Raw genomic sequence first — 72089 nt, forward strand, 5'->3', positions numbered from 1 at the left:
ATGACCATTCATACTTAGCTCAAAAGAATGACTTTATCAATGGATCTGTCAAAATTTAATTTGTGTAAATTTTATGAATATTTTCATTTCCATATTAACTTTACTCTAAGTATAGTTAAATATCTTGGAGAATATGATTGGTGTTTTTTCGTGATATAGATTCTCTTAGCTTGATTAAGTATACTCTCAAAGTCACAAAGATTTTGTATGTGATCCTTGAACGGCAGAAATCAATATAGTTTTTCAATGATCCCTTTCATCCAATCATATTTGAATTCAAATTCTAAAGTAGTGTATTCTTATTTGTAGTAGATTGTGTCATTATGTTTTTCTTGGACCTCATTCCAACACAGCTTACCCTTCATTCCACATTGATATCAAAATCCAATTATAATTTATAATTATTTATATCTATTTAGAAATTAACATTTTGTGTAGCTCTTTCCATAAAGATCCTTTCTAAACATATTGTCTCATATACATTCTCTTAGTCCTTCTAAAGTACTCCTAGAATTCTCTCTTAGTCATCCATTGACTTAACCATGTATTCAATGACATGCTTACAACATGATCAAATACCATGTCTTATGCATAATATGGTGTAAATGATGAATTCATTTGCCAAGAAATAGAATATAAATCAATTCCTCTAGTTCAAGCTTATGAGCTATATACATTTGAGGCTAGCTCAAAATGGTTCCATTTGACAATTCCAAGAACTCTCCAAAAGAATCTTGTGTCTTGATCCCTTTCAAGTATTGGGTACAAAGTTATCCACGTATGAATTTGTTAATGGTTTGATTTTTGTGGACCCACTTGCATGTGGTAAAGTAGCCTTGTGACATGATATATATATATATATATATATATATATATATATATATATATATATATATATATATATATAAAGAGAGAGAGAAAGAGAGACATATAAACACCTCTATATATGGTGGGTTCATTCCACATGTAGAGGTGTACTTGAGAGATGTAAAATTGAGAATGTTAGTGTGTGTTAATTATGTAGATTTAGATCTAGATCCTTTTTTGTAACACCTTTCATAATCAAATGCATCTCTTAAACACGAAAATCACCGTGTTCTTTGTGTGTTCTTTAATTCTGCATGCCAAACCAATGTTCATAATTTGCTTTAATTGGTATCAGAGCGGGTCTTCGAAGATCAACATGATTTTTTGAAGAAACGATTCTCTGTTTGGCTACATTCATCACAATTGGAGAATTTATGGTGAGTCTCTCTATGATCTCTATAAATCTCGTTGATTTGTGTGTTATATTCTTGAATTTTTGATCATTTTTTTCATTGGATCGAATACGGTTCAAACCCCATTGATGATCCCATAAATTTTCTTTTAAAGATCAAGCCTAAACCCAAATCTCATTACTGTTCATTAATCCAAAATTCAAGCCCAAACTGATTTTCGGTTACTGTTCATTTATTCAAGCCTAGATAATCATATTGATTTGTTACTGTTCATGATGATCATTTTTAATCCCAATTTTTCATATTAGTGTTCATAATAATTGAACCCCATATATTGTTTTCATTTGATTATCTTTTGAACATCAATTTAGTTTCCATATTTCTTTGATGGTTAGACTTTCTTTATCTTTTATTTATTAGTTCATCAACATGAAATTCTCGATTTCATTGAATTTCTGATTCTTTCAATCTATCAAATTGTTATTCGATTTTTTATTGATGCTAAGTTTGACTGAAGATGATTTTGACTTGTGTGGGTTCAACTGATGTTGTTTGAAACTGACAATAAAAATTATTGTTGATGATTGGGTTTATGTTCGATATCATTTAGAACAAGGTGTTGAAGTCGAACAACTTTAGATTTTAAATTATTGAATTTGGATTAGTAATAACTATGGTTGCGTAGGGTCGAAATCAATTTCGACTTATATTCTTTATTGAAGCAGTCGTTCGAATCAATATTCAATTTGATTTGGTGTTGGAAATTGATTTCGTTGTGTTTAGAATAGAGTTAGATCGATTGATGTTGGGGTTCAGTGCACATTTGTGAATGAATTGAAGAAATTGATTTGGGAGTTGACTTTTTGAAGTCAAGCTTTGTTCAACTAATTTTGTATCTACAGGACGATCGAATTAGGTTTCGATGTGTATGAGTTTATTGATTTCGAAATCAAGTTTTGGATGTCGATATGTGATTGAAAATTTCGACATGTTATTTGGAATTGAACGGTATTGGAGATGAGCTTGTATTTCGATATGTATATCCTGGGTTGGAGTCGAATTAAATTCTTAGATGTTTTGGGTTTGACAGGGGTATTGATATGTAAAGCCATGGATATTGACTGGGATATTGATTTTATTGATCATATTTCAAAGATTTGGGCATCGATGTCCACTAACGAAGATTTTGATTACCCTCGACACTTGGCATTCAACGGGTTGAGTGGAGTCGAGCATTGAATATCAATGGACGAAGATTTTTGTATGATCGGGAATGTCGAAGGTTTTGTATTAACTGGAACTAACAAATTGGGGAAGAAAACATAAAAGTTTCGAAAGTGATCCTTTATGTTTCGAAGGTTTAACAGCTGATACCCACTTACAAAATGAGGATTAATATTCAATATTTTGGAGAAGATGGAATATTTTGAAATTGGTCTTTATACTTTTGAAGAATTGAAAGTTTACACCCACTTTCAAACTGATGACTAATTTTCGAAATTTTGAAGAATTGTGCAGTTGTTTCTAAGTTGTTCCTGAAGTTTTGAAAATTTGGCAGAATTCACCCAACTTCGATATTGGGCTGCAATTATTGAGAAATGGAATAATTATCGAATCAGTCCCCTGTAGTTAATGCGAATTGATGTTTTCTACCCAGTTTTGCAAATGGGGGAGAGTTTTGCATTTTTGGCTATTTTTATCGAACCGAGTCACTACAGAATTTTGAAATTGTCAATTTCTACCCAAATTTGTGAAATTTTGTCAATGGCGGTCCGTGAACGAAGTTATAAATTTGAAGATTTTTTAGATTTTACGGATTGAAGCAAAATGTTTATGCCATGTGTTAAGGGGAGTTTTGGATAGAAAATTTCCAAAATGAATCAATTGGAGATTCTGAAGTGGTTTCGGTTCATGAAGGGTTTGGACTTATTGAAGTTCGAAAGTTAAATTTTTCATATTATGCGGACTTAGATATGGAAATTCGATTATAAAAAGGGGAAGAGATTTAGATATGGAAATTCGAAAGTTGAATTTTTCATATTATGCGGACTTGAAGACCGAAGTGACCTTGAGTATTCAAAGTTTATAAAATGAATCAATTGGATATTCTGAAGTGGTTTCGGTACATGACGGGTTTGGACTTATTGAAGTTTTTTGGAGTGTGCTTTTATGCTCAAACTTGGGTAATTTTTTTGGAGATTGAGAAACTCCTAATTACCTTTTGATGCTCGGTTTTTATGGTCTCAAATTCTAGAACCCAAATTGAAGAATCATGAAAGAATTGAAGATTTGATGTTCATCTCTACATGTGTCATGTTTGAGGCTCGGTTTGTGAAGTTGCTCGAGTTTGGAAGATTTGAAGCAGGTCATCCATTCCTAACTTTAAGGGGGAGAATGTTGGGTGCAAAGTTATCCATATATGACTTAGTAAATGCTTTGACTTTTATAGACCCACTTGCATGTGGTAAAGTAGCCTTGTGACATGAGAGAGAGAGAGAGAGACATGTAAACACCTATATATAATGTGGGTCTATTACACATGTAGAGGTGTGCTTAAGAGATGTAAATTTTGTAGTGTTAGTGTGCGTTAATTATGTAGATTTAGATCTAGATCCTTTTTTGTAACACCTTTCATAATCGAATGCATCTCTTAAACACCGAAATCACTGTGTTCTTTGTGTGTTCTTTAATTTTGCATGCCAAACCAATGTTCATAATTCACATCATCAAGATATTACCAATATATGTATAAGGACATGAAACTTTTAACATTCATTTTATCTATCCCTTATAGATTTTACATTCCAAGAATGTATCTTCTGCTTCCTAAATCTTTCATTTTAGAAACACTTACCAAGTCAAGGTGAAAACGACCTTGCTTAGTTAGAATGTGACTTTAAATGAATAAGTATGTTTCACTCATTCAAGATTAGGAATTTCACTATGCTCCCAGTAGTTCTTAGTAAACTCACATGTTCTATTCATTTTGATATAAAAACATACCTTGTAGTTTTATACTAAAATGGTGATTGCAACATTGAGATGTTTGCTTTATATCCACAAGTAGATCTCAAGATTTAGACATTTTTTAGGATAACATGGATTAAGAAAACCTCCACACTAATCTATATAGATATCTTCTAGTAGATGTCTATTAGAAAAAGCGTTTTTTCTTGAAATCTATTTGCTATATCTCATATTAATAATATGAATTTATAGTAAATAATATCCTTGTTGATCTTATCATAGTTATTTGTGAAAAAGGTTTGATCACAGTCAATGGCATGAGTATGATGAGGACCATAGTCAATGACATGAGTATGAGAAAATCCTTTTACTACAAGTGTTGCTTTTAATGTATGGCTATCCATGTAATTTATTCTTTCTAAATGAATTATTTACTCCTTCTAGCCTTGCTATATGGATAACTTTTAATCAAGCCCATACTTGATTCTTATACATGGATTTCATCTCATGTTCATGACTCTAAGTCATTTATCAAATTCGAGATCTGACATATCATCTTGGTACTTGATGGATTTTCCAAAAATTATCAATAAGAGCTCATTAAAGAGATATTCCACATTTCTCAAGTCATCAATGATTTCTACCACTAATGAGAATAATATGTGTTTGTGAATAGTTATTAGTCAAGTTTAACAATCCTTGTTAAGACTAGTGCCAACTATTACTACATAAGGTTATGGTTCTTGAGCTGCTTCAAGATCCATGTACGTCCCACTTGCTTTGTCATTAGAAGTTTGTTTTCTACTAACTTAGCTTTCACAAGAATAAAAGAACTTATTTTTGGTGGGTTTGCATATGATTATCTAATCCATATTTACAGTATTACACATATATGTATTTAGTATATTTTGGGTTTAGAAGCTTTAGTCCAACATCGGCTTCAAATCCATAAAACATTAAGTAAGATGAGGATGGAGCCCTTCCATAATAAATCTTATAAAATGTTTAATGTTCTTATTAGTTGGTATTTTTATTCAAGATACAATTAATAGTGATTGGAGTATTATCCCAAAGAAATTAAAGGATGATATTTCTATCGATTAGAAAGTTAATCATACTAAGTTAGATTTAATTCATCATTTATTATCATTAAGTTCTTAAATGGTTCTTACCGGTTTGCATCTTAACTTTTGAAATCTTCAACAAAGATTTCACAAATATGCGTTACCACATAAAATATAACTAAAACTACTACAATTGTAAATAAAGTTGATTTGGTATCTTGTGCTTAATCTCAGATATTCATTAGAAAGGAAGTCATACACCAAAGTGTATAGTTCCTTAATTATTTTCTCTACACTTTAGTGAAAATATCATTAGAATTCCTTTAAATATAAATAAGGTTCACATATGTCAAATAAACTACATTATTTGCCTTCAAAGATCCCTTTCTTGAAGTTGTAATATGTGAATACCATTTATATAATAAAGATAACAATATCAAAGATTAGTTTGAATTAAAACAAGTTTAAGTCAAAAAGTGCTTGTATATAGAACTTAATTTTATTTATAAGAATGTTGATATTTACTTCACAATTCTATTAAGATATCTAGTCTCATAAATAGAAGTTAATCATTTTAGAATATGAATATTATCGTTATGAAAAAACGATTGAGTAAATTATGAATAAAATAACCGAGACATAAATTTAGATATGCTAAATGAAAACATACATTGTTCCAAAACAAATATAGGTTTACATTACAAGTAATTTATGTTCTAATAATAAATAATATACTAAACTCCGGTAGTGTAGTTGCAACTTGATTGTGCTCAGTTGGTACTCTTCAGTAAATATTTGCAAACCATTTACAGATATTCGATTAACATTTGAGTACCAAGTACCTAAGTGTTATATGAAAAGTATGAGTTCTATCTAGTAGATACAAGAAGTACTAGTCTCTTCCATAATTTCTTTCCAAATAAGAGGAGTAAATCCTCTTCCAATCTCTAGTTTCTTCACAAAATAAACAAGATCCATCTATTTGGGCTTTATTAGATTTCTTAGGCTTAAAGGTGTTCGGTTCATAAAACATTGGCTTCTTAGATCACACTAGGTGATTCTTTTAGCCTTGCATTACTCCAATGTTTAAACTAGCTTTAAATAAAATATCACTGTGTTTATCGGAATATTGTTTAACCTATTATATCATCAGATATATGGTTAAATTATCCAAGACTTCCTAGAAGTCGGGAATAACTATTCATAGCTTGATGTTAGAAGCATATTAAGCATAACAATGATACCTTTACTAGGTATCAAGTTCATGTTTAATTGCTCGAAGCAAATAGTTTAGGACTAGGATCTTTAAGTGTATGCAATTTCATATATCTCACGAGACTATCTCTTAAGACATGAACCCGTTCATTGAAGTTGTATCTATTGAATGTTATTGTTTCATTTAGTCATTAAAGAAAATGACATTTCATTATAATGAGAATGAATTATTTAACTACAAAATTTTAACAAAATTCATTTAGTATTTTCAATATTTAATCTTTAGTAATTAATACCCTTTTAGTTTCCAAAATCATCAATTATCAAAGTCTCGGAACTCTCTTGCTTAGGTATCCTTTATCAGAAAAGATATTAAATCAAATCATCCAATTTGAAAAACTTGTGTAATCGCCCTATAACTTGGTTATAGAAACTGCGAAGACACCCCAACCATCAAAAGATAACACTAAGGGGTTAGGTATCCTTTATCCCACTAGTGCATACAAGAGATGTGCAAGTGTTCTTCAAATGATTGTAGAGATTTGAGGTTTGTCAAGAAAGGGTCTTTATATGTTTTATAATTCTAGTTTAAAAACATATGATATCATGGTTATTACCTGCATATAATAAACTATGGTATCAATTTTCAAAAGAAAATTAGTTTTAAAGGTTCTATATAAAAAGTTAGTTTTAATATAATTTGATACAATTCAATTTTAATAACCAGTATTAATTTTGAGTGCATTTGAACCTTTTATATCTTTAATAAAACTTTACTTTATTACTTATATATACAGAGTTTGTATAAGTTACAAAAATGAGCATTTTAAACTTATAATGGAGTATTTCAAAATTTGTCGTTATTAACGATATTATAAAACTGGGTTTTATTTTAAAAAATAATAACTTGATACATCTTATGTCCAATTTTAAAAAACCAAACTCCATGTGATTTTTATTTTGTCCAAAATTTTTTAGCATGTGAAAAACTAATTTATCAATCACACATAATAATTGTATAAAATAAACAACACAAACATGCATAAAAAGATATGTGCATAAACATAGCCAACTAATGATATTTTTTTGTGAGCCAACACAAAAAATGACAAGTCCATTCCTAAAGGGACATTTAAGGGGACCAAAAAACTTCTTGTAATGTTGTTGAAGAAGTTCTCACTTGAGTAAACGTCCATTGCTTGCAAAAGATTGGAAAAGCTTCTTGAAGGCTAAAATTCAGCAACTGTCGCTAAAAGTCCAACAACCCTTTGTGAACAGAATTAGTGACACTTTCCTGAAAATGTTACTGAAAATTCTGCACACCTTTTAGACTTGAAAATTGCTCTTTTTGTCTTCGAAAAATGCTTTCAACTTCATTTCTTGTTACATTTTTGTACAAATAAATTATTTCTAAAAACTAATCTATTGCTTTAGAAAAATAAACAAGAAAACTAATCTATTTAATTTATTACATACAATATGAATGAATAAATTATTACAACCAATTTTATAAAACAGCCAACACAACAAACACAATGGTCCTTGGCAAGTTTATGCATATCATATACATCAACATACTCATAAAACAACCTTTGTTTTTTCTAAGACAACTTTAAATGACAAAAGATGCATGAAACTTTTGTCACATAATAAAAATAACAATTAAAAAGTTGTTATAGAAAATATGTATGATCTTATTTTTATAAAAAAAAAATAAGTTATTAATATTCTCCAAAAACTAAGATTTCCAAAAAATAAAAAATATAACCAAATTTGCAAGGTGGCTCTAATACCAACTGTTGGGTTTTAGTTCAAAAATAGTTTCATAAACTCGAAAAATATGGCAACGGAAGACTTAAAATTTTGAACATAACATAACATTTTATACCCACCAACGATCTCCTCTCACGTTATAGAAAGATTAAACACCAACCATAGAAAGGAGGAAGAAATAACAACCTTTGTTGTTCTTTGGGTCCTCTTGGGAGGCTTGGAAGTTGATGAAGAACGTGGAACCTTTAAGACACGAACAATGACTCAACTTGATGTATACGCTAGTCCATAAACTCTTAAACACTTAATCTTTGAGTTCATAACCAATATGAAGTTAAAGAGACATTAAAATGCAAGTAATCTTGAAGAAAACTAGAAGAAAAGGGAGAGAGTAACATGCTCTAAGCATTTTATGGTTTTAAGAGACTAGAATGGATCAACATTTCAAGAATGAAAGCCTCAAATATATAGTGTCTTAAAGTGAAGTCTTTAACCATTAGGTCCTTCTACTTTAGACAAACATGTCCCATGTCATAAGAGTGTCCATGCATGCAAGCTTGTCTCCCATGCTTGTTATTACTTTTGATTAAATAATTCAAAGCACCATTCCATGTCCCTTAAAGTATAATTTTCGAAATTTATATACAAAAAGAGAAGAAGATTGTATATTTTATAAAACCCAAGTTTATAAAATATTAACCATAACATTTAGGTTAAAGACAAAAAGCCTTATGGACCAAAATGTTGTACATGACTAATTAATTCATACCTTATGAAATAATATTTTGGAAAGCCAGTAAGGTCAAGTGTATTGATGTTACTTGCTAATGAAAACTATTATTTCCAACAAATAAATAATTTCCAATTAATTATAAGAGTTTATTAAATATTTATTAAAATCAATTTCCAATAAATAATCAATTATATCAAGTTGTTGTTAGTGTGACCCATTAGTATCATATGTTAATTAGCAATATCACTTTAATATGATTCTTGAGCATACTAGATCTTTCACCATGCATATGATAGGGCAAAAAAAATTTCTGAGTGATCTCAAACTCTCAGCAAATGATGGCTATGTGACGTATGGCAACAACTTCAACTCTCGGATCCGAGGTTATGGCATCCTCACCAATGGTACTTTATCTATCTCAAATGTGGCATATATACCTAACCTGAAGCACAATTTGATAAGTTTGGCTCAACTTACTGACTCCAACCAAAGAATTGAGTTCTGTAGAAATGATAGCTACATCTTGACAGAAGGTTGGAAAGAATGTCTCATCAAATTGAATCGCAACAAGAATATGTATCCTATAAACATCAACATGATCATTGGCAAACCTCAAATATGTTTACTCTCGAAGTTTGTTCGTGACGTCAGTTGGTTATGGCATCGGAGGCTTGCTCACTCAAAATTCCGATATATGAATGATCTTGTTTCTAGTGAAATGGTCAGAGGTCTGCCACTCCTCATGTTTGAAAATGATCATTTGTGTGTTGCGTGTGAATGTGGGAAACAATCCAAGAAAAGACATCCTTTTATTATTGAAAAAGCAATTTTGGAACCATTTCAACTCCTTCGTATTGATCTTTTGTGGACCTTCGACTGTAGAAAGTATGCATCACAAAAAGTACATTCTTGAAGTTGTAGATGATTTTACAAGGTTCAATTTGGTCTTCTTCCTCAGGCTAAAATATGAGACAGCCTCAGAACTAATCAACTTTATAAAAGGAATTGAAGTACTCATCAAACTACCTGTAAGATGGATCCGAAGTGATAATGGCTCGAAATTCACCAATGTCACCATAGAGAAATTCCTCTCCGACAAAGGTATTGACCACAATTTGTCAGCTCAGTATACTCCTCAACAAAATGGTGTGGTTGAAATAAGAAACAAAACTCTCGTTGAAGCTGCTCGATCAATGCTCAACTTTGCAAATCTTCCACTTTATCTTTGGGCTGAAGCCGTGTCCACTTCCTACTTCACTCAAAATTGAAGCATCACCAATCGACACCTCAACATGACACCTTATGAAGCCATGAATGGACGTAAGCTGAGTATCTCATTTCTACATGTCTTCGGCTACCGGTGCTTTATCAAAAACAACCATGATCAACTCACGAAATTTCAGCCTAAAGCCGATGAAGCAATCTTCCTCGGATACTCAGCAAACGTAAAAGCTTCTGAGTTCCGGATCATCAGACTCATGTTCTTGAAGAATGTTTTGATGTCACAATCGATGGCAACTATGTTCAGAATTCTGGCCCAACCCATGTCCCAACCCACATCATGGAGTCTGATGCTTCATCGCCAAGAAGTCCAAACCAAATAAAGTGTAGAATCTCATCAAGGAAGCATTATAACATGCTGACTGGATTACAACCATGCAAGAAGAGTTCACCAAATTCAACAGAAATAAAGTGTGGACTCTCGTCCCTCCTCCTCAAGATCACCATGTTGTTGGTACAAGATGGGTTTTTCGAAATAAGCTAGAAGACATTGGAGTAATATTTCGAAACAAAGAAATATTGGTGGTCAAAGGATTTACCCAGATTGAAGGACTTGACTATGACGAGAAATTGTCTCATGTTCCTCACCTTGAAGCCATCATAATTTTTCTTGCTTATGTAGCTTTAAAGGCTTCAAAGTTTACCAAATGGACATTAAAAGTGCTTTTATTAATGGTGAACTGGTTATTTAAGTGTATCTCCATTAAAATCCTAGTTTTGTCAATCCTTCTTATCTGAACTATTTCTACAAAGGCTAAAAAGTTGTTTATGGCCTCAAGAAAGCTCTTCGCGCCTGGTACGAGTCGTTCACCGACTTTCTCAAGTGTTCCATTTTTCAAAGAGGAATTCTCGATCCAACCATATTCTAAAAATCAAATGGAAAACATATCATGCTAGTCCAAATCTACATTGACGATATCATTTTTGGTTCCACGGATTCATCAATGGTTGCTGATTTTGCTAAGTTAATTATTACTCAATTCAAAATGAGCATGAATCGTGAACTAGGTTTCTTCCTTGGTCTCCAAAAAAAACCAAAAAAGGAATCTTTATGCACCAAGAAAAATGCATTTCTGAGATTCTCAAGATATATTCAATGGATACCTATGCCTCTGTAAAGGTTCCTATGGGTTTCAGACATAAGATCTTCTCGGACCCATCAGGAGTTTCTTTTGATGAAAAGAAGTATAGGGGAATGATTTGATCACTACTCTACCTAACAGTTATTCGTCTGGACATCATGTTTTCTACATGTTTGTGTGCCAAATTTCAGGTCAATCCAAAATCATGAAGTTGAGGAAATATAGGTGTAAACGCTACAATCAATCCGGGCGCTTCCCTTTTGAACCAGAAGTACCTGAAACCAAAACCATAAAACGGTAAGCACAGATATTAGTGAGTTTCCCCAAAATACCACATACCATACATATGCTTCGTCCTATCCCTCACATTGGGCCCAACCCACAATAATGGGCCAAACCCTACCTAATCAATGAGCCTAGCCCAACATATAATGCAAGAGTCACAAAGATAGCTAGCATCCCACATAACATACATTAGGACTAGTACTTCTTGATCCATGGGCCCAACTAAACATATAAATGGACCTATCCCATCATATAATGGGCCTATAACATCATACAATAGGCCTAGCCTAGCATACCTTGCAAGAGTCAACAAGATAGCTAGCATATAACAAATCCTAGTTGGCCGACGTTGGTGCCTTCAACTCACGAGTACAACGATGAGATTCACCTGAATCACAAAGCCGACCACAACTAATTGCTCTCTTACCAAAAGATGGGTGCTCGACACCTCCAATCAATTCACTCAAGGTAAACCCTAAGTGTACCTTCTAAAAAGTAAAGTTCACCAAAGGTTAAGCCATGCCAAAAGTCAACGGTCAAAGTCAATGTTAACAAAACATAATGTCAATTATTCAGCCTCAATCGTGACCAGCCCTTGGTTAAGTCGTGAGAGATTACTTGGCCCGATTCCAGCTTTTCTCAACTCAACTTATCCAACTCAGACATGAAAAGTCATAGGAGCTGACCTTACGATGTGAACATCCTTCTTTCATGTCATGAACCCAAGGAGCGTAATAGAAACAACTTCATTTAATACTCACATCGTGAGACCTTATGTCTCGCATCGTGAGCTCACCCTGGAGCCAAAAATCCATCATTTACATCCTTAATCCATTAAGCCTTTCACTCTAACTTTACAGAAGGTCTTATAACTCCATAATACACTTGAAAGTAGATGCTTTTTAGACATATATGTTTAATACTTGTCTAGATCTCATTTGGGTTACTAATTGAAGAAAAGGTCATCCAACTTTCATGCATGGTTCCAAGACCCTACCATTTACTAGATCTGAACTACATGACAGTCTTAAGGTCCTTATAACCTGTAAAGTTGCCAAATTTATGGTTTCCATTCATTCAAACTTGCTTAACCAAGGACAAAACTAGGACAAAACTTAGATTTAGACTCAACTAACAATAAATGAGGAAGCTTTGACACTTACAAAGGTCTAGAAATAATGTACGGTCATGATTATTCCTAGCAAGCTTCTTCAAAAGAACACCTTCTTCTTCTTCAAACCAAGAATTGCTCCAAAATGGACAAGAATCAAACAAAGGACGAAGACTAAGGTTTTCTGAGGTGAAATAGGGTTTGGATGTTGATAATGAACCCTAAAATGGGTTTAGAGGTGCTTAAATACGAAGAAAACCCTAAAAGATCATGGGCTTGGGCTACATCAGTTCTCACGTAGTGAGCCTCTATATCTCATGTCGTGAGACCAGTCCTGAAAAAAAGTTTTCATGTTAGCCCATCTCACATCGTGAGCCCCTACGTCGAACTTCGTGGGGCTCCTTTCCTTCCAAAATCCAACCTTTTGACTCCTTGAAACCCTAATTCGATTCATCCAGGAAAATGGGTGTTAAAACTCTCTCCAACTTAAATTCTAGCTCGTCCTCAAATCACTCCTTACTACTTTCCAAATACGCCAGACGACCTGGATGATACTCTCACAACCCCGATACGGACTGAGAAGTTGACTCATACATACAACAGCCTTCCAAAACTATAATCGAACCCAGTCTTAGCAGGACTCGTGTACCCTAAATACGAACGAATCCTTGTTCTACTAAATTTAACCACTAAAGGACAACCAACACTACTCTACTCAAAATCTCAAAATCCAACCCAGAATTATCTTCCTGATACCACGAGAAAACAAAATCTCCAACCATTCATCACCGTTGAAACCTTCTATTTGAGATCAAGGGTGAATCTTAATGCAAGTCTCACCCCTAAGTGCCAGACCAATCTAAAACCTCACATCCTGATTACCAAAAATTCGCAAATTTGATCAGTTCGAGATCTCATGCATTCGTGGTGACCACCCACTAAGATGATATATAAACTCCCCAATCAACTGCAGAGATTGACCGTCTCACACCTAGTCATGCCACAAGGCTCTAACTAAGAGTATAACTGACAAGGGCTATCCAAGCCTAACCATCACACAGATACCAACCACTGTCCACAAAGTCATCCCACTCTAAACGTGATCCAATACCTAGATCAAGCCAATTTCCACCAAGTCTCACCCACTCCATCATAACTGAAACATCCCAAAAATACAACCCAAAAATTTCATTTTTAAAACATCATTCAAAACCATCATTTCATTACCAAAGTATAAAATCAAAAACTAAGTGTTTCAAAATCTCACAATATCTATCACATATCAAATCTCATGTCAAATGTCATATCAAAATATCACAGCAAAACTTCCAGGCTGAAGATTGTGGTGTGTGCCATGCGATCATCCCGAGCCATTCTGTTTCCTAGTGGAAGTACCTGAAACCAAAACTGAAAACTGTAAGCACGAAGCTTAGTGAGCTCCCCCAAACTACCACATACCATACAATCATATATAAATCAAATATTGGGCCTCGCCCACTGCATCGGACGGAAGTCCGAACTAAATAGGGCCTCGCCCACTGCATCAGACCGAAGTCCGAAATAACTAGGGCCTTGCCTGCTACATCAGACTGAAGTTCGGACTAACTAGGGCCTCACCCACTGCATTGGACCGAAGTCCGGAATAACTACAGCCTTGCCCACTGCATCAGACCGAAGTCCAGACTAACTAAGGCCTGCTACACCGACTGTGGCTCTGCTGACCTCTAGACCTATAATCAGATACCTTGGGCTTTTTGCCCGAACTCGTTGTGCCAGACATCAACTCCCGCTTCCTCTTTCTCTCCATCTCCAGGGCGATCTCCCTCTCCCAACCCCGTGATATCATATCCTCCAGCTTTTTACAGCTGGATCGGCTCACAAACTATTGGATATCACTTCGCAACATCTCATGATATCGGGCCTTTTTCATCTCCTCGTCCGCGGCATACTGCGGAACGAGAAGAGACCTCTCCCTAAACTTGGCGGTAATCTCTGCCACAGTCTTTGTCATCTGCTAAAGGTCCTGAAACTCCCTAGCAAGTTGTTGCACCTCAATGACGGGTGCAAACTCGGCCTTGAACCTAGTCGTGAAATCACCCCAGGCCATCGCATCCAAGACTACGTCATCGCCAATGGCTCTCCTGACCTCCTCCCACCAGTCTCGAGCCCTGTCCTTCAGAAGACAGGATGCCAATCTGACCTTGTCCCCCTCGAGACATCTGCTGGTGTGGAATGCATTGGCAACATCCGCCAATCACCTGGTACTAGCAATGGCCTCTCAGGCCCCATGATAATCGGGAGCTCCACATGCTCTGAACTCCCTGAAGGTAAGCGTGTGCGACCCCATCATGGCCGCCACCACAGCACGGAACACGCTCAACGTCTCATCCATAAGATCCAATATACTCTCCTTGATCGAACTGAAGATCAAAGGAGTTTGCTCGAGAATAGTGTGTGTGATCTCTGAGGAGAGGAACTCTCTAGTCTGCTCATCTAGCTGCTCGGCCCCCGAGCCTGAATCTGATCCCTCACCTGAACTGCCAACTGCTGGTCTAGGGCGTAAAACCACCATTCTGAAAACATATAATGACAAACTTCATAATACAATTATAACTCGAGGGATCATATCTACTATGAGTTCCCTGGTCTTGTCTCAACCTTCCTTGACTCGAGTACGGATCCTCTGCTATCAGTAGTACGGGCCCATACTACCTTCCACATCTATCTGTACTTTCCTCAAGAACTGCCTTGATTCCACCAAGTCCCTTCTACTGTTATTGCTCTCTTCTACTCTCATCCTAAGCTTGTCGGAGGGTAATCACCATTCAACTCTTCGCCATCAGCTGCATAAGAAGTCCCGACTACGTCTCCCTAACTAGCTTGTGAACACTATTACATATCACTAAGACTAGATAATTCTTCGAATGAAAGATCCTACCCGACAATGGTTGGACTCAACCAAGAGTTGCGCAATAGAGCTAGACCTAACCTTCTGAAATTATTTAATCCTCACAATATGTAACGTACATATTCATTTACTAGTTAGTAATAGGTAACTAAGACTCCTAAAAGCACAAAGCAAGCAGCATTCGAGCATCATGTACACATAATCAAACATATACTATTATAGCTATCTTACTTACAAATTTGTACTAGCATGCAGTTCTCATAAAGTTGGAGCACATATAACAGGCACATAAGGCATCCTTCCAAGATCCTTAGTCCTAATCTAGCATGATGTTTCTAATTAATCTTATAATCACAACATATCATAAACTTGTATGGGTAATTTGGGAGTACTTACTTGAGATCGAATGATTGCATACACCACACCTTTTCTCTTTTCAAAACTCTTTTCCTTCTAAAAAAATCTTTTTGCTTTTTCTAAAACTCTTTTTTTTTTTTAACTTTATACCATTTTCTCAGTTTGAGTTCAGACATACCCGAAAGTGTGTCTGATTCCCTCAAACCAAGGCTCTAATACCAACTTGAAACATCCTAAAAATACAATGCAAAAATTTCATTTATAAAACATCATTTAAAACCAGCATTTCATTACCAAAGTATAAAATCAAAATCTAAGTGTTTCAAAATCTCACAATATCTATCACATATCAAATCTCATGTCAAATGTCATATCAAAATATCAATGTAAAACTCCTAGGCTGAAGACTGTGGTGTGTGCCATGCGATCATCCTGAGCTCTTCCCTTTGCTAGTAGAAGTACCTCAAACCAAAACTGAAAACTGTAAGCACGAAGCTTAGTGAGCTCCCCCAAACTACCACATACCATACAATCATATATAAAGCAAATATTAGGCCTCACCCACTGCATCGGACCGAAGTCCGGACTAACTAGGGCCTCGCCCACTGCATCAGACCAAGTCTATCTTCATCTTCTTCACCCAAACTTCAAACACACAAGGTAGCTCAAGAAATGGCACACAAATACTCACAAGGATCAAAGGTGGCGGTTTAGGGTTTTCTGGACGTTGGGGGAGTCATAAAGGAGGTCATAGGGGCGTTATGTTCTTTAAATAGGGAGACAGACCCTTAAAATTAGGTTTTTCATCAGACATCGCCTACTTTCCGAGTCGGTCTCCCGACTCGTCGAGTACACTACTTAGTTCTCGATCCGGATTCGATCTTACTCGACGATTTGGGCCTTCAACTCGTCGAGTCCAAGGGTAAAATTATAAAATTGACATAATTAAATGCATACCTGGAACCAGGTGTTACAATAGCCATACAGGCCTTGCCCACGGGTCCCATCCAGTTTGCACAATCGAACGGACCATACCTATGGGTCTCACCCAATCGAGTGTTGTACATGCCTAACCTTGCCTCGGATCTAATGATTGTAACATCCCATTTAAAATACAATAATTAAATAATGAATCGGAACCCCAAGAAGTAAATATTATTATTATTTTATATTAATACTATCTAAAATTAAATTATAATTAGTGGGGTGTTGGTTTCGGGAAGCCATGTATCGTGATTTAAAGTCTTGAGGCGTTAAAGTGTATTTATGGAATTTATCTAGTGAAGATTTTTAGAAGGGGTTGTTTGGTAAGATTAGGACTTAAATTGAAAAGATATTGAAGTGTTGAGGGTTGATTGGTAATTATTAGGGTTATTTATGAAAGGAACTAATGAAGGGAGGGCTAAAGGGTAACTTTTGGGAGTTAAATTGAAAACAAATGTTGTGGGGAGGGACTGAACTTTGTAAATGCACAAGATTTGAATGAACACAGGACTTTAAACCCGTCCCCCTACCATTCTCATACAAACCCTAACCCTCACATCTACAATCAGCCACCATCTTATTCTCCCTTACCCATCCGCCATCTCCATCCTTCTTCTTAGCCGCTGCCTCGTCGTCTGTTGTTTACCATCAAATCATCACCATCATTCATCGCTGGTGGTTGTGCGTAGCCTGGAGAGACCACTGAGGGCTATCGAGGGTAGCTGCACTGGTTAGGGATCGGAGAACCGTTGTTGTGATCGCTGATGTTGCCACTACCTTGTGTCGCTGCTGCTTCGTTGCCATCAGGCGGTGAACCACCGTATCCTCCTTCTACCACCGCACACTTTGGGACTTGTCACACAGCAGCCGCCACCGCCTGCTACCGGATGCTTGCGTGAAGGATGTTGCCGTCCGTTGAACGCCATCAGGAGGGTGGTGCTGGCCGTTATTCATGGCCTACGACATGGAAGCATATGAATAGTGGAATCTTTGTCGAACATGGATTGTGGAGAACCACCATGGCGACCGGCCATGGTGGTTGTCGTCGATAACCACTGTTGTTGCTTTTTCCCTGCTGTTGTTGTCGCTAACCTTGCTGGTGCCGCCACCGTGAGCCACCAGGTGGGTGGTGGTTGGAGTATATTCTGAAATTGAGTTGTGTATGTGTCTCCAGGTGCTTGTGTGTTGTTGTTGATAATTGGTGCCTCTCATGTGCGTGATTTGTTGGCCATAATTGAAATAGGTACCACCAAGGCCGCCTGCCATGGTGGCTGCCATCATCTACCGCCACAGTGCGGCGGTGTGTGTGTGTGTGTGTGTGTGTTATGTTACGTGAGTGTGTGTGTATTTGTGTATCTTGTAAAAAATTGTAATAGTGTCGGTTATCAATGGAAAAACTTGTAACCACCACCGTGAGGTGGTGGCTGCTGCCTCCTGCCGCCACCGATCGCCGTGTCGGGTGGTAGTGTGCTTGCCGTGTGAGTTTGATTCGTTTGGGCCTTGTAAACCCTAATGGGCCCAATGAGGCCTAATGTGCTTAATGATATTCTCGTGTGCCTAATAAGCCCAATAAAGCCCTAATTGACCTAAAAGCCCAACAATTGATAAATGGGCTAGTATTTGGGTTGGAAACCCTAATTTGGGTTGGAAAACCCTAATGCTAATAAAACCCTAATTTTGAGAATTCATCGGGACACACAAGATTATTTAATAACTTGAAATATTAAATAATAATCATTGGAAAACTAACTTAAGGCATAATGGACTTAATGGATTAAGTCCTTAATGGGTTAAGTAAGAAACACTTAACCCTAATCATCATTTCATGTGAAAACCCTAACTTTAGGATTATGGGCTTGGACTTATCGAGACCCACATTTAGGCCATTGGAATGGAATCGTGTATTAAGCCCAATCATAACATATGTCTTATTGAGTAAAGTAAGGGACTTAAGGGATTGAGTCCGTAATGGGTTAAGTGAGAAACACTTAACCCTAATTATCACCTTATATGAAACCCTAATTTCTTTTGGGCCTCTCTATTGGGCTTTGGTAATTAGATTATTAATGGGCCATCCAAGAATAATCATAAGGACTAGAGTATGTTGATGGGCTTAGCGTAAGGCCCATATGAGGGTGTAGGCCTAATTTGGCAAATTGGGCCATTTGTTGGGCTTTGGCCCATTACTTGACTATTCAGCCTTTAATGTGAGAGTTGGACTTTGGGCTTGGAACCCAATTATTAATTGGGTGTTGTCTGATGTTCACAATTCAGGAATCTGTCAACCAGCAGCTGGGGTTTTATCTGCGGGACTTCAGCAGTGCCAAGTGAGTTCTCCTCACTATATCAACAGGGTCTAAGGCATCAAGTTTGACCCTTTATGGATTGTATTTAGATTATTGCATGTTATGCTTACTGATTTATATCCTGGTAGTTAGGATGGTGATATGCTATGCTTTAGTGACCTGTTAGGTCGATATCCTGGTTATAGGATTGTTGTTATGCTTTGTGATATGTTAGATCGGTTTGAATGTTACATATATACATGCTAGCGTTATATGATGTCTATGTGCACATGATTTTCCTGGTTATAGGATGATGCTATGTTAGTGACCAGTTAGGTCTGTATCCCGGGTATTGGGATGTTGCTATGATTGGCGATCTGTTAGATCGGTTTGACTGTGATATGAAATGAGCTAGCGTATGATATTTATGTGCACATGTTTGTTTGATTGGGGGTTGGGTTGAGGCAGTCCTGCTTTGTGTTGTAGGCCAACATACCCGACGAGCGGTCCGGATAGGGCTGTAGGCCCTACGAGGCGGTCCAGACGTGCCGAAGGCTCAGAGAGCAGTCCATATAGACTGAACGCCTGTGAGGCAGTCCATTCGGGCTGATGACTTATTATGCATGTTGTTCTGTATTGGTTATATGATATGGTTATGTTTGTATGGTGTTGGTATTTTGGGGAAACTCACTAACCTTCGGGCTTACAATTGTTGATTTTGTTTCAGGCACTTCGGATGATTACGGGAAGGCGAAGGCATGATCGTGCACCTCCTCATATTTTCATGATTGATTCTGGGGATACTCTGATGTCTAAACTATTTTGAAAACAAATTGTAATGACTTAATGGTGTTAAATGTTTTAAAAAGTTTAAATTGGCTTGAATTTTTGGGGTGTTACAACGATCCTCATACCAAAACAAAAAGAAATCCTTTGACAAAACTGTCCACCTCAACCCAAGCATCCAATGATACTCATTTAGCCCAACGATCACTCCTACCATGGCCTACCTCTTTCTGGTGAATGCTACAACTACATTGCAGACTTACAACACTTCTCTGACAACCTATCGTCCTTGTGTATGCTACGGCTACCCCACAGTCTTACAACTCTCCCTTATCAGCCTTGATCCCGACTCATGGTCTTGTTATCTATCTTCCATGCCAACCCGCGATTAAACATTGGTCAAAATCACATTGACTATATCCCAATAAGGTGTTCGGGTTATGCTTTGAATCCCAAAGCCTTCATCATACAAGAACAGGTAGAGATACTCTAATACAACCTTCAACCTAGACATGAACACACGTTTGATATGCATTACTATGATGTACCAACCAGTCATTGAAATTTTCTGAATTCCAGAAGCTTAAACATCCTAAATCCAGATTGCCACTTGAATCGGTTTTCCTCTCGACTAGGATGTGGGACTCTTCTTGGTTCGACATTTGATTCTATCCCTGGAAATCCAAACGATTCTCCCCCACTTGGATTTAGCTACACACTTCCAACCTTACTGAAAACAATTAATAGTGAACCCCATTCTTGTCGGAACTAACGGATCACCAATCCAATATCCCACTTACCAAAGGATTCATCCATTCTAAACATCTTCAACCGATAAAATTTCGAAATTTCTTTGACAACTCCAATATCGGAACAAACCCATGCAACCACCACCATCATCTACATGCTACCGCTCCTTTCATAGTAATGGTAGCAATCGGACCCAAGAGTCCTTCCATGAACAACTTCCATCCTTACGGAGTGACGCAAATACTTCAGAACTCTGACTTTGTTGTTGGAATAAGCACGCTAATATGACTACTGATCTTCAAGGCAGTACCCCTAAATCAACTCCCATAATGGCCCACAACAACTGCATGACAATATAAATCCATCTCAACAAGATGTGCCCCACTCATAACTCTAGGCATGCAAAATGGCATATAATGACCCTTGATAATATTAACCATGCAATTACATAGAACCTAAACTGAAGATAATGCCTTACACATATAAACACATGATTCAAAAGAGCATATATATATATATATATATATATATATATATATATATATATATATATATATATATATATATATATATATGAATAATAAGGCACGAGGAAAACAATAGATAATATACCCGCGATTGCATTTGATAAAACTCTAGCCTCCCCTGACTTAAACTGCAAAGCTTGCATGCTCACTAATTTGGCTTCCTCCTTTCCCTCACGACCGTCAGTGATCCTCAAGATAACTAGAGCAGGTCCACTCACTGCTCCCCACATCAACCTCAGACAGTCGGCATTCTTATGGACCACTTGGTTGTAGTGAAAACACATCAGAACCGATCCACGAGGGCAATCCCTACTTGAATGACCCATCTGAACACAACTGAAACATGCCCTTCCTATCTCCCGACAGCCTCCCTCATGGGTCCTCCCACACATGGCACAATGGCCTTGCCCTGATGGCCCCCATACGTGAATCCTGAGTCTTCGACCTCTTCGCCTAGCCCACCACGGTCTGAATCTGATCCAAATTCCTTTTCCGAGGTGCTCTGAGTCAATTTCCCACTCTCAGAATCTCGCAATCATATCATTTAGGGTCTTTCACCCTGAAAAACTCACAAACTCCATGATTTCATCCCTCAACATATCATGATACCTCACCTTCTTCATCTCCGCATCCGCTGCATATTTTGGAACCAAAAAGTCCCTCTCCCGAACTTTGGTAGTGATCTCTACCAAGGTCTTAGTAGTCTAATAAAGGTCCTTAAACTCCCTCATCAGCTGCTGCACCTCAATTGCCATTGCAAATTCCTACTGGAATCTTGTGACAAACGTCTCCCAAGACATGGCCACCACGGCCACAAATCTAAGTGCCCTACCGACCTCCCCCCACCAATCATGGGATCGATCCCTTAAAAGACAATATGAAAAACCCACCTTCACCCCTTCTAGGAAAAAGCTTGTTTGCTAAGCATTCTCTATGTCAACGATCCATCGACGGCTAGTAATAGGTCCTTATCCACAAAGAACTTTGTAGCTCCACAATCCTGGAACTCCCGAAATAAGGGAGTCCGCACTCCCAACTGTGCTATCGTGATATCGGCACAGAAATCCCTGGTAGATGCTCTAGTAACTCCATAAAACCAGTGTTGTACGCATCCAAATACTCCTGTATAATCTCAATGATCCCCTCCTTGACCGTACCAAAGATCACAAGAGTCTGCTCTAAAACATCATGTGATATCTCCGAAGATATGAACTCCCACATCTGCTCATCAATCTCCTCAATGCCATCACCTGAGCATGAACCAAATCCTCTGCCACGATTGCTCATCACCATACTGAAAAGTAACCATAAAATAATCATAACATACTCAAAGAATCCTCATCCTACAAACTTCCTAGATTCTATTTGACTCCCATTGATTCGAGTTTGGATCATGTGTTTTCAATAGTACAGGCTCAATACTACCTTCCACACCTATCCATACTTTCCTCAAGAGTTATCCTGAATCCTCCAAGTCACCTTTTCAAATAGGTACTCCACGTACCTGCTAAACAACACAACTAAACCTACTAAAGCACTTCCTAGGATCTCCTAGGTTTTCGACCTCTCCCTGCCATTAGCTGCTGAAGAAATCCCACTAATGCTAACAAATTACTTCATGAATATAATCACATGCCACAAAGCTTAGCTGATCCTTCGAATAAATACTCAACCATACAACGATTAGACTCAAACAAGAGTTGTTCAATAGAGTCAAATCCGTCACTCTGAGATTATTTAACCTTTGCAACATGTGACTTAACATATTCACTTAATAGTTAACTCCCATCACTAAGAGTTTCGCAAAGCACAAAGCAAGAAAGATTCATACATTAACACTCCAAGCCATAGAACAAAAAAAGGACATACCAAGCTCACTTATTACAACCCATGCTAGGAGCTCCCATTCTCACTGTCGTTTTCCTTATGCATGAAAATTATACACAATACAGGATCAAATAGATTTTCGAATGAAAGATTCTACCCTAGGACCATAACCAGACAATGAACAGGAAATAAGGCCAAATTTGTCATTCTAGGGCTATATGATCCTAACCGTATACAATTTTTAAATCATACACTTAACAATTATAGTTACTAATACATATTCCCAATCTAGCAAAGCATATAATGCTTTCTAGGATACAAGACATCACATATTAGGCCAATCTATTATGCAGTTCCTGAAAGTATCCCCAGCCTTATCCTAACATGCAACATTTATATCATATAACATATCAACATGTATGGGTATTCTGGGAATCACTTACTTGAGCTCGGTCGATTGCATGCATCACTCCTCTTTTTTTTTTACTAGAGTGTTTTTAGAAATTTGTTTTCTTTTAAAAGATTACCAACTCCTCAGTTTGAGTTCATTCACACTCGAGAATGTGCCCGAATCCCTCAAACCAAGGCGTTGATACCAACTTGTAACGTCCGGAATCTATAAGGTAAAAAATTCATTTTTAATTCAACCATAAACACCATTTATGCTTTTCAATCATTCAAAAGTATATCATAGTAAAATAGTTATCAGAGTAAAATCCCAAAATCTTAAAGTTGTGGAAATATGGGTGGATACGCTACGAGCAAGTTGGCCCTTCCTTTTGGAAATGGAAGTACCTAAAACCATAACCATAAAACTTTAAGCACAAAGCTTAGTGAGTTTCCCCAAAATACCACATATCATACATGTCCTTGGGTCTAGCCCTCACATTGGGCCCAACCCACAATAATAGGCCTAGACCTACCTAACCGAACATATAATGCAAGAGTCACAAAGACAGCTAGCATCCTACATAACATAAATTGGGCATATACCTTCGTGGTCCATGTGCCCAATCCAGAATACAAACGGGCCTAACCGTCATATAATGGGCCAAGCCCAACATACCATGCCAGAGTCACCATGACAGCTATCAGATAACAAATCCTAGTGGGTCAGCGTTAGTGCCTTCGACCAACGGATACATGAAGGAGACTCGCCTGAATTACAAAGTTGTCCATAGCTAACTGCCCTCCTGCCAAAACATGGCTGCTTGACACCTCCTATCAATCCACACAAGGTAAACCCTAAGTCTACCTTCTAAAAAGTAAATTTGACCAAAATCCACACAGGAGACATGTGATATTCATGAGTGTATTACTCCAACATACAAAAGTCCACTTTGGACGCAACTGCAGACATGTCATCACCCATTCTAATCATAATGATGTGAACGTCAAAAGGAACATAACGTGAATAAGTTTCTAAAAAACAAATCAAGCTTATCTTCTAAATAATCAGAGGGTGCGGTTAAAACATTTATTAAGGGTAATCTAATCAAAGAAAAAGAAGTGACATGCGACGGCGCAAGCATTTAATATGCCTCATGTGAAGGACGTTCCAGTACCGAAGGTAGATCTACAAGTTTGAACGGAAAAAATATTTTGATAATTTTCTTTTACCCTTCAGATTGGGGGGGGGGGGGGGGGGTTAATGGCGTACCAGGCTAGTAATCCGAGGAAATCCATTACTGGCTCAACACTTACCAGATCGGCATTACAGACACCACGACTTGTCACGAACGAATATAAATTTGAACACATCATATGCAAGTATATCCCAGAAAACATGCAAAAGAAATGGTACGAAACAATAAAATAAACAAGGAAAGGACAAGAGACGTGCCTGCCTGTAGACCGGATAATAGATGAAGGACTGGTCAAGGATATAAACTCTTTTAACAACGAGCAGCCTATAAATACCCTCAGAGACATGATATATGGGCCAGAGTAAGGTAAGGCGAAAAAGAGACATCATATATAGCATTAAGGTAACACCAAGAATCACAATCTAATTTAGGCATCGAAGAGCTATGCTGGGGTCCAACCCTCGGTATGGCTGCCTGACCTAGCAATTGTTTATTTTATGCAAAGCAGATTCCCAAACACTTATTAGACTGAGACCTTCAGGTGAGAGAGCTAAACGTGCGCCTAGAGTTCGCCGTAGCAACACACGGAAAGTTCGAAGAGAATTAGATAACAACATTCCATCATTTTCTGAGTTATGTCTCATCCTACAAAACATAGTGTGAAAATGTAATGTCGTTGTGTTTGTTGCTCTCCATTTGATAAAGAATTGCTCTTTACTTCGTTGGATCCCTTCACCTGTTTCGCAATCATACTGGTGGGTGATTCTATTTCAGAAAAAATTCCTATTTAGGTAGTTGATGTTACTTGGATCTTCCTTTACATTGACCAATGCACGAGCCTAAATTATCTCTTCATCCTTGTTACACATACGAGCCATTTTGAAAGATGAAAAAGATGGAAAATAAAGAAGGTTGAGATGAATTGAGAATGTTTGGATGTGGTTGAAAGTAAATAAGGATATTAGTATTTGTAGTGTTTGATGAATGGTTTAAAATTTAAAATTTTAAAAAAAAGAAACTTTTATATTTTAAAAAATTAAGTATCTTTTAAAAAATGTGATTGTTTTGGAAATGATAAAATAATCAATACAATTTTTCTCATCGATACATATCTGCCGAGTTAGGCAATCGAACATAGCATTCCGAGTTGGCAAGGTAGTGTTTGTCGAATCCAACGGATGTATCCGGAAATCACTCCCGTTAGCATAATGATGTATGTGAGATAATTATGATACTTTACACATTTTATTCGTACACTTAGGTTTAGTAACAAATTAAAATTTACCGTAATGTAACATGTTAGTTATCATTTTATTTTAAAACGGCAGAAATCATCTTTTTCCCATTTATCTAATATATAATTTTCAATTAAACAAATTTTATCATTTAAATAAAAATAAAATATAAGAAAACATTTCAATCTGTTATTCAATATGTTCGACAAATGTTATCTCCAATTAATTGTAATATAAATATTATATATAAATTATTATATACGAGTCATTAATTGCTAATAAGTAATAATTGTCAAAAATAATGCTATAAAGTACAAAAATAATATAAAACAAACTTTTTTTTCGTTTTGGACCCTGTGCAAAAAAAATGTTGACCATTTTGGAACATATTAAATTCATTAATTAAATGGATAAAGAGGCGAAACTTCATCTCAAGAATGTAACAATAAAATAAATTTGTTTATGGATCCCACGTGTACTTAACAATCGTGAAGAATATGGAAATACACGAATAATTAAATGGTTGGATTGAGATATTTCTATTTCTAACGGTGGTATGAATCAATGTTATAATATTAAAAAATAAATGGCATATTACTAAGGGATCCCTATTACTAATATCATAACCACAAATATGTTGGTGTATATATATATATATATATATATATATATATATATATATATATATATATATATATATATATATATATATATATATATATATATATATATATATATATATATATATATATATATATATATATGGAAAAGTGAATATACCCTTAATGGGTATATAAGTTTAGGTACCCAAACACAACATAATACGTCGTTTTGTTTGATATATTCATTATAATGTTATTAAACTTTAACCCCTAACTTGATTTACTTTCAAGGTTTTAGAAATTTCAATATTACTTTCCTCTTAGATCAAATCTTTTTGCCGATCACCTACTAGGCTATATATATTGTAGTTGAAAATGAAAATTATATAAGAGAAAGATAAATATGTAATTTATAAAAATCATGAAAGTAAATAAAGTTAGAAGTTAAATTATAAGAATAATGGACAATTAGAATGTATTATATGATACAAAACAACGTGTTATGGTGAATTTAGGTACCTAAGTTTATATACCCTTAAGGATATATTCACTTTTCCCATATATATATATATATATATATATATATATATATATATATATATATATATATATATATATATATATATATATATATATATATATATATAAATAACTCGTGGGAACAACAGTTAGAAATTAATAAACTTTCTAAGTAAAAACTCAAAACTATTAATTAATAATTTTAAATAACTTATTAATTAAAAGATATTTTTTTAGTTATATATAAAATTATAATCGTTGATTCAAATAAATACGTAAAATATATCATCTTATAATTTGTATAAATTTTATTTTATTATAATTTGTATAAATTTTATTTTATTTTTATTCTAATATTATTAATTTAATGTAATTAAAATGGAGAATTAATAGATTGAGAAATATCATGATATTAATTACAAGTGTCAATAGATTGACAAGTGTCATGATATTTATTATAATACCTAATATGGTGATACATGACAAAAGAACTACTTTTTTATTAATATATATATATATATATATATATATATATATATATATATATATATATATATATAAAGAGAGAGAGAGAGAGAGAGAAAGACACACACAGAGAGAGAGAGAGAGTTCAATTGAAAAAAAAAAGTTGAGAAAATGAAGCATTCATTATCGATCATACATTTATTTTGCAGCAAAACATTTAGGCGTACTGACGGAAATGTATAACGGATACATATGTGTTTTCCAACAAAACATGTTTTATTAAATTATGCTACTCATTACCTTAATATATACACACAAAAACTTTTTTTTTTTATTTTTAGAAATCTATTTTTTTCAAAAAATTATTTTTAATATATCAAATATCAAAAATTTTTATTCTCTATAAATAGACATTCATATTGATATAGTTTTAAGATAAAATAAAAAATTTATTTTTTTAGAGTTTCAACTCTCATTATTCATAAGTGAATAAAAATCGATTAGATTTTATTAGAGTATATTTGTTATTCATTTATAAATAAAACGTATGTCTAACTTTTTTATATTTTAAATATTATTCATATATAAATGTAATACGTAATAAAAATTCTTTTTAACTAAAATATATTTGTTTACATCATCTTTGGTCACATGTTATATATATATATATATATATATATATATATATATATATATATATATATATATATAAAGAGAGAGAGATTTTTGTTATAGTTCATTTGTTATTCAAATATGAATAAGTAGTATATTAATAAAAGACGATGTGTTTTAAAATTTTAAACTACTTATTCATATATGAATAAAAAATGGAATGTAACAAAATTATGATAAATGAGTTTTTCATATATAAATATAACTTGTGAGGAAGACTAATAAAAGTTTTATTCATATATAATTATAACATTTGACGAGAGCTCATGTAAACTGTAAAAAGTTTATATATGTTATATTTATATATAAATGAAATTTAAACTTTAAAAAAAATCAATCATACTTTTTATTGATAAGTGAATAACGAATGTACAGTACTAATCTAATATTATAACTATATGACAAAAAAACTAACTAATCTAATACATTCACACTCTCTCATTAAGCTTCATGAACTCAAAGTCTAACACAACTTATGTCACTTACCTCCTCCACCTACCTCCGCCACCTACCTCCACCACCTACCTCTGCCACCATATCTTCCGACCACCACCGCTACCGGGTTATCAGATTTCAAACCTCTAGATTGTGAACTACTAGATTTACCAACCCATCAGATCTATTCAGGTATGGTCGGATTTTCACCGGAAGCCTCCGGATCTGCCATTAACGACCTCTGTCACCTTCATCTCAGTGTTTTGAATGTGTTTTCGCACTACACTACTATCGTAAACCATCCGTTTTTTCAAGATCTAACATCTTCCTCCATCGTCGCTCATAACCGCAACCTTCTTTCACCACCAATGATGACCGCCACCAACCTCTATCATACCAGATATGTGTAAACCCGGTCAGATTTCCATAGATCTGATTAGATCTGGCATTTAGATGCGTTTTCATAAAGATTTTTGTTTTCCAGCGAGCTTCATCACCTTAGATTGTCGAAAAAGTCACCAGTCGTCATCAAATTCTCAGATCTAAACCCAAATATGCACTGATTTCTCACATCTGGTCATTTCTGATGTATTTGGTGCATGTTCAGATGCTAATATACTTTTTTTTTGTTCTAGAACTCTTGAACTCATTTTTTCTCTAGTAGTTCCATCATCAGAAAAATCTCAAACGCATCCTTCCAGATCTGTTTCGTGACCACCTTCCCATTCTTTGCAACTCACATTCTTTTGTTTTTCTCTGATCTGTAGTCAAACATCACCTGATTGTAATCATATCTGATGTGTTTGTCTATTTTCAGGTTAGATTGGCCGGCAACGGTTCTACCACCGCATCAGATCTGGTCTCCAGTGATAGTGCTTACATAAGAAAGTTTTGCAAAAAAAAGATGCACATAAGATGCTTGATGAAATGCCTCAATAGAATTAGGTAAGTTATTAAGTATGAATGCTACAGTGAAGTTTTTTTAGACTTTAAACAGTGAATATGATAAATTAAGTTATGAATGAGTGTATAAACTGTTAATATAATATCGTCTTATATATCTTATCAGATTTGGTGTTTTATGGTGATTATGAATATGATGTGTGTTGTGCATACAAAGTGTTTAGTGAAATATCTAACCAGGTTCAAAAAGTTATTAAACTATGAATATGTGTTTTAATATATGAATTTCTGAATACATAAGTAATTAAGTTGTGAATGTGTATTTTTATGACGCACTAAGTTGTGAATTAGTGTATGAAATATTGAATTAAGTTGTGATTTATTGTTTGAAATGTTGTATTAAATTGTGAATTCTGATTTTTTTTATCCAGATTTGGTTTTTGAGGGAAGGATGTTTACTTTGTTTATACCGGTGGTTGGTGGTGACGATGGTTGATAGTTACACATGGTAGTTGGCGATATTGATGGTGGTAGTGGTGGTAGTGTAGGTTTTTTGAGGGAAGGATCTTCGTTGATTTCAGATAAGTTATCCTCTTTATGATTCATGTATATTTTTTCTTTTGATGTCAGCTTCTGAAATATAAGATAACTTATGCATGTATTAAACTATGAATGAGCTGTTTAGTATACTAAAATATGATATTATACTTGTAAATGATTTGTCAATGTATTGTATTAAACTGTGAATTTTATGTATTAAGCTATAGATTTTATTCATAGCTTAATATAATAAATTCACAGTTTAGTACACATAAATGTCTCTAGATATGAACATATAAATTTAAGTTCTAACTGAGAATATGACTGTGAATATACAATTTTTTTACATATTAAGCTGTGAATTTATTATATTAAGTTGTGAATTTTGTATATATAATTTGAATTGATTGCATTAACCTGTAAATTTTTTATGAATATTGTGTTTTCTTATTTGAGAAGAAAGAAACATTATACACATATATGATTTTCTTTAATTTTAAATAAATTATACAAAATTTAAACTATAAATATTATGCAAATTAAACTTTAAATAAGCACTAGCCTCTAAATCTAAAAGTATAAATGTAAGTTTTAAGTTAAAAATATTGAATTATGTGTATTAAATTATTAATTTATTATATTAAGTTGTGCATTTTATGTATTAAATGGTAATTGATTGTATGAAATTGTGAATTTTTTTATATATTTTGTGTTAAAATATGAATAATTAATGTATGAATTTTTCTATTAATTGTCTTGTGACTATATTTATTTTTTATGTGTATAGGTATGTAAAACTTAATTAGTTTTTATAATTGTTTTGCATTCAATTCAAAATGAGTGAATTAATAAGTTTATTAAATTGTGAATGTAGTTTTTAAGTTGTTAATATATGACTTTATATACAGATCTGTTTTGGAAAAAAAATATGGTTGCGATACTGACAAGATGGTTGGCAACGGTGTATGGTGGTGATGGTAGTGGTCGAGGTTGGGTTTGAGTTTTCTAAATTTGTAAATTAGAGTAAAATAAATTGTATTAAATTGTGAATTCTATGTATCAAATTGTGAACGGACTATATAAAATGGTACTTCATATAATTTTTGTGTTAAAATATAAATGAATGTATAAATAAATATAAATGAATGTATAAATAAATATACTAGACTGTAAAGATTACAATTTTGTAGTTTTCTTACATAAAAGACAAAAATCGGGATTTTAATATATATAATAATACCCAAATACATGTTTACTAACAAAAGGAAGGTTATTAGGTTGTTAACATTTTTTGGTTCTTATTTGAACCTATATATATATATATATATATATATATATATATATATATATATATATATATATATATATATATATAGGGTCTGGATCCGATAGAAACCAATAGTAAGAACCCTAGAGACTATCCTCCACCAATCATTTCCTCAAGAGTACAAATGTCAAAATCATTTACTTAGTCGTGACGCATTCGAATGTGGCACACGTGGATAGAACGTAATATGGACTCGACGGAATAATCATATGTGATGAACATACATAGAACGTCATTTAAATGAATTTTTCTTTTCTTTTTCATTTATTTTGGTGTTTTTTTTTTTATTTTTTTTATGTTTTTGTTTTTCGTTAAAAAAAAAAACAAATATATGCTCCCTTTTTATGTTTTTAAAATCTTTAATTTTTTTTTATTTTTTTATTTATTTTAAAAAAGTTATTTATTTATTTATTTTTTCTAATATATTACTATATACTTGAAGATAGTAGGGATTTTTCTTTATTTCTTGTTTTTATTTTATTTTTATTATTTATTTTTTTGCATTTTTATATATTTTTAAAATTAAATATCGTTTTGAGTTTTTATTGTTTTACAATTATAAAATTTTAAATAAGAAGAATATAAAAATCATAATATTTTACGTTCTTACTTTTTTGAGTCATAGTATTTTGAATCATAACGATATTATGAATCATTTATTTTTGGATCATAAGAATTTAGATCATAATATATTGAATTAAATAAAGTTTTTGTTCAATCAAACATTTGAATCATTATATTTTTTGATTCATTAAATTTTGAAAATAAAAAATCTAATAATTAAGGGTCAATCAATATTTGAATCAAAATATATTTAGATCATAAAAAGTTAAGGATATAAACATATTAAATCATAATATTTTTGAATCATCTCTATTTGGATCATATTATGTTCACCATTTTTTTTTTAAAAAACTTTTAATCTTTTAGAATCAATTTTGGTATATAAACACCTTATTTTTAATAACTCTTTTTACAAAGTCATTAGAGTAGTGAGTAGAAGTATTCCTTAAAATTTTATAATTTTTGGAGAATTTTTTTTCTGGGTTTTTATAAATATAAAAAATAATTTTTTTTCCAAAATTTAATGATTATGCTCATTTTGTAGAAAGAAATTTGATTTTTTCACATTTATTTTTTCAAATAAAAAAAGTTATGTAAAAAAACGAAATGGGTGGAAAAAAAGCCTAGCCAATGAGGAGCTGACACTTGACGTTAAAAAGGGGAGGGGCGCACATGTAGAACCGAAAATCTGATTTTTTTTTTCCTTTTTAACATTCAAAATATTTAACATTTACCATAAATTGTCATTATCGTGTATATAATTATCAAATCGTCATATCAACTCACCGGATTTTGATGATAAATAAAATCAAATCTCTACCTTTGGTTTTTTCAATCTTAAGGCCAAGATTTGTGCTCGCGGTTCATATCAGTTTTTGAGTTCTTACATACATATATATATATATATATATATATATATATATATATATATATATATATATATATATATATATATGTGTGTGTGTGTGTGTGTGTGTGTGTGTGTGTGTGAGTTATTGTGAGAACTAAAAAAGAATGTGAACTTGCGAACTCATAATAAGCTCATCATTTTTCAAAACCGAAAACACCTGTCTTCTCAAAATGGTGCTTCTAAGTCATATTTAATCTACAAGAAGTTTTTAAATATTTTTTTATTCATTTTGGAAATTTGCATGAATGCATAATCAACAATTATATAGACTGCTAATGAGCATAATCAGCAGTCAATATAACTATTGATTGTGCATATATATATATATATAGCTAAGTTATTTTCAGAACTATAAAAAATGTGTGGACTTGTGAATTCATTATCAACTCATCATTTTTCAAAACTAAAAACGTCATTCTTTTCTAAATGGTGCTTCTAAGCCATAACTAGGTTAAAAAAAGGTTTTGATAATATTTTATTCATTTTGGGAATTTGCATGTATGTGCAATCAGCAGTTGTATGGACTACTGATGAGCACAATCAGCAATCATATGAAAGTTGATTGTTCTCATCAATAGTCCATATGACTTGTGATTGTGCATAAATCCACATTTCCAAAAAAAAAACGAAGAACATGTTTTATTTGTTAAATCTTTTTTTAATTTGGATATGGTTTAGACGCATCATTTGAAGAAGATTGGTGTTTTTGGTTTTGAAAAATAATGAACTGATTATAAATTCATAAATTCTCACAAAGAGGTTATTGTGACCAAAAATCTATATCTATATCTATATTTGTATGTATCTATATCTATGTCTATATATACTTATAAAAGATACATTTTTCTTTAATCACATTCATTTGAAACTCCTAACCTTTCAACTTTTTTTTTTAAATTAATACTTTAAATCAAATAGTATTGTAATTTCAATACTAGTTCTTTATTCGAACTATTCTCAATATAATATATTTAGTTTGTTATTCTAAATATATGTTAAATTTAACACATAATTTTTATAATATATTCAAAACTATTTTTTTTAAATAGTTAAAAATTTTAAATATAAGATCTAAATAAAAATGTCAAATTAACAAAAAGAAATGATTAAAAGTTATTTTTTATAATAATAACTTTTTTCTCAAAATATATAGGTTAAATTAAATTAAAAATATTAAAAGTTTAAAAACAATATAAATGTAAAACATGTATTAAAAGATAGTTTTAAGATTCTTTAAAGATAATAATGATATAAATAAAATGTTAAATATAAAGTCTACATCGTAATTCCAAATTCACACATAATATATATATATATATATATATATATATATATATATATATATATATATATATATATATATATATATATATATATATATATATATATATCTGAAATAATATCACATAAAATATGTATATCTAAACTAACTCTATTTTTATTTTAATAAGCAGTGGTTATCAAGATGGTGCAACTTTAAATAGAATAATATAAGATCTAGAGTAAATTACACGAATGGTCCCTATGGTTTGGGGTAATTTACACGTTTGGTCTCTAACTTACTTTTTTAACTCGGAAGCCCCTACTGTTTGTTTTTGTTACGTGTTTGGTCCCTTCTATTTGTTTTTGTTATGCGCTTGGTCCTGTCTTACCTAAAAATACTATTATTTGAATAACGAAAAATAATGAGATATGTAGGGTAAGGTGAGGGGAGTGGGGTTGGGAGTGCGTTTATTTAAATAAATTAAAAAATCAAGGGCAAAATAGTCTTTTTAAGTAAGACAGGGACCAAGCGTGTAACAAAAAACAAACAGTAGAGACCTTTCGAGTTAAAAAAATAAATTAGGGACCAAACGTGCAAATTACCTTAAACCATAGGGACCATTCGTGTAATTTACTCTAAGATCTATTATTTGATACTCATAAATCAATTAGGAAAGTAATTATATAGACTCATGTTTAATAATGCTTATCATCTATTTAAAGTACTTATAATAAATTAGTGTAAGAATTATAAATTTAAAGTTACTGACAATAATATATTTATATTAATAACATATATTTATCAATATTATAATTATAACTGCACAACGCGCGAAATATTGTCTGGTCTATATCTATTTCTATATCATACATACTTATAAAGCTAGCATTAGCATTTTTCTTAAATCTCATGCATTTGAAACCTCATTTTTTAACTTCCTCAAACCATATTCATTTGAAACCCCTTTTTTAGCTAATGCAACTCAAAAGTTTTCTTAATTATGATTTAACACTCAAAAGTTTTATAATTTATATTATGTTTAATTAGCATTTAGTGAAAAGTTTAATATAAAAGGCCAATCTTTTGGAAAGACATGCATACAAATCATATACAATTTTCAGAAAGAAAATAAACTTAAAGGTTTTGTGTTGGGTTAAGGTATTATGACCACTTTTGGAGATATGCTATTATAGAGTTTTTAATTTGTAAGTTTGTTATACTAATTTGTTTTTATATTTTCTTTGTTTTTGGATTATTGTAATAAAATCGTTGTATATTGTGGTTTAATCGTTAATATATTGATCATATGTTATATAGAGTGATGTCGGAAATATTTAATTAAATATTTTAAATATGTTTTTTTTGTAATTGCACCGTTTCAAAAAGATAATTAATTAAAACTCATACATATGTTATAATTTCCATCTCTCTCTCGCTCTCTCTCTCTCTCTCTCTATATATATATATATATATATATATATATACACACACACACACACACACACACTAGACGAATGCCTGCGCGTTGCGCAGAAACACCTATATAGTTGGAGTCTTTACAAATATATGTCTTTTTAAATATAATAATAACGTTGTTGTTAAATTTGATATAATAATTTATATACTAAATTGATATAATATATTGATTATTTTGAATTATATGATAATATATGCATCTATTATAACTTCATAATCTCAATCGTTTGAATGACTTCTACCCGTGAGTCACACATGAATAAAATTAAATATAATATATGGATTAATGTTATTTATAGTTGTTGGTATTGCTAATTAATTTTTTAAAATTTAGTTGTTTAAAGTTTTAATTTCTATCATTATAACTTGTTAAAACATCAAACATTATTTTTTGATTTTAAAGGTAACAATATAATCATTTATATAGAGTTATTTTTAGCTATTTTTATTGTAAGTTATTTTAAAATACTTATTTGGAAATTTTAACGATTATAAAAATATCTTTAGGCAATATTTTAGTTAAATTGAGATTACAATTTCGTTTTTGTATTTATCATTACAATTTATCACTTTTAACCATTTACAAAATATTTTTTGATTTTTTAAGTGAAACTAAAATTTATATTTAAGTTGACATTGTAATGTGCAGAAACACCTATATAGTTTAAGGCTTTACAAATATATGTTTTTTTTTCTAAATATAACAATAACGTTGTTGTTAAATTCGACATAATAATTCGTATACTAAATTGATATAATATATTGATTATTTTTAATTATATGATAATATATACATCTATTATAACTTCATAATCTCAACCGTTTGAATGATTTCTATCCATGAGTTACACATGAATAAAATTAAGTATAATATATGATTTCATGTTATATATAGTTGTTGTTATTGTTAACTAATTTTTTAAAAATTGTTTGCTTAATATTTTAATTTCTAGATTATTTAAAATATCAAACATTATATTTTGATTTTAAAGGTAGCAATATAATCATTTATATAAAGTTATTTTTAACTATTGTTATTGTAAATTGTTTTAAGCTACTTATTTAAAAATATTTAACGATTATAAAAATATATTTATGAAATATTTTAGTTAAACTGATATTACAATTTAGTTTTTCCAATTATCACTTTTAACTATTTACAAAATATTCTTTTGTTTTTTTAGCGGAACTGAAATTTTTATTTAAGTTGACACTGTAATGTTATATTTAAATTAACAATTTAAGTATTTTGTCAAAACTGTTCAAATGGTGTAGCTTTAAACTGATAATGGTTTACATACAACAACATTTTAAATCTAATAAATTAAGTATAATATGTTAAAATTTAAACACATAACTTTATAAATAGAAGTAAAGATATTATTTTAAAATTGAAATTTAGTCTATTTATATTACACTTTAGGTTTGATATTTATTTAACCTTCTTAACCAACTTATAATCATTATTAGAAAGACACTACAATTTAACACTTTTGACTATTTATAAAATATTCTTTGGATTTTTAAGTTAAACTAAAACTTATATTTAAGTTGATCATGTAATGTTATATTTTAATTAATAATTTAAGTATTTTATACAAATTATTCCAAAATTATACATTTACAATGATAAGGTTTTACATCAAACAATATATTAAAATTAATAAATTAAGTATAATATGTTAAAAGTTAAAAAAAATATAATTTTATAAGTAGAAGTAAAGATATTATTTTAATATTAAAATTTAGTTTATATATGATTACACTTTAGGTTTAACATTTATTTAACCCAATTTACCAAATTATAATTATTATTATAAAGAATTGACAAGTCATGGGAGTTTCAAATGAATGTGGTGAAAGGAAAAACGAATGGGAGTTTCAAATGAATGTGGTGAAAGAAAAAATGGTTGCTTTATAAGTATATAATGATATATATATATATATATATATATATATATATATATATATATATATATATATATATATATATATATATATCGGTCAAAACACTTCAACCAAAATTCATTTAAAATATAATATTTCAAATGCTTTTTAATGATGATTGTAAAAATTTCAATATGTGTCACTTAATTGATTGATTAATAAAAATATTAATGTTTTGAAACTCCTAACTCTTAAACTTATATTATTTTATTTGTTAGTTAACAAAAATATTTTTTCTACATAAAGATAACATTTTTATGTTTGGTTACTCATATTTGTTTATGTAATTAGAAAACAAGGTGTATATAGAATGACTACTTCAATTTCACATAGGAATCGATATCACTAGAGATGTATATTGTCTTTAACCGGTGGTAGGAGATCTACATACCCTTTTTAATTATTTATATTAATGCTTAGTAATATCTATTTTATACTCTTATTTACCTTAATTTTTTGGGTAAAAATTAAGGAAGAGGATTCTCGGCGCACCGATATAAAGTCAAACGTATGTCTTGCAAAATATGTAATTAAAATTAAATATCATATTTACAAATCGATTTATTTTAAAACTCTTGATGACATTTATGTATAATGATATATTTTGTATGACTTCATTCTTAATTTCAATGTTTAATATTTGAAAGTTCATATATGAAACCTTGGATGTTTTGATGTAATATAAATAGTGTAATACAAAGTTTATTAGTTCAATATTGTTTATTAATAGCTCATTGAAAACAACTTATTTCTTATTTTATCAAAAAAATATTATCGGACATAAGAAAAGTAGATTATATGAATGTTATACAAAAACTTATTATATATATTGGATATTATAAAAGTAAAAGTAAAGTTTATAAGGTATGAACTATATTAGATGTTATCAAAATATAAGTTGATGGATTTTTATGTTATTTGATAATTCAGTTACTGCCCAAAACATGACTAAAAACGTAAATTTCAACATATTTTTATTTTTTCCCATAATTAGTTTAACCACTTAAATTCATTCTTGCGCAACGCGCGAGGGTACGCCTAGTATCTTATAATTGAAATAAATTTCTAAGTACCACATTGATTTAAAACTCTTTTTGTATTTTCTTATTCTCAAATGACTATATTTCTAAGCACCACATTGATTTGAAACTCATTTTTCTTTTTATATTCTCAAACAGCCTTTCAAATGTCTTCTAAGTAATTAATTTAGCATTAAACACCAAACATGTTATATAAAATCTTACATGTAAGAAGGATTTCATAAGAAAATGAAAAGAAAAAATTTTAATAGGCACAATTACTTTAGAACGTATTAACAGTGATGAAGTCACTAAAAAAGCTCTACAAGTCAAGGTTGTGGATGAATGTATCATTTTTTACTCATAGTTTGGTCGTGTTATATTTTTTTCCAGTAGTGATGTGCAATTCGAGTCCATCGTTATAGCAAGTTGTACAAATCTTATATGAAGTGACCTAAATTGAGAAGTTTACAAGCTTAACAAAGTTTCTTTCATAATTAGTTTAATGTTATTATTAATTTTTATTGTATTCCTTAAAAGGCAGCAAAGCAAACATGTCACAATGAGTTTTTATATCAAATTCATATAAATATAACTATTTCAAAATTACTAATAGCGATATGATTATTTTAATAGTGTGTATGTGTATATATATTTGTGTGTGTGTGTGTGTGTGTGTGTGTATATATATATATATATATATATATATATATATATATAGATAGATATGACAACATTCAAATATGGTCAACGGAGGTCAACAAGTCAACCGAATCAACCCAACTAGTATTAGGTTTTTAGGAGTTACACAATGTTTCCTAATATTCCTAATGTATAACTTACAAGTATTAATATAGAGTACCTCTCTGGTTTGGCCAATTATCAAATATAAACCCTAATTAGGGTAAGTAACGTAACAACTCGATAATTCAACTATATATCATTTGGTGATAAATAATACTCGTAACCCGATGTAGTGGAGTTCATAAACCTAATACTACGGTGCAAGATCATAGAGAAGGCTACAAACACAAATTTTGTTATACGTTTACCACTTGGACCGACCTTAAAACAACACCCTCTTTAAGGTGCAATGAAAGTCACTACTCTAGGCCTTGGTGTGTATATATCCAATCATACCTGATGCATGAAGGCTCTTTAGATATTATAAAAAGAGGCCTTGGCTCTTCCATCTTCAACATAAAATATTAGTTCTCCAATCTCTCTTAACTTTGATCACAAATTCTCTCTCTATATATATCACCATCTCTCTCTATCTCTCTCAAATCTCTCTCCTAAATTTCTCTTGGTAACAAAAATCACACACTAACCTCTCCCATAAACACCAACATCATTCCACCACTTCCCTTGTTGAAAACAGCTCGAAACAGAAGGAGAAAACCAAAAAGAACAAGCTAACCTCGGAATACACTATTCATCCTCAGAGCCCCTTCTGCAATTCAGACCTTCTGGTTTGGGATCCTCTCATTCCAGAACCCTCTTATCTCGGAGCCCTTCTTATATCGGACCATTTCATTCAGGAAAACCTTCTCGCCTCAGAATTCAACTGGCTTTGGAAGAACTTGCTCTGGAAACCGGCTCGTGTCGAAAGTCTGCTAACTTTGCACCTAGCCACTCTGGAACCCCTGATGACTTAGGACTTCCCTTCAGTCTCATACCCCTGATGACTTTGCACCTAGCCATGTGTGCCACATGTTGAAAGTCTGCTGACTTTGGCAGTTTCAGACTTTTCCTCATTGTTGGAGTTTTTGACGTCGGGATTTCCGTCAAACTCATATTTTTCACATCTTAGACCCTCTAACCTCATATTTTATGCCTATCTTGAAGCTTTATTTTATAGAAAGCACACCATTTTTTAAAATAATATTAAGAGTTATAAAGAATTATATTATTTTATACATAAAGTTACTAGCACAAGTGGTTCCCCCATCATAACACAAGTCTCGTTTATGTTACTTCTCCAACTTTAGCTAGTACTCCATTGGTCAAATCCTTGTCCCCCTCATAACTCCTCCTAACCACCCTTCCACTTGCCTTACTAATCCCTTATAATCCAAGATCAAGAGTTTGTTCCTCATTTCACAATTTCTTCCACAAATTCACCTTTCTCTCTAAAAAGAACTCTCATTCCCTCTTTAGCAACAATTTTTCCAAGATTGTTCTTGAGTCTTTTTGGGTAAGTACTTCCTCCAACCTCTAATAATTCTACATACTTCTATACTAATCTTGACTCATTTACACACATATTCACGTTATAATGTCCACGGGACCATCAAATCTTCAAGTATTTTTCAAGTGTTCTTGACTTGAAACTTGTCATCCACAACCTTCCTCTCATCAAGAAAACACATAAGGTGAGTTCATACCCCTCCACTTTTTCATGATTTCTATGTTTTAGAGGGGGGGGGGGGGGGGGGGGAATACAACTAAGACACAAGAGAACTTGTGTTAATATACAAATTGTTAAATATGTTTTCTTACTTTTTTTTGCAGAAGTGCTAAATACATGAAATAGTGTTACTACCAAGCTTATGAACTTTTACATGCAAAGTTTTGCTAAAAATACAAAACTATGAAAGACAAGTACAACTATGGTAGATATTCTCATGTAAAAGGCATGAACATAAAACTATAAAAACTAGGATTTTATAAAAACAATATGATTAATCTAACAAAAATGGTCATAACTAGGCTATGTAAAAATATGTGTTTGAAATATATAAAGTTAATTTGACATAAAAGTCACAAAAATGTAAAAATAAGTGTTTACGTAACTATACCTCACTATTTTGCCAATTGTGACGTTAAATGTCAAAAACTAGTCAAATGAACATTTTCGTAATAAAGACTCATTTATTTATGCTAGATATAAATTACTTGTTATTTATGGATATCTAAGTATACTAGCCCCTATATATATGAAATATACGTATATATTGGGTATTAAAATATCAATTACTACAATAAACTATATAAGAATAGTCTATGAAACTTTAACACTTTTGTATCCTGTTGAGCAAGGTACTACTTTATTATCAGAGAAAAGTGATAATCGTACACACAAGGATTTTCATTACAACGAAACATTTATTATAAACTATAATAGGTATAGTTTATGGGTCATTTATACTATTTTACCATTTTGGGGCGAATAAATAATTATTTAATGGTATAAGTATTCTACCCTATTAAATTTCTATGGAAAGGTAATTTTTCCACTAACAAAAGGGTTTTCATTTCACTACACGTAAACTCTTTGAATCAAATTTTGTGAGCTAAAGTCTTCATGGTACAAATCAGTATACCTACAAAAGTCCTGTATTATAACCAAAATCTCCCATAAGAGAGTGTGATACATGTGTTGTTATATCATAAGTATGTGGTTTGGGCTAGGCAACTATATGTATAGGTCTGAATAGGGTTTTGGTAGTATTTGGTGTTTGCGGTTAGGTTGGTTCACGGTTGTAAGGTGTTCACGGCCGTGAACATGTTCATGGTCGTGAACCCGTGTGCGGTTGGTTGTGTCCATATATATAGGGTCTGTCTTGTTAGTACAAAGTGACATTAGCTGTGTTTTTTTTTAAAGGTGTACCAGACGATTTACGGCCCTGCTATAATATCGTGTGCATTGCATGATTAATTCCTTCTCCTATTCCATTCTTGTTCATTTTGCTTGTTCTCTGTTTGATCATTGGTTTGGTTCCTTGGATTTGGGACTTTACAATTGGTATCAGAGCCAATCCGGTGTCAAATTTGCTCAAGTTGGTGTTTACGTCTGGAGTATTCTTGTCATTTTCATGGTTGATTCGAGTTTATTTACTGGATTGTGCATTAAATCGAGATTTCAAGGCTAAAGGAATCAAAATCTACTTGAAAACTGTTGTTCTAAGTGTTTACGGTTGCAAACTGTTGAAGTGTATGCGGCCGTGAACTAGTATACGACCATAAACCGTTCATCTATCTTGACTGTGAACTGCATTTTGAATGTAATCCATCCTTTGACCATGAAACATTCATTGACCGAGAATCATCTTCAAGTGTACGGCCGTAAACTGCCTAATCGTGATTGTTCAGTACAGTTGTGATCTCTATACGTCCGTGAATCCCCTTATTGGTCATTGAGCACGTTCTATTTTCAATTGTACTTTCCTTGTTAGTTAGTTTGTTTAATCATTTATAAAAAACCAAAATCAAATGGATTCACAAACATTGACTACTCATCAAGAATTGAATTCCATTATGGGGACAACTACGCGCATTCCACACTTGTTATTTGCTTATGGTTTCCCCGAGTGAAAATACCGCATGGAAAAATACATAAAGATGAAGGACTTCAAGATTTGGAGAAGCATCTTGAAAGGACTAGTTCGAATCACCACAACATTTGAGAATGGAACAGTCATTGATAAGGAGTTTGAAGATTATACCGATGAAGATTTTGAGAAAGTTGAAGAGCAAGAGAAAGCACTCGCCACACTCACCATGGCTCTATCTCCAGAAATTGCTCAGGGTTTCAGAGAATACACCTCTGCAAAAGCTTTATAGGAAGCACTTATTGAGGTATATGAAGGGAACAAAGATATGAATAAAAGTCGACAAGACATGCTAAGAAAAAGTTTCAATGTATACAATCATGTTCATGGTGAAACATTAGAAGCTCGACTGCAGAGGTTCATCACTCTCACTACTGAGATGAGCTCTGCTGGTGTTTTGGTAACAAGGTCTGAAATCAACAAGAATCCGCTGAACTCACTGCCAAAGTCATGGGACATGAATATCTTAGTGATCAAGAATACAAAAGACCTAAACCTTCTAAGTCTTGCTGAAACCATGGTGATTATCAAAGCTTGCGACCTGGATGACAAGTCGAGGAAGATCAATCACGTAAACTCATACTCAACTGCTAACCTCGGGATTTCATCCATCAATGCCTTCTCGTCATTCACCACACCACAGCCACAAACCTTTGTTGCTCCCTCACAATCATCTCATGTTATTCCACCACTGATGCACTATGTTCAACCACCAATGCCTTATCAATAAGCAACACCCTCTTCCAAAGCACCCATTTCCACTCCTGCTACTAAAGAATTAGACGAGAACATGGCGTTAGCAACCGGACTTGTTAATTGCTATAACGTCTTTGTGGCTGGGGAACAGCCTCCTCAGCTCTCTTTTGCTGACCTGGATCAAATAAACCCATAATATGTCGAGGAGATGGACATCACATGGCAAATTGCCACGACTGTGTTTAAGGCCAAACAATTTGCAAAGAAAATAGGCAAGAACAACTAGGGAATGAACGTGGAAAAGAAGGTCGGTTTCAACAAGGGAAAACTAAGATGTTTTAACTTCCATGAACCTGGTCAATTTTCCAGAGAATGCCCAAATCCAGACAGGAGGATTACGGTAACAAGTGTGGGAACTATAATCACATTAAGAAACAACTTGCTGTTGTAACTGAAGAACTTGACACATTGAAGACCCATTTTGAAAATGCTAATGTTCATTTTAAAAATATGATGTGTCAAGTGAAAGAGTTGCAACAACAATTGAGAAACAAAGGAAGTGGAAGGACCAAAAACCAGTTGGTATAGGATATGAGAGTGTCCCTCCCCCATTCAATCACAACTATATTGCTAAACCTTTGACTCAGGAGGAGAGTGACTGAGAACCATTTATGGTGTATGGTAAACCAGCTGCACAAGCAACGAAAAGCAGTGCTAAGGAAAAGGATACTAACATTTCTACTTCCTGTACAGATCCGTCGTTATGTCAGGAAAAGCAAGAAGCGGGAGAGAAAGTGTCTGAAAATAATTTTGTGCCAAAATTTGGTGTTCCTATTTTGAACAATGTTGATTTTGTGCCTGCCGTTAAAACTGATATTTTGATTTGTGACGATTTGGCGTCTAAGTCTAATGTTTCTGATAAATGTGATGTTGCTTTGTTAAAACTGATGAATATGACACTAGCACATCCACTCCATCTACACATGTCACACAACCTGACTCATGCCCCTACACGTGTGGGAAAGTTAGAAGAGTCAATAAGAGCACAAAATAGAAAAAGGCGGTACCAATTTTCATGATAAAAAGCAAATATGTTTTAACTGTGGAACTGCCGGCCACATTGCTCGTAATTGTCCTAATATGGCATTTGTACGCTTTTCTACACCAAGAAGAGAAAATGAGTCTCGAGGAAGGTCTCTAATGAGAAAGTCCTCGAAATCTCGTCTTCAAGATGATGATTGGAATGTTCATAAGGACAAGAAAAGGGCTAAACTTAAAACACATAAACATGTTTTCAATCAAACAGCCACATGTGCTTTGACAAAATCGAATGCGGCCAAGCCAAGATCGATATCGTCAAAGATAGCATTTGGATCCTCGTCTAATCCTAGCTGAAACTCCAAACGCTTAAAACAAAAGAAAAATCTTTTAAAATCACCTGTAATATTTCACAACTTAATTACCAGTGGGTGCGCAAATCTTCAATTGGCCAATCATCTTCATCTTCTGATAGTGCATCTAATAGTAATTCAAAATCAAAAAGTGAAAAAGAAAAATTTGTGAATGTCAAGGGTAAAGCTAGGGTTGTAATGACCTGGGTCCCAAAATCTACTTGATCCCGCTCATCGTGCAGGAGCAGCTGTGGAGGAATGTCGCCAGATCATGGTATGTTGACAGCGGTTGTTTTCGGCACATGACAGGAGATATTTCCCAGTTGCATGACATTCAAAATTTTAATGGGAGATTTGTTTCCTTTGTGGGAGGGGATGAAGGAAATATCACACAAAAAGAAATCGTATCCCATGGAGTGCTAAGCTTTGAGAACGTCAACTACACGCCCGAGTTGAAGCATAGTTTGTTGAGCATCTATCAAATCTGTGACAAGGGCAACTCCACTCACTTTACCGATAAAGAGTGTCTGATTTTGAAGTCGGGCATCTTCATACCTAATGAATGAATCCTAGTAAAGACAAAAAGAGAAGGGAACACTTACATCATAGACATGAATCATAATCTTCTTGAACAAGTCATCTGCCTCTTCTCCAAAGTCTCCGAGCACAATGTTATGCTATGGTATCGTCGGCTCAGACATGCGAACGTAAAAAACCTGAATCAACTTGCAAAGAATGAGATTGTACGTGGACTCCCAGTCAAAGACTTCATTACATTTGAAAATTTTATGGCATGCGCACAAGGAAAACATCATCGGAAGCTATAACTGCCAAAAAAAATCAACTCGATCAGCAAAGTTCTCCAATTTTTGCACATGGACTTATTTGGTTCGGTCAACGTCCTCAGCATCAACAAAAGTTCACACTGTTTGGTTGTGATATGCGATTTCTCACGGTTCATGTGGGTTTTCTTCTTGATCAACAAGTCTGGGATAACTGACCTAATCAAGAAGTTTGTCATGATGATTGAGAACCAGACCGATGAGAAGGCAAAGGCACTCAGAACTAATAATGGGACAAAATTCAAGAATATCGTTCTAGATCATTTTTGTGCTTAAAATGGGATCATGCTTCAATATAGTGTTGCTCGCACACAACAAAAAATGGTGTTGTTGAACGGTGGAACCAAACGTTAAAAGATGTCGCAAGGACGATGCTTTGTGACTCCAAACATCCAATATTCTTTTGGACTGAGGCGATCAACACGGCCTGCTATGTTCAGAACCGGGTCCTGATCAACAAAGCTCATATGAAAACCCCGTATGAAATTCTATATGGTCACAAGACATCGGTTGCTCACTTCCATATCTTCGGATGTCCTTGCACCCTCCTTCACTTAGATTCCAACTCGAAGTTCAGATCGAAGGCCGATGACTGCTACTTCATGGGATACGCTACACTCACAACATACAGGTTCTACAACAAAATAACAAAACAAATTGTGGAATCGCTGGCTGGAGGAGAACGAGACTGACTCCCGAGTCATTCCTGACTGGTTATTCAACTAGGCTTCTCTATTTAAATCATTTGATGTGTTTTCAGACGTTGTGTCAGGTACTTCCTCAGGTTCGAAGGCTATTCTTGAAGATGAAGAGGAGGATGTTGTCTACAGACCAACTGTGGTGCCTTCTACTACTCTTATGGTGGATACAGTTGTTCCAAGTACTTCCTCCGCATCTCCGAGAAAACAACAAAATCCAGATGCTAATGCTACTCCGCTCACTCCTGCCGAAAGAGAGTTCATGGCCATAGATGCTTCCGCTGCTACTCAAACATTTATGGAATTTTTCTTTCCTAAGCCAATAGAAAAAGAATTTGGGGCAAGCCCCTCTGATGGTCCCAAATCGTCTGAGGCGGATCACTCAGCAAATGATGGATTAATCAATGTTCGTAATCTTCCAGTCTCGCTCGATGACATCAGCCGTGAGATCCCTTCAAGAAATCAATGCGATCATTCGATCGAGAACGTCATTGGGCCACTGGGAGATGGTGTTAGAATGAGGATTCAGAATGGAGATGTCAATACATGTCTCTACTCTTGCTTTATCTCCCAGATCAAGCCAAAGACCAAATGGCATCGAATGAACCCAGATGTGTTAATGTAATGCATGAGGAGTCACATAAGTTTGATAAACTAGGGGTATGACAGTTGGTCGAGTTGCCAAAGGGAAAGAAGTCTCTTGACACGTGGTGGGTCTAAAGAAACAAACAAGATGATTTAGAGGTAATTGTGCAGAATAAGTCACGGTTGGTCGTCGTGGATTCCGGCAAGTAAAGGGTCTCGACTACATGGAAGTTTATGATATGGTTGCTCGCTTGAAAGCCATTTGTATATTCCTTGCGTACGCTTCGTACATGAATTTCTCCATCTATCGGATGTATGTCAAGACTGCCTTCCTGTATGGTACTGTGAAGGAAGAAATCTATGTTGATCAACCTCTTGGGTTTGTCAAATCCAAGTTTCCAAATCACGTCTACAAGTTAGACAAGGCTTTATACGGGTTACATCAAGCTCCCAGAGCGTGGTATGCACGGGAAATAATTGATCATACCCTGTTCATAAAGCATATTGGTGGTGATCTGATTCTGGTGCAAATCTATGTTGACGACATTATCTTTGGTTTGACTAGTCCAAAGCTTTGCAAAGAATTCAAGGCTATGATGAAGAAGCAGTTCGAGATGAGTTCATTGGGGGAGATGACGATGTTTCTGGGTTTGCAAGTACATCAAAGTTCAACCGGAATCCTGCTCCACAAAAGAAAATATGTTGATGATATGCTTGAGAAGTACGGGTTTAAGGACGCCAAACTTGCCTTGACGCCGATGGCCGAACGACCCCTGTTGACTCCAGATCCTTAAGGAAAATCCGTAGATCAGATTGAATACAGATCGATGATCGGATCTCTGATGTATCTGACTGCGAGCAGGCAAGACATCATGTCCGTAGTCTATCAATGCGCTAGATATCAGGCTAATCCTAAACTCTCCCATTTAATTGCAGTCAAAATAATTTTTTGGTATCTCAAAGGTAGCCCAAAATTGGGTCTTTGGTACCCAAAAAATTTTGATTTTGATTTATATGCTTTCGTTAATAGCAGTTATGGAGGGTGTGAACTTGACAAAAAATCAACTTCTAGGGGCTGTCGATTTCTTGGTGACCAGATGGTGTCCTGGCAGTGAAAGAAACATCAAACAGTGTCTACCTCAACGGTGGAGGCGGAATATGTTGTTGCTTTTGCTTGTTGTTCTCAAGTCATATGGATTCAACATCATTTAATGGACTACAGTTTGAACTTTCTACAAACTCCCATTTTTTGTGATAACGATGCCGCAATTCAAATTGCTAAAAATCTAGTCCAGCATTCTAAAACCAAGCACATGAACATCAAAGGGCATTTTATCAGAGATTGTTTTGACAAAGCTCGCTTGGAACAGATCCACACTAATAACATTGTGGCGGATTTGTCCACAAAACCGTTTTAACAAAGCTCGCTTCGATGTACTGGTTGGTTTTCTTAAAATGATTTGTTTTGAGGACTGATTTTTTTAAGGTAGTTTAAATTTGCACATTTTGTTTTTCATTCTCTCCCATACACAAATTTAGTGGGAGAAATAAAAAAAACCAAACAAAAAAAATTAGAAAATCTTAAAAATCTAAAAATGTGTTTTTGATGGAGTGTGCTTGCAGGTGATGCCTTGGGAAGTGATATAAACTTTGTGATAACAGGAAATCTAAATCTATGTAAGGTACCAAAGTTGAATTGTCTAGGCTCTGTGTTCAATGCGCTGGTAGGCATGAGAGATTCAAATGGACTTGACAAGGTATAAATGAACTTAAGGAATCAAATGACTTGAACAATCTTGACCTAGATAGATCCGTTTTGCCTGTCAATATGACGCTTGCATAGGTTGAGTAGGGAGATATACATGGTAATCTGCGGATTACACTAAATAATTTGTATCTAGAACCGTGGTTTAACTTTTCCTCGATGTACAGAATTTGTCCTTAATTCTGGTATTGATAGGGAGACTGGGGAATTCCGATAAAGTAGGTCTGTAGAAAATTATTTTCTTTCTTTCTTACTGTCAGTCATATGTTGCATCATCTGTGTGATTGGAACATATCCAACCTAGACTACAACATATGCAACTCTATTTCTTTGCATCTCCTATCTATGCAATTCTTTCTGTCTGTTAGCCATATGTTGTGTCATCTGAGTGACTGAAATAAATCCGATCTAGAACTCAACATATGCACCCTTCTACTTCTCAATCCCTCTACTTCCGGTTAGTCATATGCTAACCCTTTTGCGTGATTAGAAGAAATCCGACCTGGGTGTCTAACATATGCAGTCTAAATCTGTCTTCTCTCCTAATAATTGTATGCCCACTTAAGGTAAGGAGTATCTCGGAAGTTCTTGATTATCAGGGTATATCAAGAAGCGGGAAACATGTTCTAGTACAACTAAAATTGAACATTTAATAGGTTTTTTTGTAGATCTTGCTGCTTAATTTAGGTGGACAACAATATCCTTGGTCGTCGTCAGCTGAATGGTGACTTAGGAATATTATCTAGGAACATAGGGTCAGATGTCTTGTCATTTGTAGTATATCCTAAACCTGTCACAGTCTTTCATGCTTAAGTGGACCACAATACCAATGATTGACCAAATCTATTCTTGAAGGGGGAGGCACCGATAAACGGATTCAGGCTGCCTAAAAAACTTTGATCCCAAACTCACAAAAATATTATTAGCATTGATGAAAGTGAAATTAGTGTTAATTCATTTTAATTTCAATATAATTTTTAATTTTAATTTTAATTTTATTTTTCTTTTGCTAAAAAAATAAAAAAAAATATGTTTTAGTTTATTTTTTAGATTTTATTTTATTTTATTTTATTTTTTAGTCTTGAAAATGTTTTATTTTTATTAAAAATGGAATGTATTGGGCTTGGATTTGAAGCTACTTGGGTTTGCAGCCCATGGATATTAGACCGGGTAGGGTCCAGGTTTATATACAAGGGTTGACGGCCATTTACCCTTCTTACCCTCATTTTGTATTTGCACCTCTGAACCCTCAAGCCGTGTTCTCTCCTACTCAATTCTCGATCTGTCATCTTTTAGTGTTTTTCTGTTGAATTTTCTTGTTGATTTGCATAGATATGCTCATGGTAAACTTACCAAGAAACAACCGTGTTTAGGGGGTCAATTGATGCAAATCGGATTTTTGGAACTGTTTGAACCGTTCACGGCCCATGAACAATTCATGGCCGTTGAAGCGTTCATGGCCGTGAACCCCATTTTGGACTTGAACTCAATTTTTCCAATCTTTTAATTGAATATAAAGCCTATTAAATTGTTTAATGAGAAAATCTAAACTTAATTCTTTAAATAAATTGTTTTCTTACCTGGTCTTGTTGGTGCATAATGGTTGCTTTGAAGATTTCTAACAACCACAATGTTGCTGCTATTCTGATGGATCCACCTGCTGCTCACAACGATTTCAAGTCAATGATCCATGGATTAAAGAAATGTTGCTTGGCGTATGCTCTCACGGCTAGTCCTATCATCTACCAAGAGCTCGTGAAGAAATTTTGGAGCACTACTATGGTACTCAAAGTAGATGGTGATGTTGTCTCTGTGGATGCTACTGTAAAAGGAAGGAAGATCACGGTAACCGAGAAAATTATCCGTGTAGTTCTCCAGATGAATGACCAGCCGGGCTTTCCGACCGAGATTTCAATGGACCAAATTGAAGAGATAATTGTACGAATGGGCTATGAGGGTGTGTTTCCTTTGAGAATCAAGAAATTATTACCACCCTACTGGAGATTCTTCGTCCACGTATTTGTGAGTTGTATCTCTAGACGAAGAGCCAGGCTGATGAGGTCTCGTTGCACAACATAGGTGCAATTGATCCTCTGGCTACTAGTCTAGACTTCAATATTTCAAGATTCATTCTAAATGACATGGTGAGAAACATTGAAGGCAAAGGAAAAGATGAATTCTTTATGTTCCTAAGATTCCTTCACATGATCTTCAACAACAAACATCTATAGATTGAGAGAAAGGAGAAACCCTAGATGTCAAATCCCTTGGCTCTAACACCTTCGGCCTCATGAAACAAAACAAAAAGGCAAAGTTTATGTTTTAGTGGAAATATCCATTGGTAAAGTTCAAGAAGTTTGCTGAAGTTAGAGTCTCATCTGCAACTGAAAGCTCCTCCGAGTTTATAGAAACTGAAGATGATGTCGTTACTGCTTCCGAACATGAAGAAGAACGATTTCCTCCTGTTGCAATCGTGGTAGAGGAACATGATCAAATGACAAATGTGGAAGTTCAGAGTGATTACAATGTAGAGGGTGATGATGATGATGATGATGATGATGATACGATTTTTGGTGGTGACATGTCTGGTTTTGATAATGACACGATTTTTGATTTTGAAAAGAGAAATAATGATTACTGCCCAAGTCTTGAGGAGCTCCACTCCTTCTTTGATAATGTCGATGAAGTTGCACAACCGACAATGGAGACAGGGGGAGTTGATGATGTTCAAAAGGTGACGCCTCCTACTTCAGTTCAGATAGATGGTGCTACAATTGATACTGATGCAACCATAAGGATTCCTCCCCTTCTGGTTGTCATTCCAATTTCTATGCGGTCAGAGCGTGATTATGTGATGACCCTTGCCTCCTAGCCTCTGCTGAAAAGGAGGCGAGCTGACCCGAGGCCGAGAGCGCTTATTCGGGAACAAGCCTTGCCTACACAGCCTGCAACCGCGACTACTGCCGCTACACCTTCAATACCAACCCAAGATGGACCTAATGGTGTTCGAACTTCATTTGAAGCCGGGAGCTCTTCAGCTCCTGGGGGTTCCTCCCCTGCAAGGCCTGCGCATGACGTTGCCTCTATGAGGCTCGCCAGGCTCTTGGTAGAACAAGACTCATACCTTCCGGCTCACAGAAAAGGTATATCTATTGGGGAAGGCAGCGGATCCATCGACTCTGGAGCTAAGGGAGGAGATCACAATCCTTAAACAGAAGATCATTGAAAAAGACCTTTAGATTAGGAATCTCGATATTTGATTTTCCAAGCTCGAAGCAGAAAACTCTCAGAAGATTGATCAGATCTCCGACTTCCAGCTAGAAAACTTTCATAAGGCTAAATAGATCTCCGATCTCCAGATTAATATTGGTTCCCTATCAGCTGGCTACTTTGACTTAAAAAACAAGCTTATTGCAGAATTCGTTGATAAGTTCAAGTCCACAGTTGAAGAGCCTATCGACACTAAAGATTCTCCCAGCACCCATGTCCAGCCTAACATTGTGGATTCACCACCCGTCGTAACCACAAGGATTGTCAATCGATTTGAAAAGGAACTTGCCCAAGCAAATCCACGAATCACCATCAAGCAAGCTAAAAAGAATGTTACAACTCAGAAGAAAAAGGGATGGCTCTTCATGAAGGATTCCGATGAGAGCCGTCAGGGAGACCAGCCCCAACTTACAGTAACCGATCTTGAGAAATGGAGGTTCGGCGACAAATTTGGCAATCGATCGAGAATCAAAATGTGGGGATTTCATGATGAATTAAATCTGTGGGTGGTGAAAAGGAAGCATGGCAACTCAGAATATTACAAGGATACTCTTGATTTTTGTTCTTGGATGAAAGTGGATCTCACAGAACTCTCTGAAGCTCCGTTCCACAATCCTTTTTACGACCCTAAGGCCTTTGGTTTCAAACGGTTTCTGGAGAGGCAGGTCAAGAAAAAGTTTGCTTGAATGAAAACTGCAAAATCACTTATTAGAATAGACAAGGATGTGCTCGATCCCCAAACTAACGAACCAATGAATATTGTGATGTGGCCTCCCACTAAACAATTGAAAGAAATTCCTATTCCGCAACACTTTCATGAAGGATATCTAGACTCTATGGAATTTTGGGCTTTCGATGAGGCCACATCTACAACAGCTATCAAATTTCCAGATAGCGTTCTTCGTCTGGTTGATGGGAAAGATCTTTTGCGGTTCAGGGAGTGAAATATACACACCTTGGCTAGCCATCAAATATACTGCAAATCGGAGCTTCTGGAGCCGGCTGCTAAAGAATTCACAAGTATGGTTGCGACAAGCATTGAAAAGAGGTTATGGTTGGGGGCTATAGGAAAATTGGATATGATGTTGATCAACAAGAGCTGAGTACATGCTAGTCCCAAACCAAAGGGGAGATTGTTAGATCATAATTATGTGGTTTGGGTTAGGCAACTATATGTATAGGTCTGAATAGAATTTTGGTCATATTTTGGTGTTTGCGGTTAGGTTGGTTCACAGTTGTAAGGTGTTCACGGCCGTAAACCCGTGTGCGGTTGGTTGTATCCATATATATAGGGTCTTTCTTGTCAGTACAAAGTGACGTTAGTTGTGTGTGTTTTTCAAGCTATACCAGACGGCTTACGGCCCCTGCTATAAAATCATGTGCATTGCTTGATTAATTCCTTCTCATACTCCATTCTTGTTCATTTTTCTTGTTCTTTGTTTGATCACTAATTTGATTCCTTGGTTTTGAGACTTTACAATTTTATAGATCTATATGGGACTGACAATCCCGCACCTAAGCTGCTTGCAACACCTAGACCGGCATGTTTGGGGTAACAGGCCATCTATGTCGTTAGCACGGTCATAATAACTCACATGAGGGAACAATGATACATTTAGTTTATGGGGAAAAACATACATTCAAACGGTTTTATATAAATTTAAAACTGCACATTACTGCTTTAAGTATGAAAATACTTGTACACTCCGGTCTTAGGGTTTTTCTAAGACTACAATTCATTTGAAGAAAAATATTGGATTTTCTGGAAACAAACACTATCAATTACTTGGAAAGGCTTACATTTCACTCATTACAAATTCTTATGAGCTCATCAACTTAATTGTTGACACTCTTTCAAAACTCATAGTATTCTCACGAAACTCACTAAAACAGATAACTACCAGCTTTTGAGGATGTGGCGCTAAGGCGTCAGACAAAACTCATTTTTATCATCATATTGTAATTGCTTTTGAAAGATCTAACTCATGCATCAGTGTAACTTTTTCAATAATGATGGTTGTGTTTGCTATGGTCACTATTATGCATTATGTTATGATACAATACATGAGAGTCATCCACCTCTGGATGTTTCCATCATCTTGGTTTGGGGGTGTGACTATATATATATATATATATATATATATATATATATATATATATATATATATATATATATATATATATATATATATATATATATATATATAGACACACACATACAAACACATACATATAATTCTATGCTGCACAACGCAGGAAAATTACTTAAAGAAAATTCATTTCAAACTTTCACAATAACAAAAGAGCTTCCTAATTATTGTATTCTTATGATTTCAATATAAAGTTATAATCACTACAACTCAAAAGTATTTGTAACTTATGGTTAATAATTGGTAGTAACTTTTTATTTTCTCACATTTATATACATTGTATTCGTATTAGTAATATGTAAATAAATTTTCTCACAAACAATCACATGTTTTAGATATTTTTAATTAAAATACGAAGGGTTGAAAAAAAAAGAATGTTTTGCCGCATCATAGTTATTACTATGCAGATTTTTCTCAGAACAATAAGTATTATTTCATAATTAGTTTATGTTATTAATAATTTTTTGTTGTATACCTTAAAAAGAATTAAACATGCTATAATGAGTTTTTATATCAACTTTGTATAAATATAATTATTTTAATAGCATGAATGTATGCATATGTCTGTGTCTGTGTGTGTGTGTGCATATATATATATATATATATATATATATATATATATATATATATATATATATATATATATATATATAATGTGTCTCCTATATATTTTTTGAATCATTTATCAGTGTTTAATAATGTTTTTTTTGTTACAAATGTTACAGTAGACATTATAATGTTTTTATGTTATTAAAAGTTGTAGAATTTATGTTTTTCATATATTTGTTATTCTTTAAATACATCAATTAACATACAATTTATATACAATTTACAAACCTTAAAATGGTCAATAAAATCATCATATACTTATTTTTATACTATTTGTTATTCGTTATATATAGAAATCAATATATATATATATATATATATATATATATATATATATATATATATATATATATATATATATATAACATTGTTTTTTCATTTATAAATATTAAATCACAATTTAAAGAATTAGGAGAAGGATTAAATAATTGTGTGGATGTGTGTCTTTGCCGTTAAAAAAACTGTATAAATATATTCTTGCCCAACGTGCGGAGATTTGTCTAGTATAATTATACATGAAATATTTTTTCTTTCACCATATTCATTTGAAACTCTCATGACTTTTCACTTTCTTTCTACTAATGATTATAAGTTATGTTTAACTTAAAGTGTAATTATATATACACTATATTTCAAACTTAAAAGTGAAATCATATATAAACTAAATTTCAGTATTAAAATAATATATTTACTTCTACTTATGAATTTACACATCTAAGTTTTAACATATTATACTTAACTTATTAGTTTTAATATGTTATATGTAAACATTATCATTTTAAAACTACAACTTTTGAACAATTTGTATAAAATACTCAAATTGTTAATTTTAAATATAAAATTACATGGTCAACTAAAATCTAAATTTCAATTTAACTTAAAAAACCTAAATAATATTTTAGAAATATTTAAAAGTAATAAATTATAGTATTAAATGCAAAAAATAATTTGTAATATCAATTTAACTAAAATATTTGCTAAGTATATTTTCATAATCAATAAAAGTTTTCAAACAACCAGTTTAAAATTACTTATAATAACAATAGTTAAAAATAACACTATATAAATGATTATATTGTTACTTTTAAAAACAAAAGCAATGTTTGATGTTTTAAATAATTACAATGATAGAAATTAAAACATTAAAGATATAAATTTTAAAAAAATTAACTAACAATAACAACAACTATAAATAACTCTAAACCATATATTTCATTTAATTTTTAATTATGAGTAAACCATAGGTAAAAGTTACTTAAACAATTGAGATTATATATATATATATATATATATATATATATATATATATATATATATATTATCATATAATTTGAAATAACCAATATATTATACCAACTTAGTATACGAATTATTATATCAAAGTTATCAACAACGTTATTGTTATATTTAAAAAACATATATTGTAAAAATTTCAACTATATAGGTGTTTCTGCGCAATGCATGTATATTCGCCCAGTATACTTATAACAGAAACATTTTTTTCCTTCACCACATTTATTTGAAACTCTCATGACTTTTCAATTTCTTTCTAATAATGATTATAAGTTATGTTTAACTTAAAGTATAATCATAAATAAACTAAATTTTAAACCTAAAGTGTAATCATATATAAACTAAATTTCAATATTAAAATAATATATTTACATCTACTTATAAAGTTATGTCTTTAAATTTTAATATATTATACTTAATTTATTAGTTTTAATATGTTGTTATGTGTAACCATTATCATTTTAAAGCTACAACTTTTGAAAAGTTTGGATAAAATACTTAAATTGTTAATTTTAAATTTAACATTACAGGGTCAATTTACATATAAATTTCAGTTTAACTTAAAAAACCTAAACAAAATTTATAAATAGTTAAAAATGATAAATTGTAGTGCTAAATGCATAAACTAAATTATAATCTCAAGTTAACTAAAATATTACCTAAATATATTTTTATAATCATTAAAAGTTTTCAATTAACTAGCTTAAACTAACTAACAATAACAATAGTTAAAATAACACTATATAAATGATTATATTGTTACTTTTAGAAACAAAAACAATGTTTGATGTTTTAAATAATGACAATGATAGAAATTAAAATGTTAAGCAAAAAATTAAGAATAACAACAATAAATAATGTTAAACCATATATTATATTTTATTTTATTCATGGGTAACCTATAGGTAGAGATCATTCAAACGATTGAGATTATGCAGTTTTGATATATGTATATATTATCATATAATCCGAAATAATAAATATCTTATATCAACTTAGTATACGAACTATCATATCAAGTTTAACAACACCGTTATTGTTATATTTAAGAAAACATATAATGTAAAGATTTCAATTATATAGGTGTTTATGCGCAACACGCAAAGAGACATTTTTACTTGCACCACATGCATTTGTGTGTTAGGACATGACTTGTTGGTTTGAGCTAGGCATTTATCTTTTGTAGGCTTTGTTACACTCTCGATAGTTATTTTGTTATATTTATGTTTTATTTTTGGTTGACCACTGTTCATCAGTTTTCGGATGAAAACCAGTTTTCATTTGTAAACCATTTCGGCCGAAAACCCGACCATGAACCCATTTTTGGCTGTGAACCCATTTCCAGCTATGAACCTGTTTTTGGCTGTGAACCATTTTTGGCTGGAAACCATTTTCGGTTGTAATTTTCTTCGATTAGAAAAAAATATTAAAAAAATCAAACAAACCCCAAAACAACAAAAATAGAACCACAACACAATGCTTTGCATCAGGAACTAGACTCAATCAGGGGAACTACCACAAAAATTCCGCATCTGTTGTCTGCTGAAGGATTTCCTGAATGGAAATACAGGATCGAAAAATATATCAAAATGAAAGATTTCAAAGTCTGGCGCAACATTCTTAGAGGCACTGTTAGGATTAGCACTACTCTTGAAAATGGAGTTATAATTGACAAACCAGTGAAAGACTACACTTATGAGGATTTTGAGAAAATTGAGGAACAGGGAAAGGTACTGGCAACTCTAACTATGGCTCTAACACCTGATATTGCTCAAGGTTTTAGAGAGTATGACTCCGCTAAGGAGCTTTGGGAAACATTAATAGAGGTTTATGAGGGTAATGAAGAAATGAAACAGAGCAATCAATATATGCTCCGACAAAAATTAAATATGTTCAATCATGTTCTCGGAGAAACACTAGAGGCCCAACTGCAAAGATTTATAAGTCTTACCACAGAAATGAGTACTGTTGGAATTTCTATGCCACGTTTAGAGATCAACAAGAAACTGTTGAATTCTCTTCCCAAGTCATGGGACATGAATGTTTCCGTTATCAAGAAAACAAAAGTTCTGAACAGACTCACTATTGTTGAAACAATGGCCATCATTAAAACTTGTGATCTAGATGATAAGCAACGTGAAATAAACCATGTGAATTCCTACTCGATAATAAATCTGGGAATTTCATCGAACAATGCTTTTTCATATTTTACTGTTCTACAATATCAAGTTTTCATTGTATTACAATCACAATCTGTCACACCCCAAAACCGAGAACGGCAAAAACGTTTTGGGGCGGAGGACGTCATTTAAAGTATCACAACACAATATAATAGTAAACAAGTAAACAACATCATCCATTACATTAAATATATAATTTTAATACAAGTGTATATGTAGTATATAAGACACCAAAATATGAATCAAAATATAAGAGGAGTCTTGTATGCGCTCCATCTTCTCAAAAGCTGGCATCGGTACATGTCTACTGATGACCTGAGAATACAAGTTATTTTGAAAGAGTTTATCAGCATTAAAGCTGGTGATTTCATAAGTATTTAGTGTCTATGTTTGTATCAAAATGTTTGAAACGATGTTTGAAGTACGAGTTTGTAAACGTTTGCAATAAAATTATGTGAATGTTTGTAAGTATTTGTAAAAGTTTGTAACTCCTAGAAAATCCTATATTTTCTACTAAAAGTAGCCTTCTACCAAGGCACAACTGTTTTGTATGTTTGTTTCTTGTAAAAGTGTGTAATTTTCCCAAGTGTAACTATCATTATCAAAATATAGTTTGTACATTAATGTTCAAGTGAACTAATCACCAAATAAATGTAAGGGTAAATTAATGTAGTACTGTAGTGTTGTATTATAGGAACTACTGTTATACTAACTACCTTAAACCAGATTTATATCAAGGTATGATGCGATTAATTGTACCATACTATCGACTGAAAAACATGACAATGTAAGACGTCAAAAGGTATCGCATTTGGCACCCGAAGACCTGCAGGTTCGGCTGTAGCTAGTAGTAAGGTGTAGGATAGTCAATCCAGTATAGATCTATACGCAAACTCACGTTCTCCTTCCAGGAGATTCAGGTTACAACTCGGGCCATGACAATGAAGGCATGCTCTGATACAGTGTATCACATTTATGTTAAAGTATACTTGTATATGTAATGTATTGTTTCTCATCATATTATCGATGTATATGTTCTCACCATAGTATCGTTGTATATGTTCCCATCCTACTATAGTTTTATATATTCTCATAGTAATAAGTAATGACTCATGAATGAACTGACTCTTGTATGCTTCATTGGACTAGAAGTAGTAATTAGTATAACCCTAAACTATACCTATTATAGTTTATTATTAGACTTGTTTGTATGACTGAATGTACTGAACTGAGATAAAGTCTTTATATCTATACATATATACATAATATATAACTAAGGATTCAACGACACTCGGACAAACAACTGGGTACTTTAAGACCACAACCAAACAAGGACAGGAAGTAAAGTGGGTTATCTCTCCTAAGTCCTTCAAACCTTATTTATATAACTATATATGTAGTAGACATGGATTTAACAGTATATAAGTTTGAAAACTGTACAAGAAAGGTTTAGTATACAAAAGTGAAGTTGATAAAGAGTTTGATATGTAAAATAGTTTGATAAACAGTTTGAAGTCATTTGTTTCGTAAAACAGTTTAAAGTATGAAAAATCCACTTGTATGCTAGTTATTAATGACATGTGATTGATCTAATAACTAACATGGTTCAACTTGTATCCCCCCATAAATCATTTAAAAACATTTAAAAACATTTCAAAGGTTAATTAAGGGGTATGAACTCACCTGTAGTGAGTGGTTTGTACGGAAGTGTCGGATAAGGTGCTAGGTGTCAAGTGAGGACTTAAACACACACAATGGTCCTAGTTAACATATAATAAACATATATGTATCTAATTAGTAAATTAACAACTAATTACTCAAGTTAAGACACCCTAGGACATGGAAACACTTTGATTCAAGTGCTATAGGTACCAAAGGGTTGCATCTAAGGGTTGTATACCATGACATTGGAGTTTATGGCCCATGGACCACTCCTTATGGAGTTTACGGCCCATGACCATTTCCCCATGAGTTTATGGCCGTAAAATCATGCTACTAAGTGCCATTTTGTGTTTTGAGGTCTTATAAGTCATGATTGCACATCCAATGATCAAGTCCAAGCCTTAGGAAAGCATTATGGGTACATTAAGACTACCTTGTGGAGTTTACGGCCAAAGGACCATATCCTTATGTGTTCACGGCTGTAAACTCTCATGGGTACTTGTTTTCATCATTGTTTAAGGTCTTAAACACTTCTAGGAAGGATCAAGGTTGACATTCAAGGCTTAGGAAGGGACTAAGGTCTATTTAACCACCTTAAGAGGGGTTTACAGCCCAAGAACATCCTCGACTGTAAACTCCTTTGTTCTTATGATCTTTGATGATTTTCAAGTGTTATGAAATTCATATATACAAGAAGCTAGGGTAAGTGTACTTACAAGATAGAAGCTTGATTTGGTGTTTAAGGTCCAAGAACACTAGTGTTTGTTCTTGGTGTTCTTGGTGTTTTGAAGAACACTTGAAGATGTGACATCCCCAAAATATCGGCTAGAAAAGACCGATTTTCATTTATGCTTTTAAAATAAATTCAGAGTAAATCCTTTTGATTTGAAAGAGTTGTGGAATTTGTTCCCAAAAACAAAACATGATAAAACAATGTTTACCAAAGCATTTCATAAAAGAAATGTATTTTCATTATAATCAAAACTCGGGGTGTCATGTTCCGATATAGACCAATAAGCATAAACGATAATATTACAAGTCATTCAACAAATATATACATATACAGACTTGTAAACAAAACAACTTGATGGTTCATCCATCTTACGCCCTTGCGCCACTTCCTGTAATACAAATAAAACTGAGTGGGTCAGGCTTGGGAGCCTGGTGAGCATATAGGGTTTTCAACCCACAATAAATAATTAAATTAATTATTATCAACCAACAATAACCCAGTTACCCATTCCCGTTATACTCACTTTACGTCCCTAAAATAACTAACACAAGGGACCTAATCTAAGAATATTTTCATCGAGGTGACAACACATGCTGCGGGGTTTCCTCAGCAATATAAGTCAAATAAGGCAACCATGAGGGGGATGGAATACAGCGAATGAACACCCAAGTTCATTAACACCTACAGGTTATGAGCCTGCTAGCGTTCCACATGACTATCTAGAAAAGTCCGTGGTCGTCATCTAAATTCCGCTAGATGACTGGATCAAAACAACAACGAGGCCTCTCATCTGTTTATTACACACCAACTATCTACCCATGTTCTACCCAACATAGTAGTAGATAAAAACATACATTTTTATACATATTTTCAAAACCTGTATAGCATGCTTGATCAATACATTTTCCATATAACAGATGAGGCACACACACATAACACGTATTTCGTATAGAAATAATCATATCTGTAAGATAGAAGAAAGTGAATATACATTCACACACATAACAACAAAATATACACATAACACGTATCTCGTATAAAATACTTCATAGTTATACGTTATGAGAAAGTAACAACGCATTCACACGTATAAACGACAATAAACTTAATACCCTCGAACCATACTTGTATTATTATTGCGTTTATGAAAGGTAGTATACACTCACTAGATCAGAAGATGATCGGACAGCACTACGACTCGCAAAAGTAATAATCCTCCGCAGATCTGGAAGATCTCTACGAAAATCGAACTTCTCGCGGGCAGAGCTTCGGCTAGGAAACCGCACTTCTCGAGATCTTCGGGATCTCGGGACTCGCTTCGGGACTCGGGAATATTACCGGGGCTTCGGGATGGCTTCGGGGGTAAAACCGCAGAGCTTCGGCACAAAAACGAGAGGAAATTAGCAAATAAACCCGGAACCCTCGCATCCTATTTATAGGAGGCTGGAAGCCTCTCGTACGCGGGGCGTACGTGCCTCAGAAACGTAAGCGCATGCGTCATCCGAAGTGTCGACACTCTTCGGAGTACGCGGGGCGTACTCACTTACGCGACGCATAAGTCGGATCAGACGTGTGACTCGCCTTCGGATAATGCTTCCGAATTTTGATTTAAAAATAAATACAAATTAATTAATAAACTTCGGAAATTCATATCTTCTTCATACGAACTCCGTTTTCGACGTTCTTTATATCCACGGAAAGGTGAGACTACGCTCTACAACTTTCGTTTAGACTCCGTCAACTAATTTTGAATTTATTTTTATTATTTATTTTTAATAGGTCGGGACAGAAAATTTCGTTATAAATTCATAACTTCTTCGTTTGACGTCCGTTCTCGCCTAACTTTTTTATCGCTTTGATACTAACAACGAGATCTTCAATTCTCGTTTAGATCACTAAGGCTAAATATCGCTTTAACGTAAATTTCACTTTTTACGTTATCCAGCGTTGCCGGTTCTGTCGCGAAACTTCGACAGGTCATAACTTCCTCGTTATAACTCGGATTTCGGCATTCTTTATATCTCCGGAAACCTTGTTTCAACTACTACAACATTATCTAAAGATATCAAGTTTATTTTACACTTAAATTTTGATGCTTATTTTTATTTTTAATTAATCAAACCACATAATTAAGCAATTAAGCACAAATCACATAATACTCAAATAATACAATCTTATTATTTCAAAACGGGTTACAAAGGTTAACCTAGACCATTACATTGCTAAAAATGGCAAGCCCAGAAACACAGGCGTTACAATTCTCTCCACCTTAGAATGATTCCGTCCCCGGAATCACACATCAACAAACAAATGCAGATAGCGACTCAACATGTCACTCTCCGTCTCCCAGGTGAGATTCGGCCCATTTGTGTGTTTCCATCGGACAAGCACTAACTCGACCATCTTGCGTCGCAACTTCTTAGTCTTTCGGTCAACAATTGCCTATGGTTCTTCAATCAACCTTTTGTTCTCATCGATTCTCAATTCGGAAATTGGAATTATATCAGGAACTTCTCCCGTGAACTTTCTCAAATAACACACATGAAAAGTGTTGTGAATTCCATTCAGTTCTTCTGGTAGTTCGAGCTTGTAAGCTTGGTTCCCAATCCTCTGAAGAACTTTAAACGGTCCAATAAACCTTGGACTCAACTTTTCCCTTTTACCAAATCTTATAAGTCCCTTCCACGGCGAGACTTTAAGCAAAACCGAATCCCCAACTTCAAAAGTCATCGGTCTTCGCTTCTTGTCAGCATAGCTCTTTTGATGATCCTGAGCTGCTAACATTCTTTCCCTAATTATTTTCAACTTTTCAGCAGTTTGATGAACCATCTCCGGTCCCATAAACTGCTTTTCCCCAGCCTCAAGCCAACAAGACGGCGTACGACACTTTTGTCCATACAAAGCTTGGTAAGGTGCCATCTTAATGCTCGAGTGAAAACTATTATTATAGGAAAATTCTACCAAAGGTAAATGTTCATCCCAATTACCTAGGAATTCCAAGGTACATGCTCTCAGCATATCTTCAAGTGTTTGTATCGTTCTTTCACTCAGACCATCAGTCTGCGGATGGTAAGCTGTACTTAAACATAACTTGGTACCCATTTCCTCTTGTAGACATTTCCAAAACGTTGAGGTGAAACGACTATCACGATCCGACACAATTGTTAGCGGAACACCGTGAAGTCTCACAATTTCCTTCACATAAGAATCCGCAAGCTTTTCCATAGACCATTTCTCCCTGGCTGCTATGAAATGCGCACTCTTAGTGAATCGATCAACGACCACCCAAATCATGTCGTGACCATTCTTTGTTCTGGGTAGTTTAGTGATAAAATCCATAGCAATGTCTTCCCACTTACCCATAGGCATAGGTAAAGGTTCTAAACTCCCATACGGTTTCTGATGTTGTGTCTTGACTCTCGCACAAGTCACACACTCGGCCACATACTTTGCAACATCAAGCTTCATCGTCAGCCACCAGTAGTAGGGTTTCAGGTCCCTATACATTTTAGTGCTATCGGGATGAATCGAGTACATGGTCTTGTGAGCTTCTTCCATCAGAAGATCTCTGATTCCTCCTGTCTTAGGTATCCAAATCCGATCTTGGAACACCTTCAGTCCATGACTATTTACACCGAACACCAACGTTTTGCCCAAACGTTCCTCCTTTCGGTCATTCTTTTCAGAAGCTTCCTCTTGAGCTTTCTTTATACTTTCCACAATGGTCGAGACAACTTCAATTCTCAACGCTCTTGGCCTTTTCCTTTCAAGATTGACTTTCCGACTGAGAGCATCAGCAACAACATTAGCCTTACCGGGGTGGTAAAGTATCTCGCAGTCGTAGTCTTTGAGTAATTCCAGCCAGCGTCGTTGCCTCATATTCAATTCCTTCTGATTAAAGAGATATTGGAGACTCTTATGATCAGTGAAAAGTTTGCACTTAGTGCCATAGAGGTAATGCCTCCATATCTTCAGAGCGAAAACTACCGCTGCCAACTCCAAATCATGAGTCGGGTAGTTCTTTTCATGCTCTTTCAGCTGTCGAGACGCATATGCTATCACCTTTTCTCTTTGGGTTAAAACACAACCCAATCCAACCCCAGACGCATCGCTATAAACAGCGAAGTCTTCAACTCCACCGGGTAGAGAAAGTATCGGTGCCTCGCATAGTTTCTTCTTTAGCTTCTCGAATGCTTCTTTATGCTTCTCACTCCAAGCATAAGCAGCTCCTTTGTGGGTCAAAGCTGTCAATGGAGTAGCAATCGAAGAAAAGCCTTGGATAAACCTTCGGTAATATCCGGCTAATCCTAAAAAGCTTCGGATCTCCGTGGGACTTTTCGGTTGTTCCCACTTCATTACAGCTTCAATCTTTGCTGGATCAACCATTATCCCTTCCTGGTTGACCACGTGACCCAAGAATTGGACTTCACGAATCCAAAAATCACATTTGGAGAACTTAGCATACAGCTTCTCCTTCTTCAAAACTTCTAACACTTCTCGCAAGTGTCTGCCATACTCCTCCTGGCTTTTTGAGTAAATCAGAATGTCGTCTATAAACACTATCACAGATTTATCAAGGAACGGATTACAAACCCTATTCATTAAATCCATGAATGCTGCCGGAGCATTGGTTAGTCCAAACGACATAACCAAGAACTCGTAGTGTCCATATCTAGTTCTGAACGCAGTCTTCTCTATATCCTGCTCTCTTACTTTCAGCTGATGATATCCTGACCTAAGATCGATCTTCGAGAAATAGCTCGAACCTTGCAATTGATCAAATAGGTCATCAATCCTTGGCAACGGATATCTATTCTTTATTGTTGCCTTGTTCAGCTCTCTGTAATCAATGCACATTCTCATACTTCCATCTTTCTTCTTCACGAATAACACCGGAGCTCCCCAGGGCGATGAACTAGGTCTAATGAAACCTTTGTCCAACAACTCTTGAAGTTGCATCATCAGCTCCTTCATCTCCGTTGGTGCTAATCGATAAGGTGCTTTTGCTATTGGCGTGGTTCCTGGTAGCAAGTCTATTCTGAACTCTACTTGTCTATCAGGTGGTAATCCAGGAAGATCTTCGGGAAATACTTCCGGATAATCACACACCGCAGGAATACTCTGCATCACCTTCTTTTCCTTCTTAGCATCAATCACGAATGCTAAATATGATGTACATCCCTTGGTCAAACACTTTCTGGCTTTCATTAAGGAAATGATTCTAGAATTCACTCGGCGTTTGTTCCCATACACCATAAACGATTCCTTCCCAGGCGGGTTTACTTTAACAATCTTCTTCTTGCATAAAATTTCGGCATCATTGGCGCTGAGCCAATCCATTCCCAACATGATGTCGAAACCGTTAAGTTCGATAGGCAATAATTCCTCGCAGAACTTATTCCCATTAAGGTCGATTAAGATGTTTTTCATACGATGGCTAACAGGTACAAACTTTCCATTAGCAACTTCGACTAATAAAGCATTATCTAGTCTATCAACAGGCAAAGATAGTTTTCTACCAAATTCATGCGATATAAAGGAGTAGTTGGCTCCAGAATCAAATAAAATTTGGGCAGGCAAATTGTTAACGAGAAAGGTACCTGAAGCGACATCAGCTTCATCCTTAGCAGCTTCCAGTGTCATCTGGAATGCTCTCGCCTTCGGCTTTGGTGGAATGTTGGGCTTAGCTGTCTCCTTCTTCTTCGGACAGTCTTTCAAAATATGCCCCTCTTCATTACAACCAAAACACATCCTTTTGTTGTTCGGTTATTCATTGGCAAAATGTCCAACCTTTCCACACTTGTAGCAAGTTACATCCTCGCTACATTTCCCGAAGTGCTTTTTCTTACACTTATCACACCACTTTGCTTCCCCTCCTTTTCCCCCACCAAACCTTTTCGAATCAGATTTCGAAAATTTGCTTTTCTTGCCGGAACCAGATGTTCCCTCAAACTTCCTCTTCTCACCAACCTCAACCTTGTTGGTGGTTCTCCCCTTGATCATGTTCTCAATAGACTTGGCAGCCCAGATAGCTGCCTCTAGAGTAAGTGCCTGACATACTGGCACTTCGTACTCCCATGGAAGTCCCTTCGCATACCGATCCACCTTTGTCAGCTCGTCTGGAATGATACGCAAGGCAAACTCCATCTTATCGGTGAAGTTATTGGTGTATTCATCAACTGACATACTGCCTTTAGTCAATGTTAGGAACTTGTTCGCCAACTCCAACAGATTTTGAGCCGAGCAGAACTTGCGCTTAAACTGCACCAAGAACTCTGCCCATGACAATTGCAGTGGCTCATTTGGGCTCAAAGTTTTCCCTAGAGTGTTCCACCAACGAACGGCTCCACCTCGGAATTGACGCACGGCATAGATAGTTTGCAACTTACCTCTGCAGCCACACGTCATGAAGGCTAGCTCCATTTCGGAGATCCAATCCATAACCCCAATCGGATCCTCCTTTCCATTGAAGGTCGATGGTTTGCAAGTCAAAAAGTCCTTGTACTTGCATCCCATTCCATCATTCCTTCCATCGCGGTTATCTTGCCTAACTATCGGTGGGTTGGCTGGACCAACAGACCCACTAAAGTTTCCACCTTCCGAGTGCCCTTCATTTAATTCAGGCTCTTCCACACGAATCGACAGTTCTTCACGATTTTGTTGAAGCAACCGTCTAGTTTCCTCCATCTGACGATCCAACATCGTCTGAATCATCAATTGCACACCAGCCATGGTTATTGGCTCCGATGCTACTGCTACAACAGGTCTTTGTTCAGTCACTGGTGGTTGATTCCTGTTTTCATCAGCATTTGCAACTCCACTTCTTGTTCTCACCATTTTTGATCTACACACCGAATAAGGTGAAATTAGATCCTTATTCATGATAGATATTCAAATCATCCTTATCACTCCGAAACGTTTACATGCTAGTTCTAATATCGTAGACGTACGCTTAGAATCCTACACACATAAAGTTTCTAGATCCGGTCGGCAACAGACCATAGATCCGAACAAATAATATATATGGCAACACACAACATTTAGCACATAAAGCATTTTAGGCAATATTCCTAAAGTAAACTAGTGCTCGTGTCTAAAACATAACAGACACATATCTCAAAATTCCACTTAGCATTCTAAGTTTAAGTCTAGAAATCCTAAAAATTCCTAGTTCGCTTAAACTAATGCTCTGATACCAACTGTGACATCCCCAAAATCTCGGCCAGAAAAGACCGATTTTCATTTATGCTTTTAAAATAAATTCAGAGTAAATCCTTTTGATTTGAAAGAGTTGCGGAATTTGTTCCCAAAAACAAAACATGATAAAACAATGTTTACCAAAGCATTTCATAAAAGAAATGTATTTTCATTATAATCAAAACTCGGGGTGTCATGTTCCGATATAGACCAATAAGCATAAACGATAATATTACAAGTCATTCAACAAATATATACATATACAGACTTGTAAACAAAACAACTTGATGGTTCATCCATCTTTCGCCCTTGCGCCACTTCCTGTAATACAAATAAAACTGAGTGGGTCAGGCTTGGGAGCCTGGTGAGCATATAGGGTTTTCAACCCACAATAAATAATTAAATTAATTATTATCAACCAACAATAACCCAGTTACCCATTCCCGTTATACTCACTTTACGTCCCTAAAATAACTAACACAAGGGACCTAATCTAAGAATATTTTCATCGAGGTGACAACACATGCTGCGGGGTTTCCTCAGCAATATAAGTCAAATAAGGCAACCATGAGGGGGATGGAATACAGCGAATGAACACCCAAGTTCATTAACACCTACAGGTTATGAGCCTGCTAGCGTTCCACATGACTATCTAGAAAAGTCCGTGGTCGTCATCTAAATTCCGCTAGATGACTGGATCAAAACAACAACGAGGCCTCTCATCTGTTTATTACACACCAACTATCTACCCATGTTCTACCCAACATAGTAGTAGATAAAAACATACATTTTTATACATATTTTCAAAACCTGTATAGCATGCTTGATCAATACATTTTCCATATAACAGATGAGGCACACACACATAACACGTATTTCGTATAGAAATAATCATATCTGTAAGATAGAAGAAAGTGAATATACATTCACACACATAACAACAAAATATACACAGAACACGTATCTCGTATAAAATACTTCATAGTTATACGTTATGAGAAAGTAACAACGCATTCACACGTATAAACGACAATAAACTTAATACCCTCGAACCATACTTGTATTATTATTGCGTTTATGAAAGGTAGTATACACTCACTTGATCAGAAGATGATCGGATAGCACTACGACTTGCAAAAGTAATAATCCTCTGCAGATCTGGAAGATCTCTACGAAAATCGAACTTCTCGCGGGCAGAGCTTCGGCTCGGAAACCGCACTTCTCGGGATCTTCGGGATCTCGGGACTCGCTTCGGGACTCGGGAATATTACCGGGGCTTCGGGATGGCTTTGGGGGTAAAACCGCAAAGCTTCGGCACAAAAACGAGAGGAAATTAGCAAATAACCCGGAACCCTCGCATCCTATTTATAGGAGGCTGGAAGCCTCTCGTACGCGGGGCGTACGTGCCTCAGAAACGTAAGCGCATGCGTCATCCGAAGTGTCGACACTCTTCGGAGTACGCGGGGCGTACTCACTTACGCGGCGCGTAAGTCGGATCAGACCTGTGACTCGCCTTCGGATAATGCTTCCGAATTTTGATTTAAAAATAAATACAAATTAATTAATAAACTTCGGAAATTCATATCTTCTTCATACGAACTCCGTTTTCGACGTTCTTTATATCCACGGAAAGGTGAGACTACGCTCTACAACTTTCATTTAGACTCCGTCGACTAATTTTGAATTTATTTTTATTATTTATTTTTAATAGGCCGGGACAGAAAATTTCGTTATAAATTCATAACTTTTTCGTTTGACGTCCGTTCTCGCCTAACTTTTTTATCGCTTTGATACTAACAACGAGATCTTCAATTCTCGTTTAGATCACTAAGGCTAAATATCGCTTTAACGTAAATTTCACTTTTTACGTTATCCAGCGTTGCCGGTTCTGTCGCGAAACTTCGACAGGTCATAACTTCCTCGTTATAACTCGGATTTCGGCATTCTTTATATCTACAGAAACCTTGTTTCAACTACTACAACATTATCTAAAGATATTAAGTTTATTTTGCACTTAAATTTTGACGCTTATTTTTATTCTTAATTAATCAAACCACATAATTAAGCAATTAAGCACAAATCACATAATACTCAAATAATACAATCTTATTATTTCAAAACGGGTTACAAAGGTTAACCTAGACCATTACATTGCTAAAAATGGCAAGCCCAGAAACACAGGCATTTCAGAAGATCTAGTTAAAAATCAAATATGAATAGATGAAATGATGTATAAAAACTAGATGTTAGGTTATAACAACAAATCAAGTCGAGAAACACTTACGTTTTTGGAAGATCGGGTGAAGAACGGGATTATAGTTGAGAGAGAATAGAGAGTGTTCTTGAGAATGGAAGTGAAAAATGAGGAGTTGGGGGAGTAAAGTCATGCCTAAGGCATGAGTTCACGGTCACACAAGAGTTTACGGCCCAAACTCTAAAATTTTGTCTGTGAACTCTTTAGTAGGGTGCATTTGGTGGGTTTGCTACTTCAAGACCCGAGACGGTACTTCCTTTCCTTCGTTCGTTTGAAGAATAAACACTAAAAACACTCAAATGAACTTTTAAATTGTCTAGCAGTTATTAGAAATGTAATTGAATTTTAATTGAAGTGATTGACATTAGAGTTTTTCCGAATGAAAATTCCGGGTTGTCACACAATCCCTGTCATTCCACCATCCGTGCCCTATCCACATTCAGCCTCCTCCTCAAAAGCTTCCGCAAACATTTAACTCCAAAGGAAACTAAAGCAAATCTTGCTCTGGCATCCGGTCTAGTGAATTGGTACAATGCTTTCTTAGCTAGAGAGTTTACTCCTCAAAGCTCCTTTGCTGATCTTGACCAAATTCATCCAGAAGAGGTTGCAGAAATGGATATTACCTGGCAAATTGCCATGGCAGTGTTCAGAGCTAAACAGTTTGTCAAGAAGACGAGAAAGAAGAACTTGGGTATAAATGGAGATAAGAAAGTTGGATTTAATAGGGGCAAGGTTAGGTGCTTCAGCTATCATGAGCCTGGTCATTTTGCTCAAGAGTGCCCAAAATGCAAATGGTTAGACAGGACTATAAGCCTGAAATCTAACAAGATGTTAATCAGAAATTTCATGTCTTCTATGCCATTTGGGCCAAAGTTTTATTGATGTATATCAAGAATTAAAAAGTATATCTTTGAATAAAGTCTTTTATTGATATGAACGCTTGTCACATGATTTCACATATGTCTTTGTTGTCCCTCTTTGCTTCTGCCATATTGAAGTATATATATGGCATAACGTTATATTGTATCTATTATTGAACTCACTAAGCGTCACCGATTACCCTATCAATGTTTAACAATTGCAGGTGATAAGTAACTAGTATGATCACATACTGTTGAAAGATTTAGAATAGTTTGTAATAGTACTTTTTTACTCCAGTTTATGTTTGTATAAATTACAATATCCTGGGTAGTTATGTAATATATAACACTTTGTAATAGTCGGTTTGTATCCAGTAGTTTTTAATCTCTTTATCAATGTAAAATATTTCTTTTATGGATATGCAAGTAGCATGTTTTGGAGTAATAATATTGTGAAGTACGAAAGTTGGGGTCATTCTATCATGGTATCAGAGCAGTAGTTTAAGCGAACTAAATTCCACCGATTGGTATTTAGACTTAAACTATAGGAAGTTCAATATATGAACTTAATCACTGTAAGTTTAGGGATACAAACCATAAGAAATATATAAGTAAAAGTATTAGGTAATAATTCCGTATTTCAGATCGATGGCTGAACAAATAAGTAGCCATACCCCTGAGGTTGGTGGAGATCCTCAACCTGAGGAAGTGAATACTCTAGTATCTCCTCGTGAGGAGCGACTCTTAGGTAAACTTACCGGTGTTATTCGACAGACTCTCAAAGAACACAAAAAGAATGGTGATAAAGGAAAAGAGAAAGCCACTGGAGAATCTTCAAGCGGAAAGGTGAAATGTCCCTCGTTCAAAGATTTCAAGAGTAGTGGTGCTATGGAGTTTTCTGGTGTCCTTAATCCTATAGTTGTTCTAACTTGGATTCAGAACACCGAGAAA

Source organism: Lactuca saligna, chromosome 5 (genome assembly GCF_052625555.1).
Source record: "Lactuca saligna cultivar CGN05327 chromosome 5, ASM5262555v1, whole genome shotgun sequence".
In the NCBI taxonomy this organism is placed as follows: domain Eukaryota; kingdom Viridiplantae; phylum Streptophyta; class Magnoliopsida; order Asterales; family Asteraceae; genus Lactuca; species Lactuca saligna.